Raw genomic sequence first — 72089 nt, forward strand, 5'->3', positions numbered from 1 at the left:
ATTATTTTTATATATTTGCACTGTGAGTTATTGCAGAAATTATTGTAGATTCAAGTCAAACATATTCAGCTTCCTGTGTTTCTTCTTCCAATAAATCCTTCTGTCTAAACCCATCTATAATAAAAGTGTGGCTTACAGGAAGACACTAGTTGTTGTTGCCCTCTGGTGGTCAGGAGTATTAATAACTCCTGTCAGTAATAATGGGCACAATGATAGATAGAACTTGGACAGTAGTCACTAAAATAATATAATTACACTATAGTGTTGTATGACACTGGGATTTCTCATTTCAGTACGTTCACTTGAAAAATATCAACATTCAAAAACATTTTCAATACGACAGGAGACAATTTCTGTCAAGGGCATAGAATGTAACATTTTTATTAAAAGGATATAAAAAAGGATATAAAATGGCAACAAAATGCTCAACTGAAGCAAATGAAATGAGTGACAAGAAGAGGACAACATGTGTGTCCTATATATGTATGTGTGTGTGTGTGTGTGTGTGTGTGTGTGTATAGATATAATTTCCTCAATAAATAATTACTTTTATAATGCAATAATTGGTAAAGTAATTCAATTACTTTTTGAGAAAAATAAAAAGTAACTGTAACTAATTACTAAATTTCAATAGCTTGCTCAACACTGTTAGAAGTCGGTGTGAAGAGTGCAAATGGTCTTATTTCACAGTGATCAATAATCAATATGTAACATCCTGTTAGACTTTCAAAATAAAGCTTGCTGAGAAACAGTCATGGTTTGGGTTAAAATAACTGCTTCTTGGTTTGACGGCACAGTCTCCTGTGTGTTTTCTTTGAACTCATCAGTGTGTGACTGTGAAGGTTTGTGGTGTTTGATGCAAAGAGAAACAGTTTGACTGTTTGTGTTCTGAACGAAGTCTGAACTCTGTCTGCAGACTTGACTCAAACACATTCTGCTCTTGGACTTGTGTTGAACTCGACTGAGGTGGTCTGATCTTCACCGCAGCTGTCCACACATCACAGTGTGTGTGTGTGTGTGTGTGTGTGTGTGTGTGTGTGTGTGTGTGTGTGTGTGTGTGTGTGTGTGTGAGACACCTCAGGGCATTTTGTCACTTAAGGGACAGACGTGTGGCCGATCAGTTTTCCTCTGCTGTTCAGAGGCCGGATGGATGGATGAGCAGATCAGGGGTCATGCTGGGATCAGGACTAACTGATTTAGGAAGGTTTAGTCTTCACTCTGAAATCCATCCTCTTTGTTTGGCCTCATCGCCCCGCCGGCTCTGTTCCTCTTTAATTCCTTTTGCTCTGCTTCAGTGAGCTACAGAGGCCTGCACAGGACCAGAGTGACACAACATCACTTCTACAGCGACAAAGTCACATGATCATAAACACAACAAGCTCATCAGGTATTTTATGATCATAATACAACATTTTAACGAGTCTTAAAGGTCCACTGTGTTGGACAGACCTAACAAGATGAGACAAGATGACAATAACATAAAAGCCATAACAACACAAAAAAGACAAAAATGATGTAAAGGACATAACAAGACAGAGGGACATAGAACAGTAACAAGACGAAACACTGTGAAAACATAACAACACAAAAATGATCAAAAAACTGTAAGAGTTATCAAAAGACAAGGACATAAAAGAAGTAAAAAGACAAAAACAACATAAAAGAGGAAACACAACAACATAAAAGCCATAACAACACAAAGACAAAAATGATGTAAAAGACAGAAGAAGATGAGAAGCACATAAAAGACATAGCAGGACTAAAGAGACATAAAAGATGTAACAAGACAAAAATAACATAACAGCCATAATCTCACAAATTACATAAAAAGACAAAAATGACATTAATGACGTAACAACAGGACAGATCAGACATGACAAAACAACAACAAAAAAAGTTAAAGAAGTACAGAGACAAAAACAACAAACATCATAACAACACAAAAACATTTTAAAAAGACAAAAATGATGAAGAAGAAGAACAGAAGACATACTGAGATGAAAACGATGTAAAAGATGTTACAACACTAAAACAATGTAATAAGACAAAAATGTAACTTACATTTACAACATGGCAAGAGGCATATAAAAATCTTTTTTTAACATAAGTATCAAGTATTGTAAGTGTGTCAGAAATGGACTATAATATTTATAAGTATGATTTCATTTGTATATAATCACCTGAAAATAAGAATGATTGTTTTTTTTTGTTACCTTAGAATGAACCCTTTATAGCTACAGAGGGAGTGAGTCAAACCATGTTGAACTGTGACGTTCAGTGTGTTTCTTTATTGTGGGGTTCAGATTTCATTCATGGCTCCGACTCACCCAGCAGAGGTACTGATGCTGTTCCAGTGTTTTCCAGCAGGAGGCAGCGTGCTGCAGACTCTTCTTCAGTGTGCAGACTGAACCTGTTTCTACAGGTTTAAATGAAAAGGAAGACATTATCAAACTTAACTAACCAGCAGATAAATACTGAATATGTGCCAACATTCACCAGCATCAGTCTGACTGTCACAGTCATACTGGGACCAGTTAGACTGTGTTCTGGAAACACCGGTGGACAGACTGGAGACTTTTCCTCCATCACCTTTCAGAGACAAATGTCGAACTTTTAATTCTTTGTCATATTTGACACATTTGTGTTGACTGCAGATGTTTACTTGTATTGTAGTGTTTCCTGTCAGTACAACTGTTACCACAGTGAAGGATGAGTTTACTTCTGTGGTGTTGGAGGAAGACTTACAGACTCTCAACTGTGAAACGTGAACCTCTGCTGCGCCCTGCTGCTCACTCAGAGCATCACAGCCTGTCAGGTGGATCAGTTTACATTCATCACTTACCGTTCATCAGTCACTACAAAACCTCACAATGACAAGACCTGAGCAAAGAAAAGTGATGCTTAGTTCAGGCAGGACAGAGTTATGAATGAAGCAAACCGAGAACTGCACTGAATACAGACTCAGTGAGAGCAGCCAGGCCATCGGGACGATCGTATTCTTATTGCTTGTGTTTTATTTTGTACAGGGTGTTTTAGTATTACTGTATTTTATTATGGTCATGCCAAAAGAGCCTCTTTAAATCGAATTAATCAAAAAATAAATTCATCTACAAAAAACCCCCGACATATTCCACAAGAACACTTAATGCTGTGGATTTTCAGGCTGACATCAAACTGAACTCCAACAACTATCTCGATTTTCCAAATCTTAACCAGACTGTAATCTTGGTTATTAACCCTTTTGAACAATAATATCTGGGTTCTTAACCATTTTTATCACTGTATCTGTATTTACAGCTGGCTTCTCACGTTTCTTAACCAGCTGCTGGGAGCTTCAAGTGATCAGCTGCTTCAGTTTCAAATCTTGTTTCAGCTCAGGACAACATGTGTGGAGGTCATGTAAATTGCAGTAGGTGCTTCACTATCTGGTGCCTGGTGGGCACCATGGAGCATCTCTCCTGCTGCCAGTGCAGGTAAGACATGAGACCCATGCAGGCTGATAGAGGAGCGAACTAAAAAAAAATGGAACGAATAAATGACCAAGTGTTCTTGTTAAACATGAGAACAGCTGCACTTTTCCTTCAGTAAAGGATACCATGCATGAATACAAAATATAACCTCCGTTTCATGGGCATCATTTATATGCATACACTTATTTCTGAAAACAGAAACAGATTTAACAGTTTTTATACTGTTACTATATTATCTGCGGCCCTGAAACGGCAGCATCCTCTTCTGCTGCTACACCCTCCTCAGCTGCAGCAGCAGGAGGCGGTGACAAAAAGCTGCAGTAGAGTCAAACAGTTTCCAGCAGACTTCAGAGAATAAACAGGAAGAGACACTAACATCCTGTAAAATAATCTCTAGGCTACCTGTAGTCTGCAGACCACGTTCAAAGAGGAAGAAATACAGAGTGTTCTTGATCGCTGGTTTAAGTTGAAATAGAGGAGATCCTGCTACTGTCACATGATCATCTGTTCTTTTGTCTGCCCTGTAAAGTTTCATAAGTCACATATATGTAACAGTTATTATTATCACACACAAAATATCTGCTTTTTAACAGATTATAATGTCATTGCACAACATCAGACTAATGTATCAAGCATTAAATATTACAGTTACATAGAAAATTTTGTTGTCAACAATAAGAACCAATCAGAGCCTGTCAGCTCATTGATCATGTGACAACCAGGCGCTTGCAGTTAATGGAGAGCAGCTGCTGTGTCTGCCTCTGAAAACTGAAAAAAAAAGATAAATTTTGTCTCCTCATTGAGTTGACTTAAAGAATTTCTATCTAAGATTTATAGTTAGCAAAAAAGTTTATAATAAGACACATTTTTGTGAAACAGAATATTTTGGTTTCTTGATTGAGCTGACTTTAATAATCTGTATGTTAAACTGAGAGCAGCAGCACAAACAAAGGAACATTCTTATTTTTAACGTTAAAAAATAATGATGGGAAAAACTAGCTGCTTCAGTGAAAAATATTGAAAACAGAGTCCATCATTCAGGGAGGAAGTGAGTGTGTGAACAAGTGAGAGAGAGTCAAACTGAAACGTGAAACAGTCTTTTATATTTTTATATCTGATCATAATGAAGCTTGCAGGGTGTGACTGCATCCACAATATAGAACGTATGGAAACGTTCTCACTCTGTCAATAAGAAGAACACATCTTGTTTTTCTGTTGGAATATTACGCAAACCATTGTTGTAGCTTGTCATTGGTTAAATACAGCTCAGTATTAGCTGTCATGTCTTATAAAGACAAAGTTGGATACATGCTTGAGTGGAATCAAGGTCTTACAGTACATCAGGGTATTTAGAAATCCTGAAGGGATAATTCTCAATACCGTTATTGTGAATAAAGTTATCTGAAACAGAAAGTAGCTAATTTTTTTTTTTTTCTCAGATATGTTTATTAAATTTTGAGTTTTTGTAAACACACAAATAACAAATAATAAACAGCTCAGCAAAAACGTTGGCCTACACAGTCAACATTACATATATATATATTAACATATATAAAAGTTCTTAAAGAAAACAAATGGTTAAAACATACTCCAACAAGGTCCAACAAAAGTTCAGATGACAAGAGAGGCACTGTTATTACCATATAATAAGTTAAAAGATAAAAAAAAAAGGGGGCATGGGAATGAGTCCACAGTCAGTCAAACATAACATGTGGAGTTGGAAAAGCGGAGGTATGGAGTCCATATTTTCATAAACTGTCCTTTAGATGAGTGAAGTAAGCATGTCAAATATTCAAGAGGAAAACATTCCAAGATTAGCTTATGCCAATTTGCTTTAGAAGGAGGTTTGTCATTTATCCATGATAAAAAGATGTTCTTTCTAGCAGCATATGCAAGGATACTGTACAGTCTGCGAGAGCTAGTACCAACAACTGGAACTTGACTCGGATGCCCGAGAAGCAAAGAAATTGGGTTCACACACAAAGATATACCAAATATTTTCCCCATGTCTTGGATAACATCCATCCAATATGCTTGAATTTTAGGACAGGACCACACACAATGAGTGTAAGTCCCCACAGAAATTTTACATTTTAAACACAAGGGTGAGACCTGAGGTTTCATTTTGTGCCTTTTGTTGGGAGAGATTTGCAAACGGTGCAAAATTTTAAATTGCAACAGCCTGGCACGGTTACACACAGAAATCTTTTTTGTATGATCCCATATCGCCTCCCATTCATCCTCATCAATATTTACACCAAGTTCATTTTGCCATATCTTTGCAACATTCTGTGCACCTGATACCTCAATCTGGTTTAAGATATTGTAAAAACGAGTTATAGATTTTTTGGTTGGACCAAGGAGAAGCAACTGCTCTATTGCTGATATTGTGGCATTGATATTGAAAGTAGTTTTTCTGGCTATGAAATCTCGAACCTGAAGGTATCGAAAGAAATTATGTTTAGGGAGATTGTATTTTTTATTGAGTTGTTCAAAAGACAGCAGAGAAGCACCGTCAAATAAATCACACATTTTCTTTATCCCCTGGGATGTCCAAGTGTTATAACCACTGTCCAACATACCCGGTAAGAAACCCGGATTACCTTGAATTGGAATCAATAAAGAGGTTAAATCAGACCTCCCTTCAAGTTTTCGAGTTGCAAACCACACTTTAAGAGTATTACAGATTATAGGATGATTATTACAAAGGCTCCTAGCTGATTTTAAATTTTTACAGAATAGAAGGCCCAGTAGGGAGCCAGAGGTTTGTGACTTTTCCAGGTCCAGCCAAACAGAGGTAGGGTCCTCCTTAACCCATTCTGCTATGAATCTTAGCTGAGATGCTAGTTGGTACCATCTGATATTGGGGACATCCAAACCTCCTTTTGAGCTAGAAAGCTGTAACTTTGACATTTTTAATCTAGGTTTCCTTTTGTTCCATATGAAATCACTCAACCAACCATTAAGTAGTTTATGTACCTTGTTAGATATAAACACTGGGATCATCTGTAAAGGGTACAGTAATCTTGGCAAGACATTCATTTTAATGAGAGAGACTCTTCCCAACAGTGACAAAGGCAGTGGAGCCCACCGATCTAGGTCCTTCTTTATACCATTTAAGAGGGGATTAAAGTTGGCCTTAAACATCTGATGAAACATGGGAGTGATCTGTATACCCAGATACACAAAACCTGACATGGACCAGCGAAATGGGAAAGATGGCAGAGAATTAATTCTATCTCTGAGACCTCCCATTGGCATAGCCAAGGACTTAGAAAAATTAATCTTATAACCAGAAAAAGATCCGAACAGACTAATAATGTCAACAAGACGCAAAACAGACGTCGCAGGGTCTGACATATATAACAAAATATCATCTGCGTAAAGGGAAATCTTGTGCTGGGTTTTACCTACATTTATACCACTAATTGCTGGATCCTGCCTGATAGCCTCAGCTAAAGGTTCTACAGCAAGAGCAAAAAGGGCTGGGCTGAGGGGGCAGCCTTGACGTGTTGAGCGATTAAGCGGAAAACTATCTGATCGGTAACCATTTGTAATAACTGAAGCTAAGGGGTTATTATATAAAAGCTTAATCCATTTGATAAAATTTTCCCCCAAATCGAATTCATGCAGAATACGGAACAAATAAGGCCATTCAACGCGATCAAAGGCCTTTTCGGCATCTAATGAAATGACCATGCTGTCAGTTTCTTGTGTTTGACAGAGGGTAATGATATTCAAGAGTCGTCTGACATTGTGACTAGAATTCCTGCCTTTGATAAACCCCGTCTGGTCTTCCTTGATGATAGATGGTAGAACTCCCTCCAATCGAAGTGCCAATATCTTAGATAATAGCTTAAAGTCTTGATTTAGAAGGGCAATAGGCCTATATCCTGAACAATCTTCAGGGCATTTACCTTTTTTGAGGATTAAAGTAATATCAGCTTCCCTTAACGAATGAGGAAGTGTGCCAGATATGAAAGAGTGTTCCAGCATCTCCAGGAAGGGGTCTATCACCAGTTCGCTAAACTCTTTATAAAATTCACAACTCAGGCCATCAGGTCCTGGTGCTTTACCTGACTGCAGACTTTTAAGTGCTAACAAGGCCTCCTCCCTGGAGATAGGAGCATTTAACTTACATTTTTGAGAGTCAGAGATACGAGGGAGGTTTAATCTTTCCAAAAAAGAGTCCATATTCTCTAAGGCTCCCACTGACTGGTCTGCCTCATATAGCCGAATGTAAAACTGCCTAAAAGTGTTGTTAATTTTTTTACTGTCAAAGTGACGTACACCACTTGAGTCCAAGATTGAAGGTATCACTTGGGAGTCTGTCCTAATTTTGGTTAGGCGAGACAGATATTTATTAGGCTTATCCGCATACTCATATAGCCTTTGCTTTGAAAAAAGAATAGCGTTCTTGGCTTGTTGAGTTAATAACGCGTCTAAGGCAGCCTGTGTGGCACACTTCCTCTGTAATAATAAGGGGTCTGATGATGAGCAGAGTGCTTTCTTGATATCCAACAGTTCATTTTCAAGTTGTAGTTGTTGTTCCAACTGCTTCCGCTTTTTGGAAGCTGAATAGGCTATAATCAATCCCCTGATATATGCTTTGGATGTTTCCCACAGTAAGGAAGGGTTACTAACAGATTGAGAGTTAATGCTAAGAAATATCTTAAATTCGGTTCTCAGATAAAAGGTAAATTTCTCATCCTTAAGAAGACGTGAATCAAATCTCCATCGTCTACTTTTCAGAGAATCTCCACCTATCGATAAATCCAAAAGTACAATTGCATGATCGCTAATAACAATGTTGCCTATTACACACGATACTACACAATGCACTAATGATTTGGGTAGGAAAAAATAATCAATTCGAGTATGGCATTTATGAGGGGGAGAATAGAATGTAAACTCTTTATTAGATGGATGGAGGGTCCGCCATGTATCAGCAAAATTAATTTCTTCACAAATTGCCAAAAGGGCGCTAGCCTGCTTTGATAAAGGTGAGTTTCGAGGGGGATGTCTGTCAACTAAGGGATTGAGTAGACAGTTAAAGTCTCCTCCTACCAATGCCACCGCCGAGAATAAGTCTGCAAATTCTGAGAAGGCTTTAGTCAAAAAATCTGGACAATAATTTGGTGGGCAATACAGATTCATAATAGTAATTTCTTCACCGTACAAGACGCCTTTGACAATCACAAACCTTCCATATTTATCCTTAACACGTCTTCAGCTGAAATGGAAGGTTTCTATGGATCAATATGACTACCCCTCTACTACTAGAGGTAAAAGAGGAAAAATAAATTTGGCCAACCCAACTGTGTTTAAGCTTGAGGTGTTCATTGTCATCAAGGTGTGACTCTTGTAGTAAGGCCACATCTACTCGTTCCCTTTTCAATAAAGCATAAACCTTTCTCTGCTTCACCTTCCCTCGTAAACCCCTTATATTCCATGAGCAAAGTTTTATCTTATTTAACTGTGGCATCATATCAACGTGGACCAATCCCCAGTGGGAGGCCAAATATAAGACCAAGCACCCTATCTTGCATCACTATATCATTCTGTTCAACTAACATAACCAAATGTGTTAAGATAACAAAAAGGTGAATGTAACAGGCCAATGCCGAGCATAAGATACGAACATAACATTAAACCATAACAATAAACAGTAGAAGAAACGTAAATGAGGAGGGGGTTCTTCCCCAGATTGCAGGGGGATTGCTGTTTTATGAGGCATCTGTCAGCTAGCACGTTTCTCATAAAAGAAACAAACAAACTGAAAATGAGTGAGAAGGAGGAAATCACTCCAATCACCAGTGCACAAACAACTAGACCAAGTGTCGTAGCTCAGTTGACAGGGCTCCACAGAAACACCCGCTAAAGATTATAACATAATAAACAAAGGATTTAGATCCAAGCTGAATAGTGAGACACGGTCTTATAGAACAGTTCGAGTTAAATGGGCTAAGTGCTGGCAATAGTAATATTTGGTAAAAAGCCCACAGAGTAAGTTATAATATGAAAATTAAAACAAAAGAAATCATATATATGAATGACTCACTGTCCATACCACGTTCGCTTGTCAGCCGCACCTTAATCAGTCCTGGTTTGCAACACTGGCCGCAAAAGACAGGGCTTCAGCCGAGGAGAGAAAAGTTTTCCTTGTGCCATTGAATGACACCTGTAGCTTCGCGGGGAAAAGCATGGAGTATTCCGCTCCGATTTCCCTGAGGCGTTGTTTAGCTTCATCAAACTTCTTCCGTCTCTGAAGCACTGCAGCAGACAGGTCGTGATAGAAGGAAACCTTTCTTCCCTCGAAGGTTATATCGCCGTTCGCTGCTTTGCGCCTCACTGCAGCCATGACTCTCTGCTTATCGGGAAACGCATGAAACCGGATGATGACCGGGCGTGGACGCTGTTCGGAGCCGGGCTTGGGTGCCAGAGACCGGTGAGCTCTTTCAAGCTTGACACGGCCTCCCTTGGTATCCATATTGAGAAAGTTCGGGAGCCAGCGCTCAAAAAAGTCCAAAGCATTTCCCCCTTCCGTGCTCTCTGGAATGTTAAAAATGCGTATGTTCTTTCGTCGTCCTCTGTTCTCAAGCTCGTCCACCTGGCCTGACAGTGACTCGACTTTCCTCTCAAGGGCTAAAATTTTAGCAGCCTGGGGCTCGTTAGCAGTTTCCAGTGTTAGCGTTCTGGCCTCCACCTCGTCCAATCGATCCCTCGCCCTCTTCAGTTCGTTGGTGTGTGAGAGGACTGTTTTTGCCAGAGGGTTGAGTTTATCGTTGATAACAGCCATCAGTTTACTGGTCATCAGTTCAAGCGCTTTGGCGAGCCCAGGATCCAGTTCAATCTCGCTGTCGTCTTCATCGTTATCGCAGCCATGTTGAGCTAATGGTGTAGCCGAGTTGTCGGTGGCATGCTGTCGCGGTTTGTTGCTTTTGCTCTTAGTCGACGGCATAGTACCCTGTTGTTTTGTCCAGAACTGTTCTAAGGTCATGCTACTGTTCTAACATTAGAAAAAAGAACCGTGTCTCTAATGAAAATGTTAAATATATGTTGGGTGTCAACGGAGCTCCCGTGAAACCGACCGTCTCCTAAGCCGTCATCACGTGACCCCCAGCTAATTTTTTTTAATTGATGAAAATAAAAATATAAATGAAATTAATTTATTACAGTGGGGAACTTGGTCAACAGAATAATTGTTCTGAGGTAGAAAACAAATAACTGCCTGGTCATTTTTTGATAAATTAAATATGACTGGATGTGAAATTGTGTATTTTAACGTGACCTTTTCCAACAATAAAAGTAGTTTATTATATGATACATCCGTAAATCATCTCTGTGATGTGATGTGTCGGTATCCACGGCAACAAGTGTCATCAGGTCCTTAAGCAATAATCTGGAATAAGGCTCCTTATTTCCTCTGTACTGATTTAATATTTAAACCAAGCAGGATCTGTCTAAGAAGGATAATTGCATTTAAGACACAAAGCATTGTAAGCTGTGCAATGCCATATACGCTACAGTGATTTCTATCATCAGCTTTTAATGATTTATTTTTTATACATAAATGCTGTCACATACTGTGCAGCCTGGTGAAATGTCAGGAAAGTATAAAGGTATAAAAAAAATAGATACCACCCAAGCCTAGTTAGGTATATTTTCTTCAAATTATATATATATTTTTACTCTGAATTTGCTTTTTTAAGACAAAAGGTAAGACTTAAGAAGAAAAGTTCAAAAGAGCTCCCTGCTGCAAGTTTACTGTGTTATATAAAGACATTAAAGCTGAACTTGGATCAGACGCTAACAGAGCAACGCGGCTGTTAAACTTTAAAACAAGTTTGAACTGTAAAACAGAAACACACTGACACAAGCAGCAGATTATGAAACCAAAAATATATTTTAATATCATCCTTCATGTACATGAAATGTTACAGAACAATCAGGAGAGAAACAGCTTGATAGAATAATGTACAACTGATAGATGCTGAATATATACACACATTCACCATCATCAAACCAGTCTGACCACCGTCACAGTCATACTGGGACCAGTTGGACTGTGTTCTGGGAGGACTGGTGGACAGACAGGAGACTTTTCCTCCTCCATTTCGGAGACAAATGTTGAATTTTTAATTCTTTGTTACATTTAATTTCTCTGACCTGCTGGTTTCTATTGAAGTAACATGCAGAGGTTTATTTGTAATGGAGTATTTTGTGGTAACTATTACTGTTACTACAGTAAATGTTGGAGGAACAGACTTAAAGAGCGTCTGCTGCCACCTGCTGCTCACTCAGAGCATCGCAGTCTGTCAGAGGAGGTTTATCACAGTTTAAAAAAAAAACATGAAAACAGGAACATTTATAAAATAAGTTAACATATAAAGAGGCTGTAATATGATCCAAATAATAAAATCCAGTGACATCATTCAAGAATAAATGGACACAGTTGGTTAAATAAAGTCCACCAGTGTTAAAACACAGACACAGTGATGGTGTGAAGTCCACAGATAAAAGTTAAATCAAACTGGCTCTTTACAGTGTGTCACCATTAAAACCAGTGGAACCAGTTTCTTCATCCAGACTCACACCAGCAGTTTTACTGCGTTACAACATTTAGCTTATGTAATGTACATGTACACGTTATTAATACACAGATATGTTGTTGAGTGAGATATATCGCATGATTTAGATTTTGTATACTCACAGTACAGTTTGTCTAAAGAATATTAATCTTATATTTTCGTGATTTTTATTTTCAAAACCTGACTGATGAACACGTAGTACCCATTATTCCAAACCCCAGTAGTCAGAAGCATGTTCTGTTGGACTGAAAGCCCATTTATTAGCCTGAAAACACACGGCCAGTGCTCTGAATGTACACACTGTGCCTGCAGCTGTACATGGTGCAGAATAGTTGGGGTTTTGATAACTGATTAATGGTTAAAGTAATTTTTGTCATGTCAAATGGCAGGAAAAAACGTTTTCAGACTCTCACATATGGAAATTTCCTGCTCTCCTTGTTAATTATCATATTTAACTGAATATCTTTGGATTTTAGATTTGTTTTTTGTTGTTGTTTTTAAAGAAAGTAACATCAGTAAATTCTCTGATTTCGTTTATTTACTCCTCTCTGACAGTAAAAATAAAATCTCTGGGTTGTGGACAAAACAAGACGTTTGAGGACATTTTCTTCATTTCAAATAACTGACAGTTGGTTCATTTGTTAGGGGGTTAGGGTCGGGGAAAGGAGAAGTGTGTGTTTTCACAGCAATGGACTTTTGTTTTCAAGAATCGGGGATAACAGGCTGTCTGATGAATGGGACTCAGAACAATGGCAAAGGTTGGTTACCTGCAGGGAACTTCCCAAAAAGTTCTGTAACAGATAAAAAATATATTTCTATAAGTTCATGGGCATGCATAGAAATTAACTGGCTACAGGTGGACTGTGGATGAGATCAAAAATATTTTTTCTTTGCGGCCTGTAAAAAGTGACAGAAATGATTGGCTACTGATGGCCGCCATGGTTCACTTCTGGTTCTCGGCTTCGCAAAACTGGCAGCCTGACAAACAGGATCACATGGCACAGATGATGTTTTCCTAAACCTAACTAAGTAGTTTGTTGCCTAAACCAAATCAAACTGCAACAGAAAACTGAAACTAATACATAAAAACAACTACTTTTGAAAATAAAGTCCTGTGTTTGAACAGTTCATCCACCACAGGATGTATTCTGTCATTATTAATGGATAATAGTCAGACTTATATCCTGTTTACATCTGGTATTAACATGTGATCTGTTTAAGGATGGACCACATTCTGATCATGTAGCACTTACACCTTACATTAACGTGTTTTTCTTTATCTAGATGACGTATCCGGATACAGATCACATTTTAATACCAGGTGTAAATGGGGTCAGATTTGTATCACACATGTGGAGGACTCTGTCAACTTGAAACAGTTAGTCTGCCGCTAATATAAAACAAATCAACCTACTTTACTGTTTTAAAATGAAATGATAATATGAGTTGGTTGAAGACATTTTCCATACTGACGATTAGACGACACTGAACTCTGTTATTTGGCTTTAAAAGAACTCAAAGATATGAAACGTACATATAATACAGTAAATTATAATATATCAGCTTCAGTCTGTTCATACAGTCTCTGTTGAGTCTGCTTCAGTTCAGTCAGTCAGGCACAAACAGTGACATCACTCAAGGTGACCTCTCAGCCAATCACAGTATCCGCTGCTCCCTCCGTCTCTCAGGTTCCTTCTTTAATTAAACAGTTCTGTTGTTCTGTTTCTCTGTCAGAGCTGATGGTTTGATTCCTGCTCACTGGACAGAAAACAAAGCATCTCCAGTGATGTTTGTAACCGTCTCCGTCTGACCTCAGAGTCCTCCTGAAGCCTCATTCTTCTTCGTCTGTTAAAAAACCTGCAGAGTCAGGAGGAAAGCGGTCCTCTCAAATGAATCCTGCCTTTACATCTTTAAATTAGTTACTGATTTAATTCAGTCTAATCTGAGGATTCTTCAGGTTTTTGTTTTTATTTTCACTGTAAAACCTCTGATGGATCTCTGCTGCCCCCTGAGGGCAGCAAGCAGCCACTGCAGATACAGTGAGATTAAAAAAACAGGTTTCTGTTCAGTCATTATAAAAAAAATCACTGAAGACAAAACCTTAAACTGCACTTACTGTAATAATACAATAATATAACAGTGACTGTAAATACTTTGCTGCTGCATGAGTACTTTTACATTTGATTACTTTGACTTTTCAAAGTAAAATGCCATGTCAGGCAAGTACATCTCACAACTCAGTCGGGTGGTTAAAGTAATTTGTCATGTCAAATGGCAGAACAAAAAGTTTTCAGCTTCTCAAATATGGAGATTTCCTGCTCTTTTTGTTAATCATCATATTAAACTAATATCTTTGGATTTTAGTCCTACAAAAAGAGACACTTAAAGACCACCTTGGATGTTAAAAAACTAGGATGGACTTTAACATTTTATAGTCAAACCAGAAAATTTTCACATTTAAGAAGCTGAAATCAGATTTTTTTTTAAATTTTCTTTCTTAAAAAATACTCAAACTAATCAATGATCCAAAGAGTTGTCCATTCATTTAAGAATTGATTCATAATAGATTCAGATTCATTGCAGCTTCTTTACTCATCTATGACAGTAAAATGATCTTTTTTGGGTTGTGGATGAAACAAGACATTTGAGGATGTCACTGATTGACATTTTCTTCATTTTCTGAATTTAACTTTCTGACAGTTAACTTTAGTCTTTCTCATAAATTGATGACCGCTAATAAATAAAATAATTTGTACAGGGGCAAGTACAAACTGACGTTGGCATGTAGATTTCTGAGCCACTTACCCAACCAGGTTGATGCTGAACTCTGCTTCTCTGTACTTTTACTGAGGTAAATTCTTGAATGTAGAATTTGACTTCTACTTGAGTATTTTTGAGTATTTTTACATTATTGTGTTGATTTGACATGACTTAAGGTCTGCTAAGCTAGGCTAGTTAGCTTTTAATGGAACGACCCGTTTATCTGAGAGAATTGATTAAGTATTGGAGGGTAAAAATGAGCACTATTCATTATGTCTCTCTGTTAGAACTGTCTTCCCAGCTGCTGTAGAAATAAATAAAATTCATTTAAAAAAGATATTCTACCGCGATAACTTTTTTCTGAGCTGTAAAACCTTCTCTTCTCTCAGACATCATATGGCTGTTCCTCCACTCCCTTGTCAGCCTCCTCTTCCTCCTCCTCCTCTTCGTTCTTCTTGGTGAAAGCAGACGACAGCTCCTGCAGGAGCAGCTCCTGTGACGGCGTGCAGACTCCCTGCAGCTGCTGCCTCTTTCTCACCGGAGGCTGCTGACTGCTGAGGTCTGCTTCTTCATCACCTCCTCCATCACCACCTCCGCTCTGCTCCTGAGAGTTCACAGAGCCGCCGTCCGTCTGGACCGGGTCTGCGACAATCACGTGATCTCCATGTCCAGTTTCGACGGGAACCAGTCTGAGCGGCGGGTGGTCCGGGACTTCTTGTGTCTCTGCAGCACTGCTGGACAGGAAGCTGGTCTCCAGAGATTTCAGGACTTGCAGGCCAAAGTCGCCGACCTCCTCGTAGAGCGGCTCGGGGAGGTCCGGAGACTCGGAACGCTCCTCGAACGAGTCCTGCTGCACCTTCATGGGCTGTCAGAGACAGAAAGAGACAGGATCAGTACTGCAGCAGCTCATTTTCCTCCATATACAGTACAAAACACCACCTAAGTACAAAATAAAGGTAGAAAATCCTCAAAGTACAAATCAAAATTATAGATTACTTCTAAAGTACAAATAAGTACAAAATATTCACAAATTATAAAGTATGAAAAATACTCACAAAGTACATAGAGAGAGTCCTCCTGTCGTGTAATTTTCTCTGTAGAGAAAAAAAAGTAAAAATAGCCTTTTTTTCTTACTGAGTAATTTTGTAAATAACTGTCATTTAACAAACATGTCAATAACTGATTTTTATGTCCGTGTGTGTCCACTCAAACATTGTTAATGTGCACAAAATATCTTAAAGTAGATCAGTTAACATTTTCTAAACTGAACCAAACTGAAGTGAAAGACTCAAAGATGTCTGACCAGCGTCTGATTGGCCGACAGCATGCTGCTGTTGCTCTCGTCTCCTCTGATGGGGACGAGCGGCATCGTGCCGAACTTCTGTTTGGAGATATCAGCGGAGGAGTGACGCCTCAGCACCGGAGGACCCGGGTCATCGTTCTGCAAAAAGAACCACAAAGATCAGATCCAGAGCAGCTTTCAGCAGCTTGAATCAGTTCCTGAGCCACTGAACCAGCAGGATGAGAGCTGATCTCACCTGAGCTCTGAGGAAGCTGGTGATCCAGTCCCACATTTCAGCCTCACTGCTGCAGCACAGAAACCTGAGAGACAACATCAACACAAGGGAAGCTAAGAGTCTGGTGTAGAGGGCTAGCTCTGTAGTTGGGCTTGAACTGGACAATCTGGAGGTGGTTACAGAGCACAGGATGAGGAGTAAGCTGGACGCTATTCTGGAAGAACCACCCAACCTCCCTCCCCACCCCCTTCCCTTCTTGCTTATACAGTTGAGATGTTTGGAGAGTCTTTATGGATTTGTAAATACCTGAGAACGTTACAGGGGCAAGAAACCGTGAAAACAGCTGAGTTTGGACTTGTTTCTGCAACAGTTTCAGTCTGTTTTACATCAGATGTCATTCAGAAAAAGTTGACAGTTTCAAGCTGTGACATGAGAGGGTTAATGTAAAACTTACAGCTGATGTTTGTCTGACATCACCGTGAAGCCCCACCTGCAGGAGGAGACAGATCATAAATAAATATTCACCTTATGACACAGATGAGATTATTGACTGTTGAGGTCCCTGCTGACCTCTGACCTAAACCTCACAGTTCAACCCCTCAGGCTTCATTCATAACGACACTCTTGTGTTTTCTGTTCTCAGGTCTGATCTCTGTCTTGTAAACCAGCTGACCACAGGATGGTGGATTAGTTTTCCTCTCATCTGCTGGTTTCAGGACTTCCAGCCATCTTTGGTATGACCCAGTATTTTTTGGTAAGTTCTGCAAAAGCAGAATACAGGAACTTCCAAATAAGGTAAAAAAAAAAAAAAAAAAAAACCTGATATGAAACTATAAAACTGACACGTATCCAGTTATCTCCTTGCAACTGTTTTGGCCTGACAACAAGAAAACTTCAAAGTCATTTTTTTCTGAGTTCTGCACTCTGAGAAGTTCCTGCCTGTTTCCACTCTGCCTGGATGATCCATTTAAATTCTGAATTTCATATTTTTTCTATTTTCTTTTTTTCTTATACTTATCCAGACCTGGAAATGAAATCAGATTCTATTCAGATTCTATGATTCTATTCCTGTTACCTGCTCGGAGCTTTCAGTTTCCTGCGGATGCCGATGTAGATCTTCATGGACTTCAGAGCCCACTCCTTCTCTGGTTTGATGCTCTGAACAACAATCACAGACCAGTGAGGAGAATGGAATGTGACCCAGTGTTTACTGGTTGACTTTTTTAATGGTTGGACTGTTTTTACCTTCTTGTCTTTGAGCAGCAGCAGTTTGTGGTCTTTGATCTGGAACGTTCTCTCCTGGAACCTGTTCCCCTGGAGGAGCTTTGGAGGTTCCTCACGACACCTCAGCAGACCGACCTTCATGATCTCGCACTTATAGGCTGAAAGGTCAGAGAGTGTTGAGAATCACTGAAATTCACTGGTGTTGATACAGACTGTGACATTTAAGGAATTGTGAAAAGTTGGACCTACAGGTGAGGATGTTGATGCCTTCTCCTTTAGGAACTCTCTTCACCACCAGGTAGGCGGAGCTCGGGTCGGCCATCTTGCACCACTGCAGCGCCTGCTCCAGGACTTTCTCTTTGGGGTGTAATGGACGCTCTGAAACAACAAAAACAACAGCAGTCAGGTAGGACAATAAAATTTCCCAGGCACCCTGAACACACCTATTCACACGTATCACACAGAGCGAGAGAGAGGGACCGGTGTCTCACCCAGCTGTCCGTCCTCGATGGCCTCAAACGTCATCCACACGTCTTTGTCTCCGGCCGGGACGTTCCTCATGAACAGAACTTGATTGGTCAGCTCCTCAGCACACATGGTGGGAGACACCTGCAGGGGTCAAAGGTCACACAGACTGTCACATCTGAAAATACATTTCCTGCTTCTCCCAGCATGCACTGGTTGAGGCAGATCACATGTTCACATCCTGCTGTCAGTCAGCTGTTAGCATCAGTTTGTAAAACTCTATCAAAACAGTATCGGTCTCTTAGTCGATAAGTGATCGATTAATATGATCAGTATGGATGAATGATGTTCAGACTTACTTTGAGAGTGATGCAACAGTCTGGTATCTTCATCTCCAGATAGACTTCAATGATCAGATCACCAGCCTGAGACAGCTGCACACAAAATCATCGTCATCATCATCGTCATCATCATCATCCTCATCATCATCATCACAACCTCAAGTACCACAGTATTAACCTACCTACCAGTGTATTATCAACTTATTTTAATTTATCACCAAGTCTGTACTCGTTACGCGTACCTGAGTGTGGATTACACTATGTAATCTACTTAGTTACTTTTAAAATCATAATTGAGAACAAGTTGCATTAAATTAACTGATTACCTATTTATCACAAACATTCTTCCAACTCATCACTAATCAATAACCAGTGGTGGAAAGATTTGCACTCAAGTACAAGTACTGCTACATTGCTAAATATTACTTAATTACAAGTAAAAGTACTTTGTGTTAGAAATATACCTAAGTAAAAGTAAAAAGTATTTGTAGCAAAAAATATTCAGAGTATTAGTTACTTTTAACCACTGATATCACAGGGTTGCAAATTTTGTGTTTTCCTGCATCAGTAGTTAAAAAAAACACTAACAGTCAATTAATTATTAATAATTTGTAAGATACAAAAACCATGATTAAATATCCATGAACACATTTTTCATTGGTTAAATTCTTAAATTGATCAATGATTAATCATTAACATCCTTACTCCTGCTGCTGCAGTGTTTTGTTTTTCATTTGTCTATCAGTGTGTTCATTGGCCTGTTTGTGATCAGATCAACTGATTGGCTACTAAAATGCAGATGAAAGGTCTAGAAAGTAATTCAACTTGTACTCCGTACTCAACTATGATTTTAAAAGTAACCAAGTAGATTACATCTAGTAATGCACACTTAATTACGAGTAAAAGTACAGACTTGACAATCTATTTTACAGTAATTCTAAATAAATCTGTTTGATTGAAGGGATGTTTGTGATGTTTGTATTCATAATCATGTGTATTTGTGACTGCAGTAAACACCTGAGTGTCCTTCCAGGAGGTGATGAGGCTGATTTCCAGCTCGATCTGAGTCTGATGCTCCTCGTCGATCTGAAACACGGTCAGAAGTTCAGTTTGAGTTTGTTCAGTTTTTCTACGACACAAATTAAAATGTCTCAACGTTTGTTCAGAGTTACTCACATCAAAGACGTACAGGTAGTTGTCAATCAGATCCTCGACGATCTTCACCTCATGTTCTCCTTTCCCGTCGGTCTGGAACAGACTGGGAGCGAACAGCAGCGACAGGTTCTTTGTGCACATCTGGTTCAGATCAGCGCACTTCTGCACCCTGAGAGAGACAAAAGAGGATTCACCAACTTTAACTACTTCTGCTATGAACAACACTCAGTAGAAGTACTGAGGGCTGTACTACGAAGCAAGCTCAACACAGCCAGGCTTTCTTTGCATGATCTGGATCGACAAATCTTAAAACCGCAATCAGAGATAACAAAATAATTTTTTTTCCAGTCTGCCATAATTATCTAATTTGACTCTCTTATCACATTCCCTGAAGACTGTTTAAAAATGTTTTTTCATCTGAGCCCTACGAACACAAAGTGACACCCTTTAGTCACTGAAAATTCCACAACACGTTTGAGCAAATGTTTCACAATAAAAGCCTTATTAAGGAATTAAGTATTCCGTCCTCTCAAACAAGAACTTTTAATTTGAAACATAAAAAAAATGTTGGGTTTGGGCAAATGGGAGTGAATCACAAAATGTGGAGGCTTCATACTAAAATATGACCAAATATACTCAAACAAAGGGAATTAGAAATAACAGCCTCTCTAATATAAGCAGCTGAGGAGAATGAAGGCCTCAGGACACAATTTGAGGAAATACAGTACATTTTAGAGCCCTACACAGCTCTGGCAAATGAGAGGGGAAATGACCTCATGTTCCAAATTTGGTGAAATGGACTCCAGAGTTGCAGGTCTGTATACAATAGCTCACCTCCTCATTGTGTAACCAATACAAGCTTTATAAAATGCAGATTTTTAACTGCAAAACAGCAGCTAGAATAGATTACATGGACACCAAATGTCAAATTTAATACCCAAGTTAAATTAAATGGGCCTGATGAATCAGTGAAAAACACGTTGTGACTGATAAAACCGAGTCAGGAAGCAAACATCGAGTTCAGTTTCAAAAGTCTCAGTTTCCACTAATCCAGAAAAGTGACAAAAAGAAAAAAAAAAGAGGCCAGCACCGTTTCTTAATCTCAGTTCTAGGGGTTTGAAAATGCCAGTAGTGTGGATGCTAATCGTAAATGTAGCTTCACTGTGAACTCACCTGTACAGGTGACTGATGAGAGCAGCCAGAGTCGTCCTGTTGACCCGAGGAAGACTCCGGATGATCTCCTTGTAGCGGTCCAACCTCTGACTCTTCTGAGGGATCTCTGAAGATGAAAACAGGACAGACTTTGATCATCTGTCTCATATTTTTCGTGACTTTTTCTCACCTTTTGAAATTTGTTTATAAACCTGATTTTGAACTAATTACAATTTATAAAATGATGCATATCATATCATTATTACACCTGAAAACTCTGGTCATTTTGTGGGCAGTAGAAGAATTACAAGCAGTAAAAGCATTAAACATCTGAGACATCTCATCCTCAGACAGAGACTGAACTCTGGACCTGGACTGTGGTCTAAAGTGAAGTGGACTCACTGGCGGCCTCCTGCCACAGTGGGTGGAGTTCAGCCATGAAGATGGGGTCCTCCACCTCTCTGAAGAACCTCTTCAGGACGTCCGTCACGTCCTCGATGAAGTGGTCTCCGATCCGCAGTTTGACGTTTCGAGCGTCTTTGCGAAACTCTTCCATCAGGAGTTTGATCCTGGACTTGGCTCCGTTCTTCCTGTAGATCCCCTCGTGGCCCAGACCTACGGAGCATGCTCAGAACGTCACTCAGGTAGGGATGCATTCATTTATATTTATAATGTCTACAACCCTTAATGTATTTACTCAGAATTTATTTAGAATTCTTTATCAAGTGTTACATTTATAATGTCAATAACACATGATTTATTAATACTTGATTTATATATATTTGTTTATATTTATAATGTATATAATGACCTGAATGAACAGAACAATAACTAATTCACCTGTGCAATACTGATAATATACACTGTTATCAACATATATGCTGTACACTTCAACTAATACTCTTATTTATAAGATTTCTGCATTTTAATACATAGTTATAGACAGAAGAAACCTGGAACTAAAGAAAATTTGAGAAATTTGACCTTTTGACACATCTCAAGTCCCGCCCCTTTTCACTGTGTGCTCCAATAACAGCTGAGCAAGCTTGGCACGGCAGAAAGTCTGTCAGTTTTCCCACATTAAGACATATTTATGTATGTAGTCAAATATTAAATTAGCAAAAATACTAGCTAACTAGCTAGCTAATAAGTGTCTGAATTTTAAATTGAAAATCAATAAAATTGAGCTTTCAGTTCCAATAAACAAAATCAGAAAAGACAGAATCTGTGACTATATTTTTTTCTCTCAACCCCTTGCTGCATCTAGCATGTGGATGACATGTAGGTTATCTTTTCAAAAAATAATTAAAAGCAATGATTTGTTGATTTGACTCAATAATCTAATGATGGCAGAGCCATCAGTCCTGGAAAAGGTGTAGATCAAAAAGTCAAAATGAAAATTAAAGGGGAATTGTGACACCCCTACTAGCTAATCTGTATCAGATAGCTAATCTACATCAGTTGTTCGATAGCTACTTAGCTAACGTTTCGCTAACATTAATTAACTTAATTTGACTATATGTCGATCCCTTAGTCTATTCCAGGAACATCTTGTAGATATGCAATATTTTTTCCCCAGGATGGTGATGGCATGACTCACCCCACTCTGCCTTCGATTGGCCAACTGTAACATCACATGTCTCATGCCTAAACCATGAGCCACCCAAACCAGTGATGTCGAAATTTGTTAGTCAATCAGAGACAAAGTAGGGCAGGTCATGACATCACACTCCAAGTAAATAAAATATTTGCAGCAGGTACCAAGCTTGCTTAACTGTTACTGGAGCACAGAGCAAAAGGGGGCGGGACTTAGTCATGACTTGGCCATTCAGTTGTAATTTGTATCACTTCACTTTCTACTCAAGGTTCAGATATTTGACTTGTACACCTTGTTCCTCCTCTTCCTCACCGTACTGCGTGATGAAGGCGATGCAGCTGTCCACAATGATGGGGATATCGTTCCTGCTCAGCTGCTGTTCTCTCAGAGTGTTTCCTTTTCCGCCGGCCGCTCGCTGGATGTCTGAGTACCACAGAGAGAAGTCAGTCCGGCCGACGCCCTGCAGGTGGAGAGTCCTGACGAAGAGGAGAAACACAACGATGAAGAACAACAGAAATCAGATGAACAAGTGTTCAGCTGAGGAACTCTTCATCTCACCTTCCCTTCTCCACTAAAACCAGGATGTCTTTCTTCTCGTGGTTCTCCGTCTCTGAGGCGATACCTTCGACACAAACAGAGACAGTTTTATCTCAACACACCAACCAACCAACAAATCAATCAATCAGAATTAATCAGGTGTATCTATAGATCAGGACTCACTGAGCTCCTGCAGACGATTCAGGTTGATGATGTCCTCCGCAGCTCCGTCGTTTCGCGGACAGATGAAGAGGTTGGACTTCTGCAGGACAAAGTACGCCTCCTTCCACTGCTGAGGGTCCAACATGGCTCTGTACCTCAGCAGACCGACCCGCTCAAACTCCCGAGTCAGCAGGCAGTGACAACTGAGGGGCGTCGCAGCCTGACGGGAACGGACAGCACAGTTTATCAGAAGTTATCAGACGATACTAACATGTATCTGTGGTTTTAATAAAACTATAGTACTTTATTTCCCCCCAAAAAACTGCTCATTGCATATTATCCTCTACATAAGTCTTTATTTAAAACTGAGGCAGTGTGGGGGACAGAGTCGAATGTCGTAGTTTCAGACCTTCCCGATGGATCTGGTCCAGCTGTGCAGACTGTCGGCCGTCTCCAAACCAAACTGGTAAAGTTTCTCTGAAGTCAAATACAACTCAAAGGTGTAACGAAACCTGAGAAACACACACATTTCACCTTCATGAACAGAAACATAAAAACAATTATGGGATCAGATGAAATGTATAAAAAAAAAGCGGTCCGTACCTGTCGATGAAGCCGTTGTTGTTGTTGGACACATCGGGTCGACTGACACCCAAACACACAATGTCTTTAACACTGATCTGCATGCAGGGATCAGCTGATCGATCCGACTCATAGAAGAGCAGAGACCGATCCACCGAACACCAGAACTTCTGGAAGTCTGACAACAACATGAGGAGACACTTAAGTAACACACAGCTTCCTAAAACTTATCCCCAAGAAATGTTCTGAATAATCTGCTGGTTTCTTACCTTCTCGTGTCTTCCTGGACAGCGTTCCTCTGTGGACGGAACTGGACTTGTAGAGGTAACCGGAGTGAAGGACGGGCTGCATGATCTCATCGTACACACTGGGGTCTGACAGGAGAACACACACACACACACACACACAGAAACATCAGGCTGATGTTAGAGACTCTTCTGTCACTTCTGGTTCTGGTTCAGGAGCAACATTACAGAAAGTTGCTAATTGTAATATCCTATATTAGTTCTTTGGTAACCATGGTAACTAAGGTTAGGACCTGATTCATGTAAAAAAGTCATTACAGATTAACTTGTTCCTAAGTCAATGTTCCGATCCTGCTGAAGATCAGAAAAGTATTTTGTGCAAAGATTCAAACTTCTCAAACTCCTAACTTTAGGATAAACTGCTAAACCATCCCAACTTTACCTTTTAAACCTGCTGTAGGTAACTTCCTAACTTGCTAACAGTAGTTAAGGGTAGCATTAGTTAACAGCAGGTGATGGTAGTGTTCGCTAACGGTAGCTAACTCTAGTGTTAGCTAGCAGTAGGTAATGGTCAGGACCTAAATTGGGATTTGTTATAGTGGGGGCTTCCTGGTGTCAGGGTTGCTATGGGTGCACATGTTTGTATAATACTGCAAACTATAACTGTAAAGTATAACAGTGTGAGATTTACAGAGTTAAGTCTCGTCTGGCTGATGGGTCAGGACTGAGCACCAGCCAGTGTTAGTTAACAGTAGCGAACAGCCAGAAGTTACAGAATTGTTTAGGTCAGCGAGATGAGAAAAGCAGTGCTGGTTGCTATGGTAACAGACATAAAAGTACTTAAAATGACCTAATCTGAGATAAATTGAAGGATGAAGTACGATAAAACAGGATTCCTAAAGTTAGATTTGTTTTTGTAATATCAAATTACAGCCCTGGTTGCAGTTCTGATGAAGCTTCGTCTGTGGTTCACTTTGTACTCGTTCAGTCAGATTAAAAGTCTGTCTGTGTGAGTTTCTCTGCTAACTGAAGCGAAGTGTAATGAGATGAAAGCCTCCCTGCAGGAACAGAGCTGATAACACAACATGAACTCAGCTGACCTGCCTCCACAAACTGACCCTCAAACACGCTGCAGACACTTTATTTTTCAAATCACAGATGTCCTGCTGCAGTGTCGAGTGCAGGACATCACTGCAGTAACTGCAGACTTTCTGCAGTTTTCAACAAGTTCAAAATAAAGTAAAATACTTTTTAAGATCTTTGTAAATGTAATTTAAGATCTATTTCACATTGATACTGGAAAAAACATATATACATCATTTGTGTTTGTGTTTATTGGTTCAGTGTTGGTTTTGTTTTGTAGTTTAACAGTGTGATCAATACTTTTTGTTTTTCACAAAAACATTTAAAAGTGAGACTGAAAGTAATGAAACCATATAAAAGTAAAGTCAGCTTCATAATTTTAAAAAATTTAAGGCTTAAAATTCAGATAATTGGATTTTAGACCTTTCAAGGACTTACAAAAACCTTGTAGACAGAGTACAGTAGACGACAGTAGAGTACAGTAGATGACAGTAGAATACAGTAGATGACAGCAGAGCTCAGACCTGATGCGATGCAGTTGTCCAGAGGGTGATGATGTTGTTGGCAGCCGTTGGAGTCGTTGGCGAGGCGAGCTGACTCCGCCTCCGAGAAAATCTGAGTGACAGTTTTCAGAAGAGTCTGTTCAGAGACGGCGGTGCACAGCACCTGTCAGTGAGAGAGAGAGAGAGACACGTTCATTTAAATTTCATTTTAGGGATGATGATGGTTGATTGATGATCGATTAATCTGTTGTTAAAAATTCAATTGATCAAGTAAAATTTAATTGATCTTCTGACAAAAAAAGTACAACTGAATTTATTTTTATGAGTGTGCACCACCTATTACATAGCTTTGTTAAATACTTGATTCTGATTGGTTAATTACAGCATTATATCTGCAGACTGCTGCTATGGCTGCAGTACAGATCATAGACTCTGGAGGAGCAATAAAACCATTTTAAAATCAATATGTTGTGTCAGATTATTGATTTTTTTTTTGTCAGTAAAGATGTTATGATAATGCACGGTGAGCAGGTCATTATTGAGAAATAATAAACCCCCTCAGTCTTTGTGTTGGGGTCCTGCATCACCTTGTCAGGGATTATTTCGCAGTAATGATCTGCTCACTGAACATTATCCCTGTTTAACACTGTACTGTACATTTAATACATCTTTATATCAACATCATTAAATTAAAAGTTATTAGTGAAATGTCACTGTGATTTTAACAAGAAGAATAAGGATGAATAAAGAGAGCAGACATGTCTGATGTCTTAGTTTCCTTTTTTGAGCCTCAGGCAGCTTTTATCTTTGTTTCCTCTGATGTCTGAGGCCCCAGTGCACTCTGGGAAAAGTTTCCATCCAACTATTGTGCAGCTTTTAAACAATCATCTAATGACTCAATATTCTTCAGAAAACATTTTAAGAGCTGAAAGTTCTTGAAACATTCAGTAGGAAGGAGAGAAAACCTGATTTAAAGTGAGATTAAAAGCTCTCAGGTCGACTTTGTGTTGTGATGTTTCTCTGCAGACTGACGCCTCTGTCAGCTGCTGACAGACTCACTTTGTCTGTTCCACATAAAAAGCTTCTGTTCTGTCCTCAGAGCTGCTGCTGCTGCAGAATCAAACCAGAGTTACAATATGTTGTTCACCTGAAGTCACCTGGAACTCTGATATTATTACTGCTGTTTATTGTTTTTGGTATCAAACATATTCTGTTACTATTAGTTTGACATAATTTGTATGATTTTTTTTGTTGTTGCTCTGTTTGTTTTTGGAAAAAATGCTGTACACAACTGATCTGTGTGGGACATTTTTTCAAGTCAGCAGTTAGTTTTTGTGATTGTTACAATTCTAATTTTAAAAGAATTTCATTCAAGTTAAATGAAGAAAACCACACACTACAGTTATATGATAATTAGCAGATGGTTTGTGGAGATGAACAGTAGGTGGCAGCAGTTCCACAGTCAGAAAATCATTATACCGTTGAAAAAAAAGAAGACGTAATTAAGAAAGTGGAACCTGAAGAAAAACAGGATGAAAATCAGACATTAGTGTTTCACGTATTAACGTGAGGAAGGTTCCACCGGAGCTGTGTGGAACCATCATGGACGTACTATAGAGCCATGAGAGCCATGAGGAAACAGCTGATTGGTTCACATGACTTAAACTTCTTCAGAGGAAGATTTTTCAAATTCTGCTGTTTCAACCTTTTCTAATGTGATACTTCAAAATAAAAATAGGTTGATGGAAACACGGTTCCCTTCCCTCCCTGTCGTAGCTGTTCTAAATGTTCTCTTGTTGTTCTGTGAGGTAGAACCCGTCAGTCTGACCTTGAGCAGCTCCTCCTGGCTGTTGAACGCGGGGTGGTTCAGGCGGAATCGTCCCTCCCTGTACTTCTGTGTGATGAACTCCCTCCTCTGCTCAGGCGACGCGTCGCAGTCCAACTCCTCCGACACAGACAGACGAGCCGCCCAGAAATCATTGGCCCGGTCGTTCCCCAGCATGATGAACAGCTGACACACACATAAACAAACAAACAAAGACATAAACAAACAAACAAACAAGGTTCAGGATTACAGAGCAGTTCAGATCTAAACAGAGCGACTAAACACCATGTTTGATCTTTAACGCTGCTCTGGATCTCATGTCCTGAGAGTTACGTACAGACAGGTGACTGAGTAATTACTAGAACACTCAATAGAACACATAATGATGGGTTTTACTTCTGTTTCATTCACTTAGAGGTTTAAATAGTCACTAGATGGCCCTTAGGAGGTTTTAGGGATCATTAAGAAGGTTCTAGGAGTCTTTTAGGAGGTTTTAGTGGACCTTTTTGGGGTCCTGTAGGGGGATGAACACCAGTGAGAGATTTTGGAGCGGCATGTTCTCCACCATCATGCCTCCAGTACAGTTCAACACACTTGGAGAACCTCTGACAAGGAGTTCTAAAGCTCCTCTAGATGTTCATGGTGGAACAACACCTTTATTAACACACTTTGTTAGTTTTTCCTTTCATTTGTCATCCACCTGGTTCTGGTGGTTCTGGTTCTGGTCTCACCTGGACGATCTCATTGCTCCAAACGCTGGTGTCCAGTTTCAGGCTCTGAACTTTTGAGATCATCGTCCCCAGTCCTCTGTGCTGCCCTGCAGACACACACACACACACACACACACACACACACACACACACGAACATGTTGGTTAAATTGTTAAATCAGACAGTTCGGTTTCACTTCATCCTCCTTTTTAATCCTGACCACAGAGCTCTGATTGGTCGGTTGTGTTCAGACTTCTTAAAATCACTGAACAAACGGGTGACATGCCGATTTTTTCTAGATTCTGCAGGTTTGACTTGTTACATTAATGTTGCTTTCGTCTCAGAGATGTTTGGTTTGGTTCAGTCTGATGTTGTTCAGTTAATTTGGTTCATTTGAACTGGTGTGTTGGGACTAAAGAACCAGACCGAGACGACCGGAGGAGGTTCTCAGTCCGCCTCCAGCTGAACTCTGGTTTGTGATGTGGAAGCAGACAAACTGCAGAAGAAGTGGATAATGTGAGGATGACATCACTACAACTGTCCAATGACGGAGTTACATGTCACTAAAACTTCATGTTGTTTCTTTTTTCAATGAAATGGAAACTGAGTGCATAAAACACAACACACGAGTTCAGTTTCAGGTGAGACGAAAACATCCAGACTGACGACACTGAAACACACAGGATGTCACAACACACACACACACACACACACAGTTGAATGCAGTTGAACCAGCACAGTGAGAGTTTCACCTGCAGTGATTCATGTCTCCACAGGTATTCACTGCAACACAAACACACAGTGAAAGTTGTGCAAGTGTGTGAACAGCATCAACACACTCTGTTTACCTGAACAGGTGTGTTGGCAGAAACACACACACACACATTTACTTTTTAGATCAGATAGTTTTTTATAGGACATCCACTGTATAAACTTCTGTTCTGGGTCTGTTTGACATTTTATGATTTTTATATTTGACTTTTCTTATTTTATTGATACTGTGTGATTTTAAACCGTGGGAATAATCCAAATAAAGAGCAAAGAACAACGTTTAATCTAATCTAGATCTACTCTGATCTGATGTATTCTCCCTCTGACGTTCTCTCAGGTACCTGCACAGTTCTTGCAGATGACCACACACAGGTTGATGGAGGCCCAGTCAGGGTTCAGGGCCTTGCAGTCAGCACACATCCTGTTGGATCTGTTGGACCAGATCTTCTCAGCCACCTCGTAGTCGGACAGAGTCTCCGCAATGGACTCCTGCAGCGCCTCCATCCAGTCCCGCTTCTCCCGGTCCGACTCCGCCGTGAAGCTGAGGAGGCGGAGCAGAGGTCTGCTGTGAGGCTTTTTGAAAGGTCGCCACAACAACGGCATTTTAAAGACAGAAATCCACCCTTTTTAAAATTTGCTGGTTTCAACATTCAAACATTATTGAGTTCAGTAAGAGAACAGCAGACTGAGACCAGCAGAGTGAACTGAGCAGCAGCAGAGCTGCAGGGATTTAACTGTAAGGAGCTTTTTCTCACTCAGTGACCTGGTTTTTGGGACCAAATGGCACCGCCTGGCAGAGGACGGCAACATTTTGTTCCCAGTTCCTGAAAAACTAAAGATCTACACATGAAGCGTCTCTGCATTCGCTGACTACGCTGCAACTACTAGTTCCTACATGAAACCTACAAGGTTTGTGGATTATCTCAAGTAACCAGGTCATCATTTTAGTAAAGACACACTGGATCTGAGTTTTTCAAATGTATGTTTTGACACTTTGAGCACCACATTGAGTTCTGGCAGATATCTCCAAAACTCTGCAACTCGCACCAAAATTATCTAGATGGATAAACAGCATGACATGTAAAAGTATGTGTCTTTGATTGAGGTAAACTGTCCCTTTAAAGGATCCTAATTACAAAAATGAAGTGTGTTCATTCAGTGACCAACATGAGCTCAGAGATGTGCAGGTGTATTGATATCAGTGGAGTGATACCTGAAGGTTTTATATGGAGTGATGAGGTCGAAGCTCTTGTGTTTCCCGTCTCTGATCGTCGCTCCTCGAGCTTCGATCAGCGTGATGCCGATTCCGTTACGAAAACACTGCAGACACACAAGTTTCAGACACACACACACACATACAGAGGAAATTCAACAACCTGCAGGTACTGCTGAGCTGCTACACCGACAGGAGGAGCTGCACGACAACCTTACCACAAATAACATGAAGAGAATCTCACCTGTTCGCTCTTATAGAGCCAGATCTGCTCCGTGTTGATGGCAGCGTACACTTTAGATTTGGTTCCTTTCAGCTCGAGGACGCCGTGCTTCTGACAGTGTGATCCGGGACCGAAACGCCGTCGGCCAAACACCAGCTGATCTCTGACGTGCTCCTGCAGCGTGCACACCCAGCGTCGCCTCAGCACTGAGAGAGAGAGTCCGTCATTATCATCATCATCATCATCATCAGCCTTGTTAGTGATTAATGTGTCGCTTTGCTCAGCTGTGATTATCACGCATTTACACTTATTCCTCTTGTTATGAGGACGATTAAAATAATAAATGATGAACAGAAGAGAAGTAGAACATTTTTAAAAGCAGAAATACAACATTTCTAGTCAACATTTTAAGAAAAAGTACAGGAACTTCTGGATATTCAGGAACTTTTGCTGCATGCATTGACTGCAGGTTTAGACTCAGATTTAGTCCTGCTCTCAGCCTTCACCCCTCTCATCATCTTCACTTCCTGTCTCACCCCGCAGAAATAAAACTCTCCTCCATTATCTGCAGAGACAACAGGCCTGCAGAGACCTGGTTCAGAGCCGTCTGAATGCAGCCGGTTAGTGGGTCAGTCTTTTGTCTGTCCCAGCTGGAGCCCGGTCACATGACCTGCTGAGCTTTTTGTTTCTTCTCGTCTCTGTGTCATGTAAAGGCTGAATTAAAGTATTCAAATTTTCCTCTGTGAAAGTTTTTTTGCAGATGCACTATATATTTAGAGCTTACATGATCCTTCTGTTATAACAGACAGATTTTAGAACCAGACCACATCATTTCAGGATCATAACTAAAAGCCTCAGTGAGTATTTTACCAGATAGAACAATCACAAATTTGGAGAACTATTTAAAAAAAATAAAAATAGAAAAATGGATCTTCCCCGGACCAAGTTTGAGTTTGTGTGTGTTCATGTTTTTACCTTCATTATCAGTCCTGAAAACAAAGATCCTGTGACTCGTAACAATTTCAAACTTATTGTCTTTGGCTGGGCGGGCCATCTGGATGGCAGCCAATGGGATCACTCCTTTAGGGTATATGTCCTAAAACAGAACAGGTGAGAGGAAATGATTCAAATTATGTAAATTTACTCCAATGAATCAAAGAGTGACAGATCCCAGACATTTTTCAATTCAATTCAAACTCCAAACAAACAAATGGGGGGGGGGGGGGGGGGGGGGGGACAGCATATCACCAGAGAAACTCTTCGAGACGCGACCCATCGAAGGTAGCTGGTTAGCATGCTAAGCTAAACGTTCAGCACAGGTTTTTGCGTGAATTTGGAGTTTGTGTTTTACAGGCAGAGAAAAGAGGGTGACTTTAATATAAAAATACTCCAAAATGATTATTTCCAAATTAAAAGGTCCATTGTTCAGTCTCAAAATAACCACATTAAACCCAAACAAGAAAATACGATTAGAGATGTGAGAGAAACTCAGATAATCAGGACAGTTATGATAAAATAAACTCTTCTCTGTACCTTCTCACTGCCAAAGTACATCAGGTTTTTGCCATCAAACTTCACATAACGCTTCTGGAAAACGTAGTTCCTGAAAAATAAAAACACACATCAGGTCAACACAAAGAATGAAAAACAAGTTATTTGTGTTACAATCAGCTCAGTTTAGTTTGGTCCATTTTATTTCTGCTTATTATTTCTGAATGTTTGGAGATGTGACATACATTTATAAGATGCAGCTAAAAACAGGTGATTCATGATGAAAATATGTCTGTGTTGATTTTGTTTTAGTATATATATTTGACTATATATATCAGTGAAACACCACAGAAGAACTTTATGTTTTAAAGAGAAACACAAGAAGGAAAGAAAGACAAACACAAACCGAGTGGAGGACGAAGAAGAGGAAGAAGAGGAGGAGGAGGAGAGGAAGATGACGAGGCAGAGGCAGCTCCTTAGGAGGGAGGAGACACAGGGAGGAGCAGAGAGGAGGAGACGCAGCACGATAGCCAGTGCTGACCTCTGACCCCTAACACACACAGACACACACTCTGTACATGAAGAACATCAGACGTGTGAAAATCAGACAGAACAGGAAGCTGTGTTTAACTCTCTGATTCGACCACTGTGATTGGCCAGATGAGAACGTGGGAGGAGCTCCTCAGACTCCACATTCTTCCTCCTCTGAGTGTCCAAATACACAACTTTACTCTGTTCATGTGTTTATCAACACAATGATACTTATTTAAAAACCTGTAAATCCTCTTCAAGCACCCCTGGAAACTCCTCAAGGTCCCTTTGACCTCTTTAAGAACCTCAGGAACTGCCTTAAAAAACAGGAACTGGCTCAAGCACCCCTGAAAAATCTCCAAGGGCCATACAGCCTCCTTTAAAAGATCTGGAACTTCCTTAAGAACCCAAGGAACTTGTTTGAAGACCACTGGAAACTCTTCAAGGACCTCTACAACCTCCTCAAAAACCTCTGGAACTTGCTCAAGACCACATGGAATATCTTTAAAGAACTGTGGAACCTCTTTAAGCACTCTCTCAATTCTCAGACTCTAAACTGAATAAACACAGCCATGAAGAATCCTCCCTGGCCTAACCAGCTGTTAAAATCAAACACACCCCTGGTCTAACCAGCTGTTAAAATCAAACACACCCCTGGTCTAACCAGCTGTTAAAATCAAACACACCCCTGGTCTAACCAGCTGTTTAAATCAAACACACCCCTGGTCTAACCAGCTGTTTAAATCAAACACACCCCTGGTCTACCTAGCTGTACAAATCAAACACACCCCTGGTCTAACCAGCTGTATAAATCAAACACACCCCTGGTCTAACCAGCTGTTTAAATCAAACACACCCCTGGTCTACCTAGCTGTACAAATCAAACGCACCCCTAGTTGCATCAGCTGTTTAAATCAAACACACCCCTGGTCTACCTAGCTGTACAAATCAAACGCACCCCTAGTCACATCAGCTGTTTAAATCAAACTTACCCCTGGTCTAACCAGCTGGATAAATCAAACACTCCCTTGGTCTAACTAGCTGTATAAATCAAACGCACCCTTGTGGAGACAGCTTGTCCAGCCAGCCGCTGATGATGGGCGGGGCCCTCTCAGTCAGGGAGGTGTAGCTGGCGTAGGGGGAGATGGTCAGGTCCTCGTCGGCCTCTAAGGCGAAGGTGTGGGGGGGCAGGGAAAGGTAGCGGGGGGGAGGTGGAGGTTCTCCAACGGTGCTGTAACCCTGAGAGTCTCCGGGGTGAAGAGCCTGAGACAAACGCTTCGTCCAGGAGAACTTCTGAGACCTGAAGATACAAATACAACTTTATTACAGTTTGGGAGCGATTATTCTGACATCACATCCTGTTAACACTTTTACTGTGAAATCTGTGGACACTGCAGATCTTTTATTTTTTGATCCAATAAGATGGTTCATGTTTCAAAGTCGGTTTTTGACTTCAGCAACAGCAGCAGTAGCTTTTCTGTAGCTTATTCTCAACCGCTGTTAACAGAGCTTTGCATTCAACACAAGCCTAAATTAAATTTTAAAAAAGAGCAGGGAATGAAAAATATTGAACACAGACTGCAGTTTATACAATGTGTATAAAGAAAATCCACATAATTAAAGTGGGCCGAGTTCAGCACTTTGGAGAACTCCAGAGGTCAGCTAATATACAGATGATACACTTTTATATATCTGTGTTTTTCCCTCAATTCGGTTTTTGTTTGTTAATTTCTTTTTTTTTATAAATCTATTGTTTGACTGTTTCTTTTAGACGTTATTTTCCTCTTGTGTTGATTGTTTCTTCATTAATTCTTTGTCTGTGTAACGTTTATGTTTTTGTACAATATTCAATATTTGATCATACAAATGTAACTTTACAGAGTTGCTGATGTCTTACCCATGATCCTCTGCATGTTTGTCCTCCACCCTCCTCATCTCTCTTTCACTCTGCAGGACAAAACATTGAATCAACACACTTCTGTCACCAACACCACCGTCAACACTGGATTCAAAATGGAACCAGCCCTGGCAGATTTGTGACCATTCAGGAGCTGATCTCTTTGCAGGCTCCCACTGCAGCCAGGGCGTTTTTAATAAAATGTTTGTGAGGGGAGAAAGAAAGAAGAAAGGGGGACACATGGAGGCAAAGGAGGATGTGTCTGACCTCAGAGATGAGTGGATTTCTTCTAGTTTGGAATACAGTTTCACAGTACGGGCTGATCTCCTCCTCAGGATCATCTGTTGATGCTGTTGAAAAGAAAACAAAGAGTTAATTGTGTACTGAAGTATGGACATTAACGTAACCCCAAACTCAGACATGAGGTCCTGTAAATTCTCAAACAAAATAAACATGATCCAGATGACTTAAATGGTTGTCTTTGTAAATACAGAACAGATTTTTATGTCCACTGTCCACTGACTGTCCACATCATGTTCTTACATCTGTACTCACCTCTGGCTGATCCTGAAGAGTTGTTACTTAAAGTGCTGCCACTGAAAACACACATACATAGAAAAAGACAAATAAACAATCTGTCCAACACAAGCCTACCAATGTCAACAACAGAATGTCAGAACGGTGTGGGAGGATGGGGCTGTTCGAACAAACATACTGGCATCATTATCCTCCTGCAACCACAACCTGGAGCTGGATAAACATCAGGAAATGGATTGATAGACAGATCTATAGACAGACTACACAGCTGTTAATCTTTACTCTTAGACTGAGGGTGCGAAAGCATGAATTGTACCTTCAGTTTAATATTTTAGACTCTCAGCTGATATTTGAATGATAAATGCCAAGCGCAAGGTGGTATAGGAGTATATTCAGGGCGCACGGACTGTGCATCTCCATGTTCACTTTCTATTTTGGTTGCATGTGCAGTGTATAAAAAGGCTGGAAACTGAATATAGACCTGCAGGTGTGGTGATTATTAAATAGTCTCTCAGCCAGTCACATCACTGGTCTCACAGCTCTGACACAGCTGAGCCAATCACACTGCACTTAGGCCCAGGCTAAGAGAGCGGTTAGCCCCACGCCAAGAGCCAGGGCTTTCACAGTGACACAATCCTGGCACGCTCCAAAGTGGGCTAACCCCGACTTAAGCCTTAAGCCAGCTGGCCCTGCTCCAGAGCAGGGTTAGCCCTGAGTTTGTGGGGTTATCCCCGAAAACTGACTCAGGGCTAAAAGCTGTCTGTGTGAAACAGGGCTAAAAGATTAGAAGAAGAGGAAGATAATCAGCCAGGTTAACAAAAAACACATGTATGGGTGTACAGAGACTTTAACCCAGTGTGACTAATATAGTCCTGGGCTTAGCTTAACTCTGGGTTAACAATGTATGCGTGAAAGGGGGCTAAATTAGCCCAAGGTTAAGTCTTAGCCCAGGGCTAAAGGTATGCAGTGTGAAAAGGCCTTACATGGTTTAGAGCATGAACACACATCACCACAAAACTGCACCAAAAGACAGAGAGTTCTCTTCCATCAGGTCGTTATAATAACCCTAGAAATAAAAAATAATGAATAACTAACTTGTGGATTTGGTGATGATTGCATTGAACTGATGATATTTTAGCAATAACTCTAATGCATCTTAGCTCCTTCATGGTCAAATAGTTTAGTTATTAATGTTACACAGTGGCATTTGCACTGTGATGGGTGTGAAGGACAAAACAAAGTTGGAAAAGAGATGACCCCTGGTTATCAGACATCTCCCTCAGATCAGTGTTCTGGACAGATACATGGAGGGACAGACAGTCACACATAGGTAAGTCGTGTGGCAGCGGGAGGCCTGGTCAATCATAAGGACAGGTAGGTCTTATATAATGAGGCTAATGGATTTATTTTGCTTCACACATCTAACAAACAGCAAATAAATTTTGTTGTAAGGATCCTGGTCTGGAAAAAGTCCATCAGAGGGACCTACCTGTTCCTCTCAGGGGTCCGGTCTGATGTCTGCCTGGGTGGAGTTGGAGGAGCTGACTGCTGGCTGCAGTATGTCCTCCCTCCACTGGGGGCAGTAGAACCAGGTAAAGTGCCCCAGTAGATCTCATTAGAGACCATCTCCATCCCGCCACCTCTTGGTGAACCAGACGGCGGGGATCCAGATCCGGAAAGCCGGCTGTTGTCATGACTACGAGAACAAGAAGTCACAGGAGGTGTCTGGTTCTGCTCTGTCTGTACAGGTGAAGAAGAAGAAGAAGAGAATGGTGGGGTCATGGCAGGGGGGACTCCACGGTTTAGTCTTGGTGGAACAGGAGGTAAGTCACCTCCAGCGTCTGATAGAGACAAGCTTCGGCTCGGCTTCCTCCTCGCCGCCTGGCCCAGTCTGCGGCTGGGCGTGGTTGACCTGTCTTTGAGTTCGTCAGGTGTGGGAGTGTCTCCTGAGGTCAGTCCCTCTAACACAGTGAAACAGATGGACTCCTGGGACAGCCTCCTGGGTGGGGGCGGTGCAGGGTCCGGTGTTGGACAGAAGTGGACGGGTGTTGTCCGGCGGCGGTTGAAGACAGTTCTGGGTTTGGGGACCGGTTTCACCACGGGCCTGCTGCTGTCAGCGTTGGTCAGCATGGCGGCGAGGTTCGGAGCAGAGCTGTTCCTGAACGCCTCAAAGTTTACAGGTTCTGTCAACTGTCGGTGCAACACGGCGCTGTGACCTCGCTCTGACAAAGAAATTTCCGTCACAGACTGACAGCGGTCGCGTGGGTGATCAGCTTTCTGATTGGCTCTTTGAGCCTCTGTCCTCTGAATGTGACTGACCAATCGTAGGATTCTCTTCCTATGTCCTGTGGCCGTTATACCCAGGCTGACCAAGGCGTCATGATCCAGGTGTGTGAAGTCTCTAGCTAATAGGAGACCACCTCGACGGAAGGTGTCCAGGTACCTGCGGAGAAAAAAAACATTAAATTTAAACAATGATGATGTTGCCATGTGGTGGAGACTAGTACTGTTACTGTTACTGGTAAATCTTTAGACACTTGAGAGGCGCTGAAAAAAAAAGAGCCAAATCTGAAATGTTGTAAAACAGGTGGAGAGAGAGTAGAAATGATCAGATCAGCACCTGTAGTCTTGATGAATTAGCTGACATTATCAAATGAAGACAGTATTTTGCTACATTACCTAACTAACACTAACTAACCCATGTTAGCAAGCTAACATTTGCGAAGATTAGCCAGCTAAGACAACAATATCAGAATACACTTTACATGCTTTGCAGTAATGTTAGCTTTGACCTTGGACATTTCAAAATAAACTGCCATCAGTCCTCTACATAGAAATTAGTCCACAGGCTGTTGGTCACAGAAGGTCTAATTTTTTAAGTTGCGTTACAATCACTTTACATATTGGCAATATAAACTGATAAATACAATGATAAATAAGATATGATAAATTAGCATAAACACTAGGACCCATGCTAACACATGTTAATGCTAGCAAACCTTATGTACATTGTTATTTGGCTCCATGCTAACACTTTAGCATGCACTGGTAGGTATGTTTTGCCAATGTGTTGTATTTATTTAGCCAATGAGACATAAGGAAGTGCTAGCAAGAGATGCTGAGATGCATGTATATTAGCACATACGACACTGTAGCACGCACAGGCAACTCTATGCTACTGTTAGGTGTGAGTGAGAGGTTAATTGTGTTTGCTATGCTAAGTGTTAGCACAGTTTTTTTGTGGTTAGGCTGTTCTCACAGGTCTTCATCATACAGAGTTTGAGTCTCTGACCTCTCCAGATGGATTGCTACGAGAAGCGTCTCAACCGGCGTGCTTCCATCCAGCGAGGCCATGACCACCAACATGGAGTCTGGATCTGACGTCGTCTCCTCCACATTCAGGAAACAGCACGGCCATCGCTGACCTACAGCGGGGACAGACGACAGCTGTCCATCTGCAGGAGACAAGAACCAAATATAAGGGTAAGATCAAACGTCTGATTCTAACTGTTTGTTTGGATTATGGGTATTGTAGTTTTTAGAGCCGTCAGCTGTAAAGTCTGACTAAAATATGCAGGAGAGGCCTGCCGGTAGCCATAGCAACAGTACTGATGCTTCAGGCCATGTTAGCAGCTAAGTGACCCGTGATGAACCTAATCTGATGAACCGACCATAAACACATCAGGAGGCTCCTCACTGTAAACGTTGTGACTGAAGCTCTGTGAATTCCAGGTTTCTGTTTTTACTGCCCTCAGATGAGGATCACTGTGACCTCTGACCTCGCAGGGGTCACGACCCCTCTCCCAGCAAAACTAAAACCACAGAGGCAGAGCAAAACATGATGTCAGCCGGCGGGTACAGCCGCAGGATTGTTCCCCGGCGTCTGCAGCAGGACGACCTCTGACCTCTGCTGCAGGACACCAGCAGAGATCAGCAGACTGAGGAACAGACAGACAGAGCGGCTCGGTTTGGAAACACCGCCGGCCATTTAATGACGGACAATAACACACACACATACACGCTGTCATGTGACGAGTGTCAAGTGACAAGAAGCGAGTCTCTAGTCAGGATTATTTTTAGAAAACTGAGATAATAAACAGATTTTATTTTGATGCATCCGACAAGTTAGAGATGACACTCTGTGAGAAAAACCCTGATAAATCTTTTTAAATAAAGTTTTAATGAGAAAACTGGTCTCTAAAGGAAGTGATGCAGCCTGTTTGCAGGGCCCTTTCACTGGCTCACAGTATTTCCTGTATCAAGACATTTATATTTACCAAAAGGCCATGTGCCTCTCAAAGTCTCTTTAGTTTTAAATGCAGCTGTAACGATTACTTGATTATCAAATTAGTTGCTAACTATTTTTATAATCATCTTGAGTCATTTTTTCTATGATTTCCTCTTCTTAAACGTGAATATTGTCTGGTTTCTTCACTCCTCTCTGACAATGAACTCAGTATCTTTAGGTTGTGGTCAAAACAAGACATTTGAGGACAACGGTGATCAACATTTTTCACCATTTTCTGTCATTTTATGGACCAAACAAGTTTGTGAAAGAGAGGTGAAACACTTTGTTTCAGCCCTGAGTTGTGTCTGACAGTTTTCTACTCAGCTGAATGTTACCTGAGAGTCAAAACTCAGGGAAAACTCTCTCAAAGCACAGAAATGTAGCTTCACTGGGAGTGTTCACATCTTTCAGATACCAGTTACACTTTTCTTGCAACAAACAGCAGCAACACACAGTGAACAAAGACCACTCCACACACACACACACACATACACACACACACACACACACACACACACACACACACACACACACACACACATACAGGATACAGGGAGTGCCTGCAGCTGAGGCGAGGCCTCAAGCTGAAGGGTGGAGGGCTTTCAAAGAACAAATTGTGTGTGTGTGTGTGTGTGTGTGTGTGTGTGTGTGTGTGTGTGTGTGTGTCCGTGTCCTTGTGCAGCAGTGATTGTGTATCTCTGTGTTTCCTGAAAAAGTTTGGAATTCATTTTCACCTCACCTTTATTTGTGTGTGTGTGTGTGTGTGTGTGTGTGTGTGTGTGTAGCCAACAATTTATACATTCAACATGTATCTTTATATCTATAATATACAATCACGTGTCACGTGCGCAGTTTTTTTTAACTATTTAATTGTTCTGCGATACATTTGGACTCTTCTCTGTCACTGTTTGCTGCGTCATCTCAGCGCCTTACTGATTTAGAAAACAGGCAACTCATCTCATTCATCTTGTTTTAATTTTTTCTTGTTTTTATCTAAAAAGATATACTCGTATTATCGACTCGTGATACGACCCACTCGAGGTGTGTGTGGATGTGTCTGCAGACACTCTGCAGTTCTCTGCCTCACCAACCCAGAATGTTGGTATTTGACGTCCTGATGCGTTCATGAACGATTCAGACAGTGTTTGCCACCGTTATCACTTTAAAGAAAGCTTGACAGACATAGCAACAGTAACTAAGGAAGGTGGAGCTTAGCTGGATCAATTGGATAGAGTAGGGGTGTGCAACCTGCGGTTCCAGAGCTGCATGTGGCTCTTTTGCCCCTTTCCAGTGGCTCCCTGTGGCTTCGAAAGAAACTGCTATAAAAAATAGAGAATTTAACAGATGCGGCTCCAGAAAGACTGTTTTTTCTATTGGCCAACAATGGCTCTTCTGCTGGGACACACCTACAACCAATCAGAGCAGTGAAATGTATGACGTGATGCTTCTCTGTCTATCATCGTATAGAACCCATAAAGAAGAGCTGTGATTGACCTTACTGGATACAGGATGAGAGTAAAACTGAAACTGATGAATCTCCCACAGCTCACAGACTCTGGTTCCCAGACTACAGATGTTTTTGATGGGGGAAACCAGAAATAGAAAGGCCTTTTCCCCAGGCGAGATTTGGACACAGGACCTTCATTCTGTGAGGCCACTGAGCCTCCGAGCCGCCCACAGTCAAGACTCAGCTGCTGCTGCAACACAAGTGAAGCTGCAGACACCAGCAGGCTGACTGCACACGTTTGACCACATAAAGGCCGTCAGCGATCAGAGACGAGATTGACAGATTATAACTGAACTGGAGACAAAATATAAAAGTCACAGTCACACCACAGGGAAATATAAAGACTGTAGTGAAGGGTGAGACTCTCTGTGACAAATAAACTGTTTCCTGATTCAAGACTCGAACAGTCTGTTTGACTTTGTGTCCAACAGGTCACAGAAACTGATCCTCAGAATGAGACGAAAAGGACAGAAGTGGAGCCTTAAACGGTTTTAATCATCTGTGAGTCACAGACACAACAACAGGATAACTGGACCACAGACCTGACTGTCAGTCCTGATTCACCTCATCTGACGTCATCTGAACCACAGCCTGAGGGAAAGAACAACCTGCACTGTTTCCTGTCTGCACCTTCACAATAAAGGTGAAACATCTTTGTAAAATTTAGAGCTGCAAGAACTAATAGATTAGTTGTCAACTATTAAATTAATCAAACATGAATATTATCTGGTTTCTTTAGTCCTGTCTGTTGTGGACAAAAAAGACATTTGAGGACGGCATCTTGAGCTTTGAGCAACATTTCTCACTTTTTCTGACATTTTATGAATCAAACAACTAACTGATTAATTGAGAAACGCATTAAGACATGACGGTTGTCTCAGTGAAGAAATGAGACTGTCCATTACAAACATGAACACACTGAACAGCGACTGAACGACAAGCTGGTTGAGTGACATCAGAGGGATACAAAGAAAAAGAAGAATAAAAAAACACTGAAAACACCAGGCTGACACTGAATGTGACCGCATGATAAAAATAACTGTTGGACACACACACACACACACAAAGGTCAGCAGCGTCCAGTGTGAAGACAAAGGAGGAGGAGGAAGTGAGTCACAGCAGCTTCCTCCTGTCGACATTTTTCCTCCTCAAACTTCAGCTGCTTCACATGAAACAGCTTCTGTTCTCAGAGCGGACACACAATCAGCTGGATCACACACACACACACACACACACACACACACACACACACACACACACACACACAAAAAAAAAGGTGCAATACCTGGAAAATCACTCTGAGGGATGATTTCATAGAAGACGAATCCTCTAAGACTAAGACAGACTGAAGCATCAATAAGACTTCATGACCAAAACAAAACACCAGTTAAAACCTGAATTTGTTAAAAATTAAATCTGTCACTGAGTCATCAACATCGCCGTTATTTACATGCAGTACCCGAGCTCGTTCATCGTCCTAACCCAGACAGGAAACAGCAGGTACAACAATCAACAGAAGGTTCCTAATCAAAAACACTGAGGTCACATGGTACAGTAGGTGTCTCAGACCTGCAGGATGCTGCTCTGCTTCTGATTTATAAGCTGGAAAAACATGGTGGTCAGCTGCTCAAAGACCGGCTTTGACATGAGACTCAGGACGGTGGAGTTTTCTTCCCTAAAATGGACATAATATTTTGTTTTTTAAGACATTACTTTTACCAAACTGTTTACATGGCAGATCAAAATGAATCCTCTGCTAATATGGCTACAACTTTTATTATATATAATATCCAAGCATATAAAAAATTGTACATAATCAAGTCTTTTATGATCTTAAACAGTTGATGTGTTTCTGGACTTTTTCTCTACATGAGTCTCTCCTCCAGCCCACACTGGCCAACATTTAGATTTAAATATGGGAGTATTTTTACCATCTGTCCACAGCTGCTCTGTAAATAGATATAAACTTGTCAAAAAGGTTTGGAAATTTATGTTTGGTCTATCACATCTCTGCTGTCGCTGTATTATAAGCAGTGTGTCTTATATCATTGGACAGCCTGTTCATTTCCCTTTTATGATTTTCAGCTAAAAATTTAGAAACAATCACAACGACCAAGGGAGCTATTTTCTCCACCCTTTAAAATCTACTTGAATTCTCCCACAGAGATCAGCTCTGCCACTTTCAGATCCTTTTATAAATTATACTGTAAGAAATGCTTCTCCTGCATGTCATGAAATCATGAAATTCCCTGCAGCACCTGAACGCAGCAGAGCACAGCCCCGTAATGTTACGCACCGTTACTCGCTGTGTTTACCTTCATTAACTCAGCTGTTAAATTATAAGCACACAGACCGTCTGCACACACCAGACCTGTCGGCTGTTAGATAAACATGCAAAACCTATGGCTCCATTAATGACAGTTCTTCATAATAAAGTTCGAGGCCATGCAAATTACAGGAGTTCCTTGGGAGAGATAAGAAAACAGAAGGGTGCCGGGAGGTGGCCATGAAATGTGGGAGGAACCCAGGCACAGTTGGAGTGATCATTTCTGCATTAAAATTTTCATTTTTACTGAATAAGATAAAATAAAATCATGCATCTCTGCACTGCAGCACTACAGTTCCTCATTATAATGCTGTTTACTGCAACATGACAGCCGGACAAACATCAGGTGCAGGTGAGTGCACTCTCTTTTTCTTTCTTTCTTTTCTCTTTCTTCCTCCCTCCTTCCCTCCCTCTCTCTGGACGAGGGGGAAAAACCTCTGCATCTCTTTTCCTCTTTTCAAAACTCTTCTGCAAATTCAATGAAGGACAGAACTGGCAGGAGCAGCACAGCAGCAGCCACTCTGCCTGTCCAGATTTCTTTTAGCGCAGATTTCTGAAGATAAATTCAAGGAGGAAAAAGCAGTTTGTAATGAACACGCTGATAACCTGATTTATAGTGACTGAGAAGTTAGCTGTTCTGCTCATTTTTTGTTTTTAAAGACCCAAAACGGTTTCAAAGTCGGTGACTGTCACAGTGAGCAGCTCAGGTGAAGCTTTGAAAGAACCCGAAACTTGAGAATGTCTTAAGTTTCCATTCTTAAATCAGTGCAGCACATTATGTAACTGTAAACTTAGCTGGAGAAAGTGAAGGGGGAGGGTGCAGAGAGAATCTGATGTGAGAGGAAAAGGAGGCTCTGAGGAGGAAGAGAGTTCACTGCAGGAAGCTGCTGAAAGCTGCAGATAAAGACCAGAGGATACACACACTTCCATCACACTTCCAGCTTTAAAACACTGCAGGCCAACAGACAGAGGGACAGTTAGAGGAAGAGTTTCAGAGCGGAGAGGTGGCCGTCTGTGCCCACAGCGCTGTCTGACAGGCAGCAGCCACTGTAGCTCCTGATGCATCAACATCAGATAAGAAACCACTGGAAGGTTGATTCAAATCTGCTGCAACTACAACTTCAGTTCACTGCAGAAATACTAACAGAGCATGTTAGAGCCATGTGAAGCAAAGGTCTGCAGCATCTCTGTGAGGCAATTAAGCCCCGCCCCCACAGGACTCTGTACACCATCAAGGTGCCTCGTCACTTTCTGTGTGCTTGCAAACAACAGAACAATGTCTAAAAGCTGCAGTGTGGTGTAGGGCTGAACAATTTTGAAAAAATATCTAATTCTGACTGATATTGCAGTCATGATATGATTTAGAATATTAGAGGTTATGATGATTTTAAATAATTTTAAACAATTTTTAAAGAAATCAGAAAATATTCACATATAAGAAGCTGAAATCAGAGAATTTGGACTTTTTTTTGACTCAAAATGATTTATCAATTAATTTATCCTGTCATCGTGTCATATGACTGATCCAGATCCATTATACTGCAGAGAAGGCAGACATCAGCTGATAACTCACAACTCACAGCAAACTGGATGGACAAACAGCTGGTGAGAGGAAAAAATATGTATTTGTTTTATTTTGATTTGAACTGCCCCTTTACAATGAATGAAACTGAGCTCATCTGGAGAAGAAGGTTGTTTGTTCACATGCTGATTCGAGTCTGTCCCTCATACTCACTTCTTCTTCACTGTCTCTGTGCGTCTGAATCCTCTGACACAACTCTATATGATGCAAACACTTGTTCCTGAATCCAAACGTCTGCAGAATGAACAAAGACAGCTGACGTTTGAAGAAGCAGCTGAAACCGAGCATCACAGAGGGGGATGATGGGAGTTCCCCTGCAGCAGACAATCAGACAGACAAATAGACAGCTCAGCACTGACGCCACTCAAAGTCAGAGATTCTACTTGGGAACTTGTGAAATCCGTCACTGTCACATACTGAAACTTGTTCATGTTGTCGGTTTTCCTCCTCTGTGTTGTTTATGTGTAGGAGGCTGAACTGCTGAGGGACCAACTGTGTGCACACGTGTCCAAGAAGCTTGTCCTTGTCAGTCATGTTTTTCTTTACTTTTAGCATCGTGCATCTGAGGCACTTTCAGGTCTGAAGTTCAAAAATCTTACCTCCGACTTTCACTGGAATGCAGCTTTAAACAGGTGAGACTCAGACCTGCTGACTGAGTCTGAAACTCTGATCGACAGCTGCAACAATTAATCAATTATCAAATTAATCAGCAGCCCTACTCTGACCACCTCTAACCTCTAGGTTCCCTGTCTGTTTCCTCCTCCTCCTCCTCCTCCTCCTGCTCCTCCTCCTCCTCCTCCTCCTCCTCCTCCTCCTCCTCCTCCTCCTATCTCTGTCCTGTTGTTGTGGATCTGCAGCAGAACAAAACACAGGATACAGCTGTCCTTCACATTGATACAGAGGAAACAAACACACACACACACACACACACACACACACACACACACACACACACACACACACACACACACACACACTTTGGTGCATCTTGAGTTTGTCACTTTTTCTTTTTTTCACCTTCAGTCAGACTGATTAACTTTTGCATCACAGCTGCATCAGAACTGATCAGTTTGTGGTTCCTCGGTGTGCAGAACGTCGTAACTGTGTTCTGAGAAGTTCTATGTAAATAAAGCTGAATATAATTCAGTCAGTTCTGAAACACTGAGGTCATTTGAATCAAATCAGTCGAAGTGTTCCACATTAGGAGTCCTGTATCTGACATAAACGTTTTGATTATTAAATGAATCACTGGAGTAATTTTATAAGATAATAAATTATGAGAAAAAGGTTGAAATGATGATTTTTTGACTTTGTATCTCTGTCTATTATCTCTAATGTCACAAATCATATCACAGCTCCAATATCAGTCAAAATAATCACAATCAGATATTTCCTTCAAAATCACCTGGCTCTAATTATTAGGGATTCTGATGCTTAATCAATAATAGTTTAATTGTTGTTAAGAATTGAACCAATTAAAATAAATCAAATTAATTGATAATAAATTGATAGTCTAGTATTGTGTTGAAGTTTAGTTCTGTATGGTGACGGCTGTCTGACTGATTTCTGTCTGGGATTTATTGATCAGATATGAACGGACATATCATGAAAACAACAGTAGAAATGATAAGTTTTTCTTTATTATGTTTCTGTTTGATTTGAGCTGAAAATGAAACAGAACTTCTTTCAGAAACTGTGTTTTTTCTTCTGCTGCCGTCCCACACCTCCCCAAACACCAAACACACCCTTTCCTCTTCTCATCCACCCATCCCTCTGTCTGTCCTTCCTCTCTCCACTCCCTCATCATCATCATCATCATCATCATCTATAATTCTTTCCATCCTCTCAGTTCTCCCTCTTCTGTCTCTTCTTCTATTGTCTTTAAATCTCAGCAGCTGATGAACTGATTCATTTCCAACCTGATTATTTCACTGTTTCTGGGAGGTTTGATCATATGAGACCTCAGCAGGGTTGGTGCTTCGCTCTGGAACAAACCTGAGAACCTCTAAACCTCTGCTGTCTGTCACACAAACGTCAGTAATGACGTCGGACTTTCACATCATGTTCAGCCTGGTTACCATCAGACTGTCAGTTTATCTGTCTGTCCACAGGAAACTCAGTGTTTCCCCCTGAGGGCTGCTGTCAGGGGGCTGATGGCTAGCATGCTAACTGCTAACATCACAGCACTGATGCGACAGGAAAGACAGACAGCAAGTTTCATATCAGTCCATATCAATAATTATTGATCATGAGGACTGTGACTAACAACATGTTTTGTACTCCAACAGATGGAAGCAGCTGAGGTGAAAAAATGAGTGAATATCAGAATATTTTTGACCAAATACCTCGATATTGCAACAACATCACAGGGGTGACTCTTGGTACTTTCACAAAATATTAATACAATGAGATAAAGTTAAACAGGCAACGTTGTAAAACTTTAAAAAAGTAATGACATCACTTAACTGTACTGCAGCCTTAAAACGAGGGAAAAGGCGACACTTCTGACATCACGATATAACAATATGCAAAATCAAACTCAAGATACTTCGTCTCATATCACAATATTGATATAATATCGATATATTACCCAGCCCTATTCACATCACACAACAGAGCAACTCATCTTCATCTCCACCTGCAGCCTCTTCCTCATCCTCATCTGTCGCTGCACAGACAGGAAGTTAAAGAAAGCGACAGTATGGAGGAACGTGATTGGATGACAGAGCTGCCAATCAACGCAAACAAAGCTCTCTGTGAGGGAAAGAGCAGAGAGAGGAAGAGTGGGAGGAGGGAGGAAGAAGAGAGTGACCTTCATTCTTCACCTCCACCACCGAGGAGAGAGAGAGGGTGGGCGAGCCAGCAGTACAATAACAGTGAGTGTGTATTGTGATGAACAGAGGCTCGATTGTTCCAGATCTGTGACTGGAACCACACACTGACACACACTGGGAACACTGGGAACTCTGGGTAACACTGACAGCACATTGGGAAACTGTGGCGTACAGTCACGTCTGTCCAGATACTGAGGACACACGGACAGACAGACAGGACAGGAGGGACGTGTCGTCTCTGTGGTGTGTTCATGACCTGTAGGATCTGCGGAAAATCTCTCGCAAGTCGCATGAGGTCTCTGATTGGTTCTTCTGACAATAAAGAGAGAGTTTAGAATGTCCAGAGCTTTACATCAGCACTTGAACACACCACACACACACGTTCAGAGTGAGAGAGTAAACACATGATGATGATGTTTCTGACATTTTATTAACCAAACAAGGAATCAATTAACCAAGAAAATAATAATTGATAAACAGATTAATCGATGACTACTTTAAATACACTGGTTATCTTTTGATATAAGAAACATAGACACGTGCACTAATCAATAATACAACTGATATTTTTTGACTAATAAGGTTAATAAGGCTATAATATTAAATTTAAGAAAGATAATAATTGTCATTCATCAATTTTGTTAATATGACTTTTTGCATATTAACTACTCTGTCTCAAAAAATACTCGTCAAAGTAATCACATTACTGCTGTAGTAATTAATAATGTTACTTTAGATTTTTTTCTATTTGGTTAAAATGACTTTGGATGTGAGACATCGTCTGCATTCAAAGGTTCTCCAGGAGACAGAATCTGATATTTGAGAACATCACTGTGACTCTGTTCACTGTTTCCTGCAGATGATCATCAGCTGCAGACCTGCAGACAGTCCAGGTGGAAATCTGTGAAAATCTCTCTCTCCTTCTCTGAGTCACGATGAGTTTCAGAGTTGATTCTGATTTCTACGTCACTGAGGCACGGGGCTGCAGCTAACTATTATTTTCATAGTCGATTAAGAGGTCGATTACTTTCTTGATCAATCGATTAACAGTTGTTTGTTTTAAGATGTCAAAAACAATTCATGTTTAAGCTAAAATCAGAGAATTTTGATATAAAAAAATAAATACTCAAATCAATTAATCGATTATTAAAATAGTTGGTGATTAATCTAATAATCAATGAATAATCGATTGACTGACAGATGTTCTGGGTGTTGCTGAGCTGCAGATTGTATCAGTGTATCAGACTGTTTAGAGAATCTGAGGATCATTTTTGGGTGGCGTGTCCCTTTAAAGCCCTCTCAGTCATGTGATCAGCTGCAGGCAGAGAACAGGTTCCACCGACCTGTCACACAAACACGAAGCCGCTCATGTGGTCGTCGTGGCAACAGGGTGTAAAATGTGCAGAATGCTCCTTTAAGGAGTCGAGGCTGATGATGTCAGAGCGGACGTGATGACATCACATTGGTTTGTTTTCGGGAGTTTCTGAGGAGGAACTTCCTGTTTCTGTTCTTACATACACGCGCACGCACACGCACACACACACACACACACACACACACACACACACACACACACACACACACAGGATGGTGGGTGTGTGTGTGTGTGTGTGTGTGTGTGTGTGTGTGTGTGTGTGATGTAACATCTGTTGTAATCAGCTGATGTTGTTAAACTATAAATGCAGGCTGCTCTCAACACGCCCTGTTTAAATAAAAATGTCTGCTCTTCTCGTGTTTCACATCATTTAGTCTGAACTCAGGCTGCACAATTAATTGCAATATTATTCAAAATCACAGAAACAGAATCAAATCGTCATTTTTGGAAAGAAGAAAAATGTCCTGGTCTAAAAATCATGTTCTACAGATGAAAGACATCATGTTTGTTTGGTTCAGATCTTGACAAATATCACGTCATCATGACTTCAATACATTTTTTTTTTCAGCAAAAATGAAAATTGCAATGCGAAAATGATAATTCACACTAACTGTACTGCATATTGCAATTCTAGTCAAAATAATCACAATATGGCTCACTTACCATAAAAAACCAACAATAAATAAAACACGTTCACCCAGGAGAGTGGACTTCATGTCCTGAGTCAAACAGAGGTAAGGTTTTCAAATTTAAGTCAAGATTGGCCGACAGCAAAGTTGAAATAGTTTGAGTTTTGAGCTGCTGCTGGACGAGCAGGAGCCACGTGAAGAGCCGCAGTTCTCTCCAAAGAAAAACTAGTCGCTGATTGCTGACGCCTTTCTGAAAACATTTCTGACAATAAAATCCCCTAAATCTGACACACTGGACCTTTAATGTATCAGAAGTAAAAGGACTCATTATGCATGTAAAAATAATTTACATGACTGGATTAAAGTTACTGATGCGTTCATGTGTCCATCGCTGTCATGCTGCAGCAGGTAAAGTCCTGCAGGCTCTGACTGGTAATCTGGAAATTCTGGCAAATGCCAGATGTGTCGGCCCACCCAGAGGGTCACAAGGCCGCCACCAACAATGTGGGAAAGTAAATTTGGCCTGACGGCCGCGGCCCACTTAATGTGATCCGACTCGGGGGTAACCTCTCCCCACCCCGTCAAGTGGATCTGCCCAACCGCGTGATGTCAGAGGTCAGACAGGAAATAACGAAATGAAATCAAAGCAGAGAGAAATGAAATGACTCGAGTAAAGGACAGAAAAAGCAAAAAGGTCAAAACATCAGAAACAATATAAAATCTATATGTCATGTCTGCTCTGAATGATTCTGTTACAAGAAGAAGAGAAGAAGAATTCTCCTCCTGTGACGACGTTTTATTCTGAAGCTTCAGCTGAAACAGGAAGCTGGGCTTCCTCTTTACAGGATGTTTGTGTTGCATGTGAACGCCCTCCTGAACGCTGTAGGACTGTAACTCTTCATCAATCATCATCATCATCATCATCAGAGGGTCTCATTTACAGCATCATGTTCATGTTTCTGCTCTAACATCAACTGAGACGAGCTGCTCTGCAGAACAAATACAAATGAATCAAGTTCCTAATTAGGTTAACTAACTGTTTTAACTCACTAGTAAACAATGTAATGTTTCGTTAACTTTTCAGCTAGCTAGCAAACAATATAAGATTTTGTTCAGAAACACAAAGAACCCGAATGGTTTTCCTCCCTCTTTTATTCTTACTAAGTCCTGACAACACTCAAATTTCATTTTTAATGATTTTTTTTTTTAACTTGGTTAACCAAGCGTCTCCATAGCGATTCAAATCTATTACATGTCAGTTTAATCTTGAATTAACTAAACTGAGATTTGTTTTTTTTAACAACAAAGTTCTGCTTAGTTTCAAACCTGAGTTTACTCATTTTAAACCTAGTTTTGCTAAACTCTGATCAGAACTAATCTTAGATTGAATTAGGTTCACCCTTATTGGTGGAACCCAGTCTACTTCTGTAGTTTTACTTTAGAAAAGCTGTAAAATGTACTTCTGCTTTACTTGTAACAAGTATTTTTACACTGCAGTATTGATGCTTCCATAATCTAAAAAAAAAAATGTTAAAATGTTTTAAAAAATCATATTATGATTATGTTGACAGACGTTACAATGATTGATCATTCGTAAGAATTAACAAAAAAATAAATGATTAAAATCATTTATTTGTTTTTGGAGGTCAGATCAATTCTGTGCAGGATCACAGTTCTTCATTATGATCCTGTTTATCACAGTTTGAATGTTTCCCTGCATCACATTATGATTTTAAAAATACTTTGATTAAAGGTGCAGCTCCAAGTCTAAATCGAAAAATCGAATCGAATTGACCTTAAAATTCGGAGTCAAATCGAATCGTGGATGCATGACACCTGGAACTGCTTCACTTTGTGTTTAAACGCCTGACCGCTCAGAAAATGAAGAAAAAATTAACTTTTTAAAGTCAGATTTCATGCACGTTTGTTCTCTTTAAAAGTCAAGTCATATTTCCTGCTCACAGTGTTATGATCTTTTTCCACAAACAGCCCTGATGAAGATATTTAATAAAGTTGTCTTCTTGTAAAACCTGTCCTCTGACTCGGAGTCCTGGTCCCCTCTCTCTCCGTCTGTCTCTGAATAATTCATGTTTGTGACTCAGTTTGCGCCAAAACTTCCTCTGTGCGTCATTCCGTCAGAAAACTCAAAGAACCTTGGAGAACCAGAGACAATCAGAGAACCGGGACCCAGTCAGGACTCATAGGACAGACAGACAGAGGGACGAGCAGCTTCCTGCAGGACTCTGTCCCACCGACAACACCAACATCAGCTTCAGTCTGACTCCAAAAGATTCAAAGTGTCTCACCTCTGATCCGGGACTGGTTTCTGCTCTGATCCGGACTGGTTCCTGGTCCCTGTCCTGGTCCCTGTCCTGGTCCCTGTCCTGGTCTCTGTCCCGGTGAATAAACCACTTCGGTCCGGCGCGTGTCTCAATCCTGACTGGGAACTCTGGGAGGAGAAACTGAACTCCGCTCTGATCTGAATTAAGTAAAATTACACACAATAATATCTGCAGAGGCTTCCGGCTACGCGTTTCAAAATAAAAGCATCGAGACAGGAAACTGCTGCTGCTGCTGCTTTTCTGCCAAAAAAAAAACTAAAAAAAAAAGAAGAAAAGTCATTAAATTCGGTTCTGTTGAAGTTTATGGGAGAAACACATTGAAACTCAACATAATCTACACTGCCAAATGCCTCCAGATTACAGACCCTGTATTACAGACCTTGAACAGACATTTATCACTTGTGACATCAGAAATAAATTAGGTTCAGTTTTACAGCACTGTGCTGAACACTGCAGTAAAACTTTGTAGTTTTTAGCTGCACAAAATGTACAATTTGTAGTCATTACTGTTTTTGGATTTTACAGAACTCTAAAAATAAGAATAAGAATGAAAACATGAGCTTGTCTAATGTAGGGATGAGTACCGTCAGGATTTTATCTATGAAGTGTGTTTCAATTCAATCAGTCACTCAGAAATAAAATGTCATAAAAAGACAAACAACAAACAAACAAAACACAAATAATCATTTAGAATAAGTGTCATTTTAACTTCTCAACAGAAAAAGATGAATTTTAATTCTTATTGTTAAATTTCTTCACTAACAGACAGATTCATAGTTTTTACACTGTGGGTGTTAAATTCTCTCCATATTTCTCTGAAGCTTTTTACAGTTAAGTTTGTTGTGTTGTTTTATTTTGAAGTTTCTGTGTCATTTCCTGTGGAGACCCCGCCCACTGTTCTGTGCCCTCTGATTGGATAATTGACCCATGTTCAGATGTAAATCAGAGGTCCTGATGAAGAAACATGTTGGTTTAAGTCAAACTGGTTCAGTCGGTCACTGAGTTTGGTTCTTCATTTTCCTCAGCAGATGTTTTCTTTGTAATCTCTGTTAATCCTCACATCACAAGTTTCTATCTCCGTCTAATCCCTGACGCTCTTCACCACACAGTCTTCATCACAGTCTTCACCACACAGTCTTCATCACACAGTCTTCATCACACAGTCTTCGTCACACAGTCTTCACCACACAGTCTTCATCACACATGGTGCACACACATGTGAACGTGGCTCCAAACTAAAGATATACAGTGAAGATTCAGGTTAAAAACGTGGCGTAAATGACGTCTTTCAAGTCAACCTGGCATGTCGGGCCTTTAGGAGACTTGGATTACATCAGACAAGCAACATGGAGGCATTTTATTGTTTTATTCTGTTGTTTTTTTATGTTTGAATTCTCTTCCATTATTCTTCATTCTGCAACACTGCTTTCCTGTGAATCTGCAGGAAAACAGTTCTGGGGACTAAAAAAAAACCAAACCCAACCTTCAGTCAGCATGAGGCTGAGCAGATATCTGGATCTGGTCCACCTGCTGTTGACGGAGCAGCAGGTGGACCAGATCCGATCCAATCAGAACTATCAGGACTGTAAAGGACTCATGACTCCAGTCCTCAGTGGACAGTGTGAATGGACAGCAGTGTCCTTCAGCTGAGCGGCGAGGGCGTGAACAGCGTGTCCTGTCCTCTGTGTCCTCTGTGAGCAGTAGAAGCTGGACAGCAGCGGTGGAGTTTCCTCCACACAACAATCAGAGTCTGCAGACAGGAAACAGGAAGTGCCTGAGACAATACAGCGCGGAGAGGATCCGGATCTGGATCCAGAGTCCAGCTGCATTCTTCAGCCTCCAAACAAGGAAACGGTCTCACAGAAAGTTTCCTTCAGACCACAGGAAGAACACGACCAGCAGCAGCTGCCTGCAGAGACTCACTGTAACTGTAACTGACTCACAGTCACTCATTCGACTTTTTATTTCATTTTATACATGCATTTATACACGTCTGCTTCCTCACACGTGTTCACTGTCCTAAAAATCTAAAAGACGGCCTCCGTCAGACTTTCCTCACTGTGGCTTTAGGACTTTACTTTTTCCATAATTCACAAAAACACAGAAGAAAGAATGACAAATGTGAAGCATCTTAAATCCTTCACTTGTTCACTCTCAGTACTGACAGAGGTCAGTCTCACCTCCTGCTGATCCAGTCCAACAGGTGAGCAACAGCACCCTCATGTGTTCTGATTGAGTTAATAACTCATCAACCTCTGATCTAAATAAAAACCTTTTGTTAAATATTACACACAGACACGTAGCAGAACACCTCAGATATTCTGTTCATTCAAATGTGCCTGAAAGGAGAAAAATGAGAAAGTAGGATCTTTGCTGGGAACATGAACTTGTTGATCTCCGTCTGTGAGATGAAAAAAATGAAAAAAGCTCCTTCAAACCGTTTGTTGTTGCCATGGTAACAGTTTGTCTCACCTGACCTCGCTCTGCATCTGGAGGTTAGAGCAGGAGCAGACTGGCTTTGTTATAACTGACTTTAAATTCACTTTAATTTAATGATTCTGTTTGAATATTCTCAGTTAGTCTTTATTCTGAATGCTGCATTTCATGATAAAGACATGTGGGATATGTTGAGGGTTTTTATATGGAACTGACAGAACAGTTATTTCTTTAACATTTTAACATTTATTTATCACTGATGAAGATCTATGAAAAAAGTTGAGACAACTCAGAACTTCAAGGCGATGTACTGCAAGAGATTTTTGAATTTTGAGGCAAATTCAAACTTGAGATAATTGAGATAATTGAACTGAGTTAGAGACCCAGAAAAAAGGTTTGAAATACATTACAATACAAATATTCAAGTTTACCCAAAGAAGAAAAGTAAATTATCTCAATGAGATTACAGGTCAGCAAAACTTTTAAATGTTTGTTCAGAAACGTAAAAGTTTGAGTTGATTTATTGCAGTATGTTTCCTTGAAATTTTGAGACGTCTGTTATCTTTTTTTTTGTACAGTGTAAAATGATTATTACATCGCTAACTGTAAAAATATGTAACTTGTGAACCAATTTTTTAAAAGATTTTTAATATTTTGTGAACTAAAATGTGTATCACAGCCTACGTCTGTGGCTCGGTGCCTTTTTGACGGTGGCTCGTCTTCTCGATTCTCCATCAGTTAGGACGCCAAATTTAAAAAAAAGTCTTCAGGGAAAACAGAGAATTCAATAATTTGCAGCTCCAGCCACATTTTTTTTTTCTTTTCTTAAAATTGGCTCTTTTGATCCCTGAACATTTATACAGAACATTCAGAATATGCATTTAAAAAACAAACCAACCAACCAGTCGACAGGTTGCAGGCTGGAGTGGAAAAGAAGAAGAAGAGTCCATATTTCTTATCAGAGAGAGAATTATTTTAAACAATGAAAGACTTTTTTAAAAGTGCAAATAACACAACACCAACCTGCTGCATGTGAACAGGAACGTTAGTGGAATATTGATTTTCATTATCAAGCAGCTTGGAAGGAATTTAGTTTTTATTTTATTTTGTGCATGTAAACATAGTCAGAGATGTTCGATGTTATATTGTTCAGCTCCAGCTCTTAAACAGACAGAAGTCTGACCGGACCAAAACTTTCTGAAGCTTTAAAAAGAAAACCTAAAATAAAATCACAAAAAACACGAGGTGAAGATACTCTGTCCATGTTAGTGTTTGTCGGTACAGAGTCATCATCACACACACGTCACAGGCGTCACCTGATCAGACCTCGCGCTGCCTTCAGATGTGGTTCTCTTAATCCTGTTCATGAGAAGAGTTCACATGAAAACTCCCCCAGACTGTGGCGTCCATGTTGAGAACGCCTTACAGCGCTCCTCTCATGACTCAACCACTTGAACATGAAGCAGAACTTCTCACTACAAGTTCACAGGTTCCATTTGAAGACAGCAAACCACACCTGAGCTCCACCCCCACAGGTGTTTTCATTTCTGTTACCTGGTCAGACGTCTTTCTCAGGAAACAGCGCAGAAAAACAACACAACACTGATTCATCAACAGTACATGTGCTGAAGAATTCTGGGAAATACAAAAAATCTACAAAATACAGGAAATCTTCCTCAGAAAGTTTGACTTTAATGCTTTTTACATTCAGGACAGTCGGTTACAGTCGTCTTCTACACTCACACCTCGGATCTTTTTTTTTTTTGTTGCGTTGTTCTTTATCAGCCGATCGATTCATCAATGGATCGACTCCACCTGCCTTTAACCTGAGCAGAACACCTGCAAACACCTGTGACCTCTGCATGAGCAGAAACTTCAATCATTAGTCAATGTTGTCTCACGGGATGGTGTATAAACTGCACGCCACTTCTGAGGACATTCATGTGTCACGTCTTCACATTTTGAGCTTTTTACATGTCATTTAACAGAATTTAGTCTGATGAATTTTATGACTAGTCAGGTGATCTTTCTTGTGGTCAGTGTTGTAAAGTGGTTGCTGTTTGGTTTGGTTCAGGAAAACATGGATTCAGTTATAATTCAGCAGGTATTTACATAAATATGTCATGTAGGTGACGAAAGTTAAGAACGTTACAGAAGTTAGAGTTGAGTTGACTCCCCAAGTCTCATTCGTTTGTTTGATCCATCCATCAACCTCACCTCCTCCATCTGTAGACTTTCTTTACTCTACATCACCTCACATCTCTTCTGTCTATGACATTCATGAGTAAAACGACACGCCATTTCTGTAAACATCAGTACAGACTAGCGATGCATCGATGGGCTCTGAGCTGAATCCACCAAAACACACTTTTTTTCTCCAATTTAGAGCCCTGCACCTCTACCTGCCTGCACAGGCTTTATTACAGGTAGTTTTTATTATCTTGTCAGGGCAGAGGAAACTCTTCAGAGGACACGCAGTTAAATAATCAATAAAAATACTGCTGCTGTGCCTCGAGTGTAAATGTACACAGTGTTTCTCTTACTGCGGAGATGAGAGTTTTTTCATATTTCTCACCTGCCCCTGTACCCAGTATTACCCTTTAAATGATTTCGATCAGTGCGAGTCTTTAATGATTAGAGTGGCTGCTTTCACTCATTTCAAACGTGTGTACAGTAATGTCGCTGCAGCAAATATCTTCTTCGAAGAAGTTCTGTTGCTGTCTCATGCACATAGCGTAGATTTCCCACCCTCGACTCATCACACTGTTTATCCGCAGTGACCTCAGGTGTAACTGTAACTAGCACAGACTAAATGATGTGAAATGACGAGCAAAAGATGCTACGTGATAACACGTGAAGTGACTGAAGACATTGGTGTGTTATTCATACACCACTTGCTGAGACCAGGCTGCCACAGTTTGAGGTGGCTTCAGTTTCTTAAACTGAAGTGAATATGAGGCTGAAATAATCTGTAACACACTGAACATTTACACACTTCACTGAAGAACATCTGGAGTTAAGAGGTGACGGAAAATAACTGAACAGAATCATGACAGAAGAACAAACGTATGAGCAGGTAAAACCAGTCAGGCTGGATTCTAGACCAGCTCTCATCAGTCGGACAAACAAACAAACCAACAAACAGAGAATCAGACAGTGAATCTGGACGTCTTCAGTCTGTTTAAGTCTCTTCGTCGTCGCTGTGCTGCGTCTTCTCCTCGCTCAGGCCGCTCTCGTCGATGTTCTCCAGAGAGTCGGCTCGCTGCACCGTCAGCTCCGACACGTTGATGCACGGCAGAGAGTTCTGCTCCGGAAACATCCACGGCTTCAGGTTCGGGTTGTGCTTCCTCTTCCAGTCCGGATATTTCAGAGACGCCTTGTAGATCTTCCTCATCGCCTGACAGGACAAACAAGACTTGACTTAATGAGAGACGGACAGACGGCATCTCTTTATTTGTCTCGTATTTACAGAAGAATCTTTTTACCTTTGGAGCCACAAACTGAGAGACTCTGTTCACCACCCACTTTGGTAACGAACCTGCAGACAGAGAGGACGAGACGGGACGTTACTGAGTCTCTGTCAGGACCGATATGAGTTTTAGAACTTGTGCGTTGCATTGCTCTGTGTTGTGTCATCCTGTGTTGTTTTTTGGCTCTGGGGCCCCTGTGTGAGGCCTCACCTCGAGGGTCCACCTGGGTCAGGTAGTAGAGGGTGGAGCAGTTGGCTCCGTTGGACTGGATCAGGTATCCGGTCAGCAGGGACACGGCTCGGACGTAGTCCTTCTTAGGAGGATGTTGCTGAGGAGACGAAGAAGAGAAGAAGACAGTGTTCACTTTACGGGGTCAGTTCACTGTTTTCAACTCAAACTGTATCTGAATGTTGTTTCACAGAATTTAGATTTTATGAGAAATGTAGTTTTCAGGGCGTAAAAAAGTCCAGTGGAGCAACTTTGATCTGCTGAACCTCACAGTACAGACAGAGAGATTTTAGGTCTGTAATTCTGCCTGGAATCTAATTTAGAATGAACTTGGTGAAGACGACCGTGTTGATGGTGTAAATGTCGACGCTCACCGGGTGTTTGACGGAGTAGTTGATGATCAGGTAATCGTTACCGAGAGGAAGCCAAGATCTCATCGTCACAAAGTCTCTGTTCTTCAGAGGGCTCGGACATCTCCCTTCAAACAACACACACACATTAAAACACAGTTTTCCGCCTCTACATTCAGACTGAAACACATAACTGCAGAAATAAAATATCAACCCAGTAAGTGAGTTAGCTTCCGATCTGTTCACGTCACACAAACCAATCATTTCTCATTGAGAAGCAGAGATGAACTCACAGGAGTAATATCCGATGTCGGCGTTGGCGGTCAGCTTGCCGATGTCATACGTGTCGATCATGTTGGTGTCCCACTTCCTGCGGTAGCTGGTGTCGTGGAGGACGTCGTACACCGTCTCTGCCATCACGTCCTTACACACTATCCTCATCTGAGACACAAACACAGAGACAAAAACAAGGTCTTTTATCTGTTTTCATCAGCAGGAGAAATTTACACAACAAAAACAAGGTGTTTAAATTTCCCATGATTCTCTGCAGTTCTTGTCAGCACTGAATCAAAGGTTCAGCTTTAAAATCCATTTTTGACCTTGGAAAGAAGCAGATTAATCTCAAGGTTCCATATTGTTTCTCTTAGTCAGCAAATTGCCAGCTCTTTCCTTAATCAGTCATTGGTAAAATTAATGATCAATTAATCAATTAATCATACTTTTAAAACCTTTAAAAAAACTGCATATACTAAACAATACCAAAAATATTTTTCCTTCCTCAATCAGAGTTTTATTTCCACGGCAATATGTTCCACGTTCTCTGCCAGCATCACATACACCTTTAGAAACAGAGGTGCTAACTAGAACCATGAAGGGTTCTTCAGTTTGTCTTGTTGGTAAAACTCAAGAGTTTGAGTTTGGCTCAAAACTCAAAAATCTATTGCAGTAAGTTGCCTTGACGCGGTGGATTAACGACTTAATTTGACCAAATCAGAGTTGGTGGTTGTTGGAAGAGTGGACGGACTAACAGAGATGGTTTTGGTGCACAGCTGAGACCCGAGAGGACGGGAGCAGGTGGGAGGGGGGACGAAGAGCTCGCCAATCGCCGTTGCTCCGGAGCTGCAGGCTGCAGACCCCCACATTAACACATACAATCCTACAAAGCAGCTAAAAAGCATCAGACGGATCATAATGTAAACAACCACGTGATATCTTCATCCTTTCTAATATTTTCTGCTTTTCTTGAGCTTTCTTGAACTACATGATGGAAGGATCAGAGAGTAGAGCTGCAGAAGGTGCAGACTTGCTGCAGGATGTTTTTTGAAACGGACAGGGGAGCTTTAAAAATAAACTGAGTATACACACTGCAATATGTGTTGTTTATTGGTGAGAGACCTTGAGCAGGATCTCACTGCAGCAGATTGTTTCTTTAAAGCTCCTTCGGCGGGTTTTGTTCGGACAATAATTTTCCGTGCACATCACCAGGAGAGAAAGCGTGTGAGATAATGGATCAGGGTCAGTGTGATGAGAGGGATTTCATGTTGAGCTGCAGATGTTTTTTACAGAGTGTTCAATCAGCTGGATGGTGTTTCTGAGAGCCGCTGAGGAGAAATATCTGAAACTAACTGCAGAGAGCATTCAGAGTTATAAATGTAGCCGTGTAGGATGTGTTGTGTAATATCTGAAACCCAAGGTCCTTCATCCTTCAGTCTGAGAGACACACAGGCAAACATGCTGCTTCACACTGCATCAATAATCTCCTGTTCCACTCATTATTCTGGAAAAATGACTTCATTCTGAGACAGATGGATGAGTTTAATTAGCTGTGGTATCATCAGTTGTTGACTTTCCTCCGTCTCCTTTCTTTGATTTTATTGGTCAATCAAACAATCAACCAACGAAACAAAAATACTCACTGATGCCCATGAATGTCCTCTCCAATAAAAGAGAAAAGAAAAGATAAATACTGAGGTCACCTGACCCAGTTCCTCCTGCCACACCTGAGGCTCGTCTCTCTGCAGCTCTGAACCTTTGTGGAGCTCTTTAAGGATTATTTGTCTCTTAATGACGTTTTTTTATTGTGATTGGATAAAATTCAATTTCTGTTTTATTTTAGAAAGTTTGTTCTTTTAGGATTTTACTTTGTTCTGGTTGAGATTTGATTTTATTTCAGCTGTTAGGAACTTATTTATTTCAGAAAAATAACTGAAACATTAAAACAGATTTGGTTCATTTGGTTCAAAGGCACCTCATCAGCTAACCAGGACAGCAAAGCTTCACTTTCCGTGCTCAGATCTTATCAGGTGGGCTGGGATTTCAGGGCTCAACCTGCAGGTCAGCAACACGTCCTCAGACCTACAGGACAGAACAGGTCGACTCCCACAACAACACTGGACCTTAAGTATGTCAAGTTAGACATATGACCTTAAACACTTAGCTAATATTATAAAATGCTCACAGTTTGGTGAGATTTAGGCACCAGAACTCCTCGGATAGGTGAAGAAAAAACTGCATAGGTCACATTAAGTTCACACTAAAACAGTCAACATTGACTTTTTGGTTTCATGAATCCTGGCCTCCTGGATACAGACTTTTTACTTACTTCATTTATACTTTTACTTTACTAAATGACAACACAAAACTTAGCAAGATGAAAATGACATTAAAGGGCATGACAAAACAAAAACTGTAAAAGATGTAACCAAAACAAAAATAAAAAAAACTTGAGATAAAGGTTTGTGTATTTTGCATTCTGGTTTTTTTTTCCAAAGTTGAAATTTGACTCGACTGTTGGAGCAGCTGAACGACTTCCTGTTTGTTGTTGTTACATAAAAACTAAGTGTAAAAGTAGAAAACTGTAAATTGATTATGACGTCTCGCATTCATTCACGCTCACGCTGTAGGGACACGCCACCGCAGCGATGGTGGCTTGTTAACTTCTGGTACTTCTTTTTTCTTTATTCTGTCATTTTTTTGACAGATTTAGGTTTAATTTTGGGATGACATTGTTCAACCTGCAGGTCAGCAGAGAACCAGCAGACTGAACGCCCCGACCCCTGACAACATAAGATAAGATGAACTTTACTGATCCCACACCGGGGAAATTCACTTGTCACAGCAGCTCAGCAGTACAGATAGAAAAATGACAATAAGTACTTATAAATATTAAGATAAAAAGTAGAAAATATGTATATACCTATCAGATTTAAAATATAAAATGTAAAGTACTAAGTACAGGACTGTACACACAAGTCTATTTACAATATATACACCTTTCACTGTAAACTTTGTTGCCTTGAAGAGGCAGATCGCACAAAGAGGTATGGTGGATTGCTCAAAATATTAAATATTAGCAGCAATAAAAAGATTTAACAAAGTGAACATACAATACAATATTGCATGAGGACGGGAATTATGCAGCAGACCTAACAGTGCTGCATTAAGTCATGCTGGTGTTGAAAAGTCTGACAGCTGATGGGATGAAGGACCTGCGGTAGCGCTCCCTCTTGCACTGTGGGTGCAGAAGTCTGCTGCTGAACGAGCTGCTCAGTGCTCCTACATATCCCATGAGTCTTAGCAAAGGAAAGTCAACTTCTTCTCTAATCATCTTGAGATGTGGGTCAGTGGTTTCTGTTGGTCCTTCATCTTTCTGGGCCACCTGCGGTGTTCCACAGGGCTCCATATTAGGTCCTTTATCATCTCTGTTTACGTGCTTTCTTTTAGGGATGTTATTCTGTCAGATTTTTGGTTTTATTTGGATGATACCTTGCACGGATTTTTGAAAAGATGACTTTTATTTCACTTTGTTTTTAATGCATAAAATAAACAGCTCAAGTATCAAGATGCCACCATGATTTCAGCCACATTTGCTTGGTTTCTCAGAGGTCTATCTGACAAACAGACAGGATGAAAACAGACTCTCCCTCAGTTCCCGCTCAGAGTTTTGGATGTCATGTGAGACGGCGGACTACTGTAGGACGTCACTTTTTTCCACTGCAGTAATCTTACAGGAGCGTGGGGCTCCGCTGAGCTGCAGTCATCAGATATTGTGCAGGTCAACGCTGTAAAACGCTCCGTGTAACTCAATCAGCAGGGCTCTGCTGCGGCGTTAATCATTCATAAAGTCCTGAGCTTCATGTCTTTGTCTGTCTGTCACTCAGCAGCAGTCACTACATCCATTCCTCAGTCTGTCTCACCTGTGTGAAGTGTTTCATTGAAGAACTCTGATGCTCTGAGCTGCTTTTAGCTCTCAAATTCACATGTATTTTATTAACTTTATATGAAATGAAAGATAAAAGAATATGATACTAATTATTTAACATAGTAACATAAACATGTTCTCCATCTTCTTCAGTAAGATGAGAAGATCAGGCTACTGATGCTGACACAGAGCAGGGGGAAACTATTAGCCAGTTCCATCGATACGCAGGTATATGAAGTACACCTACTCAGTCGACTCACTTCTGAATCCCCTCTGAAGCCCTACTCTGTCTCTGATTGGCTGATAGGCCCACTCTTTGTTGGTTGGGTTTGGCGTGAGTGATGATTGGTTAGAGTTAGGGAAGGGGGGCGGGGGGGATTTGCGGCTCTTTGGCTCCTCTCCGGTGACTTCCTGTGACTTTGGCAGAAAAGCATATGGAACTGATTATTTCTTTAACATTTTAATTTTTATTTGTCATTGTTGTAGGTCCATCAAAAAGTTGAGACAAAACAAAATTTCAAGGCAGTGTACCACAACAGACTTTTATATTTTGAGCCCAACTCAAACTTTAGAAAAAGTTTTACCAACACAATTGACTTGAGCTAAAGAACACTCCAGAAAAATGTATTTTAAAAAATTCAAGTGATTCAAGTGAAAGTTGTTTACATTTTGAAATACATTTCTGGGGTTTTTTCTAAAACTCAAAACTTCAAGTTTACCTAAAAAAAGAAAAGTAAATTACCTCAGCTAAAGATTAGAGGTCGGCAAAACTTTTTTAAGGTTTATTCCAAAACATTGCCTTGAAACTTTGAGTTGTCTCAGCTATTTTTTTATTTGTTAAGTGATTCTTACATCACTAACTGTAAAAATATATATAGCCTATACACCAAATTAAAACAAAAAGTTGTAATATTTCGTCAACTAAAATGTGCGTCGTAGCTTGTGTCTGTAGCTCTGTGCCTTTTCCTCTAAAGTTTGACGGCATCTCATGTTCTTGAGTATAAATCAGTTATAAATGCAAAGACGGATGTTATAGACAGAAGACAAAACTTAATAATTGCAGCTCCAGACAGATTTTTTTCTTCTTTTTTTGGGCCACAAATGTCTCTTCTGTTGTAAAGGTTGCAGACCCCCGGGGTGAGAGTATCACCTGATGTTTGCCTCGTCTTTAATACATCTCATATTCATGCATTCGGCCTGTGCAGGACCCTTGACCTGTAATGTTCATTTTGTTAATGGTGGCACAATCTGGCTGGACACTATCTGTTGGAAATCAGCTGTTCCATGAGACAGTTTCCAAAATAAATCACTGAGAGGAGAGAAGTGTTGTCCAGTCTTCATGTCTGGACAGACTTCAATACTGTGGCTAAACTTCACTTCATAATGATCCTCAATTCAAACAACAGAAGTTCAGTGACAATGTGAAAATACTACCTGTCCGTTTTTAGGTGAAGTAAATGTGCATGAGTAGTTTTACACGTCACTGTTCTAAGTGTTTATCCTTTAACCTTTAAAACTGGTTCCACAAATGAACCGCCACCACCACACCACTGGTTCTAATAACTGGTCTGTCAGATTTACCAGCCAGTCAACAAAATCAGTCCAATGCTAAATGCTGCTAAAACTACAATATCTCCTTTCATACATTTCTATTTCGACACCTGCTCAATAAACAACAACCGTACCAGCCAATACAACTATGATAGTTTGGGTTGTGAGATCTTGTGCAGGTCTGGTAACATCTAGACACAATGTGTGATCTGCAGGTTTGATGCAGGTTGATCATGCGGGTTTTTAGTAATTATTGGAGGCTGAAATTTAATTTACAGTGAATTTTGTCTGATGGAGCTAAGGCTAAAAGTTCCCCCCTACCTGCTTGGGGTCTTTGTGCTAAGCTAGGCTAAGCATGTTTTGATATCCTTTGTTTTATCTGACTCTGAGGGCATATTTTCCAAACAGATGTGGAGTTTATAGCTCAATCAGGTAGTTTAATCATCACCTGTCGACAGGTGAAACTGTTCAGCGTCTCTTCTTTTATATTTCTCCTGTTTGAGATGTCGTTAGCTCCAGAGTTGAATTATTCATGTGAGAAGAAGCGCCTCGCTGCTTCACAAAGACTTCTTTAATTATTAAAACAGGAGCCATCATCATCCTCATCATCATCAGCTCTGCATGAGTGTGTGTGTGTGTGTGTGTGTGTGTTAGCTGTTCAGTAACACACTCCCATCTGTCCACGGTGACTTCCTGTGGTCGGCCTCAGGTCAAACTGTCTCTAAGTGACCTGAGGGGTAAAAATACTGAAGGAGCCACAGATCAGAGTCGTTAATTATTAAAGATTTTACCAGATTATCTCCTCTATCATCTCTTCTCTGCATTAACTACACCTCTGCACACATGACAGATGCTCTTTTGACTCTTTTCTCAGTTCTTTCTTTTCTCTCCCTCCGACAGGATCATGGAATAATGGTGCCTTTTTAAAAACATTTTTGCAGAGAGTTCATAAACCTGCATCAGAAACTGACAGCAGAGAATGTTTGGAGGTTTCGATTAATAAATGACTTAAAAGATTAATCAATTATTGAAACGGTTGATTGGTGCGTCGCTGTGATCTGGTGGTCTAAAATCAAATGTCAGTACCTTTAAAATGAAGTAGCCAAAATAAAAATCTAGACTTAAGAAAAAAAAAAAAGAAATGACGTTGTGATCAAACAAAACTAGCTAAAATTAAATTAAAATCTACACAAAATGTTTTTTTTTTTTTTGTCAGTTTGGTCAAATGTGTCAACACAACGGGCACGAGGAGGCTCTGGTGCATCAGTTCATTAATTACTGGGATTCATAATGAATGTATCTGGATTATGGTGTCACTTTTACTAAATCCTTCCTTTCTTTTAACTTGGACGTTCTTGGTGTCTGTGTGGGACGTTACTCAGCTCCTCCAGGATTTTACTGGCTTTTTTTGGTAGGGGGGAATTGTTGCGGCCTAAATTACCTGAATTGTCTGCAATTTTCTAAAAAAAATTGAGACGCATGTTACAATGATTTTAGACGTTTTTTCAATCAAATTGCAAGACCAAGAGAAAATTGCATTGCTGCAATTTTTGTGTAACTCATTAAAAATCAAAGGCAATTTGTTCCAGTAAGAATAAATCGCACTTTGTTCTGAGAATTACGTCTCAACTATAACGTGTCGACTCTGTAGCCTTTCTATCAAAACTAAGTAGTAAATCATGATTTAAAAATATTTATTTTGTGTATTATACAATAAAAATCTACTCAAAGCCACAAAAACAGTAATAATAAAAAAACATTAAACACTATGAGGTTTAATAGCCAAGAGTTTGATCTTTTAAAATACATTTTCACAGCCTAATTGAAGAGATAAAAACAAAAACCTCAACTGCCTCAAAATACGTTCTTGAAATATAAATGAAGTTAAGAACGTCCAGAGTGTCAGCAGTGATTTGTTGGCCAGAGTGAGTCTGTTGTCTGTTGTGTGTCTGTAGTGTCTCAACAGACAGATTTGTTTCCAGGTGGAGGTCAGTGTGACACTGCAGACGTCTCGTCTTTCTCTCCAAGAGTCACATCAGTTAGCCTCAACTAACTGCTGCTTGCTAACCAGCCAGGAGCCTCAGGCAGACAACATGCAGACATTAACCAACCAGGAGCTTCAGGCAGACAACATGCAGACACTAACCAGCCAGGAGCTTCAGGCAGACAACATACAGACACTAACCAACCAGGAGCTTCAGGCAGACAACATACGGACGCTAACCAACCAGGAGCTTCAGGCAGACAACATACGGACGCTAACCAACCAGGAGCTTCAGGCAGACAACATACGGACACTAACCAACCAGGAGCCTCAGGCAGACAACATGCAGACACTAACCAACCAGGAGCTTCAGGCAGACAACAAACGGACGCTAACCAGCCAGGAGCTTCAGGCAGACAACATGCAGACACTAACCAACCAGGAGCTTCAGGCAGACAACATACGGACGCTAACCAGCCAGGAGCTTCAGGCAGACAACATGCAGACACTAACCAACCAGGAGCTTCAGGCAGACAACATGCGGACACTAACCAACCAGGAGATTCAGGCAGACAACATACGGACGCTAACCAACCAGGAGCTTCAGGCAGACAACATGCAGACACTAACCAACCAGGAGCTTCAGGCAGACAACATACGGACGCTAACCAGCCAGGAGCTTCAGGCAGACAACATACGGACGCTAACCAACCAGGAGCTTCAGGCAGACAACATACGGACGCTAACCAACCAGGAGCTTCAGGCAGACAACATACGGACGCTAACCAACCAGGAGCCTCAGGCAGACAACATACAGACACTAGTTTTTTTTGATTGATGGATTTTTGTCTGCTTGTTTTCAGTCAGTGAACACATCACATATATCAGCGGTGAACAGCCTCTCTCAGGTCTCCCTACTGCATGAATAAACTGTGCAGGGATGCCCTCGTCTTCAGTAGACATACTGCCTGTCAGAGGCTGCAGCGGGATGAGTTTTAAAGAGACAGTTCACACCAAAATATTTAGTAATGCTGTTTATCCATCTATACTGTTTTGGTGTAAGTTGCAGAGCCGTAGAGATGTCTGCCTTCTCTCAAATACACTGGGACTAAATACAACAAGTCATGTGTTGCTCAAAGCATCAAAACATATATTTGAGAAATTCAAAGCCAGAGTCTCTTTCCAGACATCATGACCTGGTTACTTAACATGGTTTGAATTACAGGGGAGCTAAGGGGAGCTCAGTTCCCGTGAAAAGGATACTGGCTCGTCTGAAAGCCTCCTTCGAGAAATTCAGGGGGAGCTCAAAAAACATGACATTCCTGAAATAAATAATAGTAGTAAAATATGCCAATGCTTGGTTTTTATTTGCTCTTAATTTCTGAACATTTATCTTCATGAATTCATACAACGTGAGAGAAAAAGATGCAAGCTGAAAAACCAGCTGTTTCTGCGTGCCTTTGGTGCCTTATGTTGAAGGCCTGTCATGTAAAAACACACGTCTCTGTAAGTCACGTCAGTCACAAGTCCTGATTTTGTGATTTTGTTTGTTTTTTCTTAACAATAATAAATATTGCTATTCTTTGATTTTGAAACCGTAGCCATATATTCTTCTTAATTAGCCTCTATGGACAGAAAGACATGTTACTGCAGCAAGTCATCAGACAGTATGTGGACAGCAGATATACATGTGAACACCAAAAGAGAAAAATAGATCAAAAAATATCTGAGAATATAGAAAATATATACAGGAATAACAATACTAAAATGTGAAAATGTACAAGAGTCAAGTGTCCCTTTAAAGCTGCAGAGCTGAGAGTTAGATATGTTTCTACTTCAGACGAGGAAAAGTCTCCAAACTGGAAATACTCCAGTAAAGTAACAGAACCTGTAAGTCGAACTCAGAGTGAACTGGTTTGTGTCTCTGCTGTCGGTTGAACGCCTCTCCACCTGCGTCCTCGGGTTTCCAGCCGCTACGTTTTCCTTTCCGCTCTGAATTTTTCAGCACGCTGACGCTGAACGGCGGTTTGTCTTTCCTCTGCAGGAGGCCGCCGCCTGTTTACAACCTCTGATCAGCTGATCGACATGTGGGTCACAGACACAGGCTGCTGAGGAGCCACCGAAGCCAGACATCCACCCAACATCCACCCAACATCATCCACCTGATAACATCTGACCACCTGTTTACAACCTCTGATCAGCTGATCGACATGTGGGTCACAGACAGGCTGCTGAGGAGCCACCGAAGCCAGACATCCACCCAACATCCACCCAACAACCTCTCACACACACTGAAGTATCTGTGGTTCTCTGTCCTCTCTGTTCTGATGCATCTGTCAGCTGTTTTTATTGATAACTGTTGCCATGGTGACAGGCAGTGCAGTCCAAACAAAAGACAATCAGTAAATAAATAAATAAACACATAAATACACATAGTCCATGCAGCAGATTGTATGAGGTGCTTCACAAGTAGAGCTGCAGCAAATTATCATTTTCTTTATCGATCATTCTCTGAATCAATCGTCTGATTGATCAAACATCAGTAAAAAGTGAAAAATCATCATAATGTCCACTGGTGACATTTTCACATCTGAGGATCCGAATCTGTTAAATATTTTATTGATTATAGTTAAAACAGTTTTCTGTCTGTTGCCTGATCAATAAACTGATTATTGACTTTGTGTTTGATGTTCTGCAGTAACTGTAAATTTAAACATTATGTTCATTAAAACAGGTTTATACTTTTCATCCTTTTTTTTAATTTGACTTTTTAAATCTCATCATTAAGACATTTTATTTCATAATTATGACTTTTTATCTCATAACTTTTTATCCAATAATTTTGACTTGAATCCCATAATTTCGATTTTTTATTTCATATTTTTGAATTTTAAACTCATAATTTACTTTTTTATCATATCATTTTGGCTGATTTTCATAATTCAGACATTTTATTTCATCATTTCAACTTTTTTAACAAATAATTCTGATTCCCATTTTAACTTATATTTCGACACTTTATCATACAACCTTTACTTTTAACATCACAATAATGACTTTTTATCTCATAATTTCGTTTTTTTTAATTCTTAAAGTTTAGATTAACCATGAGGATCTTTTTTCTTTGTCTGTCACAGATGATCTTCCGAAAAAATGATAAATCAAACACTTTAAAATACTGTAAAAGCTTCAGGTTCGTCTGTGCTGCTGACGTCTTGTTGTCTTTTTGTCCTCAGTGTCTCAGTATGTCCTCACCTTGAGTTTCTGGACACTCTTGCTCTCCTCCTCGCGGCACCACACCGTCACTCCTCCCTTGTTGTAGCGGCTGATCCATCCGTCCGGACTCAGACACTGATCTTTGAACGAAGAGAAGTCCGAGTCGTCCGGGATCTGGACCGGCATCTCCGTCCGCGAACCACCGCTCAACAACCAGAGAAGAAGACAAGAGAAGAGCTCAGTTTGACATCAGGCTGCGTCCCACATCCAACAGCTGCTGGTTAAACTGGTCTGCAGCTGGTTAAACTGGTCTGCTGCTGGTTAAACTGGTCTGCAGCTGGTTAAACTGGTCTGCTCCTGGTTAAACTGGTCTGCTCCTGGTTAAACTGGTCTGCAGCTGGTTAAACTGAGTCTGATGGTCAACAGAAGTGTGCAGATGAAGTGTCAGACTCTTCTTCTTCTTCTCCTCTCTGTGTCTCTTCAGTCCGTCAGCTGTGGATCTCTGATCACTGCAGAGATGAGACAGAAAAACCAGAAGGTCTCACTCTGACGCACTTTCAGGAAACCAAACTGACATGAACTCTGTTTCCAACCTTTTTTCTCTGTAAAAAAAAAAGTTTAAGCTTAGCTTAAATAAGATAAAGAACAGAACAATAAAAAGACAAAGTTGTTCCTGTTGTTTTCACGCTTGTGTAGTCTTTCACACACATTCAGTGTTAGCCTAAACTCTGGTAGCATCCAGGACCAGCTATGCTAGTCATGACCGGGGACTTTTCTAAGATAACCTTTCACCCCTTCACACTGATTATGTCTGAAATCATTCACTATCACAGGTGCGTGAGAAACACAGATGCTTCACATTTTCTCACATTTTAATATTTTTGTTTAAATTATACACAAATGTTCAGCGAATTCATCCCTTCTGGGGTTTAGACTTGAAATCCATGTCATTGTGGGAACAGCTGCTGTATGTGATGCGAACAGAGTGACTCGTCTTCTCAATAGACCATCTCTGGTAACGGCTGAAGAGTGCTGCCTTCATGTGCTCCTGTAAATATGAATATCGCATCACTACAGAGACAGTCAGACCTCCTAAATTAAACTGTCTTTAATTTAATTAGTGACATAATTAATTGATCACCATGGCAACATGTCTGATTCAGTTTTTCTTTCAATTTGAGGGAAAATACCTGACACAGAACAACAGTTTGTTCTGACGTTGGGGAGACAATTAGTATTTCCGACGGCTCCTGCATGTAACAGTAACTGATACCTGTTGTTCAGGTGGAACAGTGGGTGGAGTCAGACTAAGAGATCAGGTATCAGCAGTTTTTTGTTTCCATCACTGAACCTCATCATGTTCTGAACTCAGACAAAGAGAAGAAGAAGAAGAAGAAGAAGAAGAAGAGTTTTTAAAAATGGACACATTCACTGGGCAACATTTTGAGAGTTTGAGTTATATGGAAATGACTATTTTAACTGAACTGTAATCAAAGAGAACACTCAACATTAATGTTATCAACTCAAAAAAAATGTGGCAAGCGATTGTCTCAATTTTTTAAAGTGCTGCTAACTTATTTGTGTTCAATAAGACAGTCTGTTAACTCAGCCTCAATGCATTTATTCCTCATTTATAAAATATTGAACGTGTATATGCATGTGTCAGAATTTAAGGTGATGCTGAAATCAGACAAAAATGATCAGAAACGTTCATTTATGTCCAAATGAACTCTTCCCAAGATCTACTGACGGGGCTTATTGTGAACTGGGTCATGATGGTTTGTCATTTTTTGAAAGTGGTTGGCTCCATCATTCAAGGTTCTTAAACATTTCTATATAAAGTCTTTCCTAAATCTGGTCAAAATTCAACAGGTTTACATTTGTGTTGCAATACTGCCATCTAGTGGAAACTGAGGTGAACACACCACATTCAGTCATGAGGAGTGTGTGTGTGTGTGTGTGTGTGTGTGTGTGTGTGTGTGTGAGAGAGAACATCTGGATCAGTTAACTGTTCATTGATTAAGATGATTATTTTTTGTTGAATGTCTGAATGAAGGAGGGAGAAACTCAGTTACAGTTACAGTTACTCTCACAGGTGACAGACTGTGTGGACGAGACCTGCTCAGGTGTTTCCTGTGTGCAGAGCGCCATCTGCTGTCTGAGAGTCACATTACACTCACATAGATCTTCACCCCAAAACACCAACAGCAGCGCCGCCTGGTGGCAGCTGCAGGTAACAAACAGCAACAGAGAATTGAAGAGCTCACTGACAGAAACACAGAAATGCTCTGCAGAAAATGATTAAACCAAAACCAGTGTGGGTGATACTCCCTTTAGAGCAAAACAAAAATATGATTTAGGTAAAAAACAAAAAACAAAAAGTGACTGTGTTTGATTTAAGAACAGGTGTTTGAATCTGACAGTGGGAATGATCAGTTAATCACACTGACCTTTGTGTAACTGGTGCAGTAAACTCTCCAGTCATGATGATGGACAGTATGTGTGTTAGATCTTGATAAAGATTTGGTGGAAGATGAATCACCGTCATCGGTGCTGCCAGACCTCTCAGCATCACCTGCTTCTTCCATTTCGTCAGATTCAACTATCATCCACAAAAAAACAGGAAGAGACGCCCAAGAGAGCAGAATCACAATGAAGCAAGACCTACAAATCTTTTAGATTTTAAGTTTACTATTTTGGTGAATTTACTTTGAGCGCTCAGAACAGATTGTGGTTTTATTCTCCCTGAAACAAATGATTTTTGAATTATACAAAAAAGGCAACTTTTTTCTTGCAATTTTCAAAATAAAAAACAACCTAAAAACATTGCAACACGCGTCACTTTTTTGTTTTTTTTTTGTTTTTAGAAAAGTTCTAAATCAGGCATGTTAGACTGAAACCATCCCCAGGGACTGATGAATGAAGTATCAATCATTCACTCAAAGAGGTTTCTGTTTCTACAAATCTTCAGCCACTTCCTGTTCTGTTCTGGTCTGTGGTCACTGTCGCCTCTACACACCTGAACCTGCTGCAGCATTTTGTTGTTGTTGTTTTCATCTGTTTTCATTGGTCTGTTCAAACAGCATGAAATACTATAAAATGCAGATGAAAGGTTTGAATATTAATTCAAATTGTATTCAGGACTCAGTTATGATTTTAAAAGTAGATGTCATAGTGAAATGTGCACT

At 40.6% G+C, this 72089-nt stretch overlaps 2 protein-coding genes and 1 long non-coding RNA gene across 3 annotated transcripts; 1 reads left to right on the forward strand and 2 right to left on the reverse strand.

Moving 5' to 3' along the window:
• Positions 1–13549: 13549 nt before the first annotated feature.
• Positions 13550–51469, reverse strand: arap3 (ArfGAP with RhoGAP domain, ankyrin repeat and PH domain 3). The gene is made up of 36 exons (XM_084718538.1): positions 51430–51469; positions 37875–38037; positions 36072–37025; positions 34601–34641; positions 34313–34395; positions 34046–34095; positions 33209–33448; positions 31660–31729; positions 31102–31222; positions 30148–30332; positions 29904–30010; positions 29032–29231; positions 27941–28026; positions 27213–27395; positions 25406–25547; positions 23823–23927; positions 23575–23731; positions 23381–23483; positions 22993–23191; positions 22831–22894; positions 22585–22748; positions 21078–21290; positions 20697–20802; positions 19545–19692; positions 19386–19454; positions 18387–18461; positions 18054–18171; positions 17812–17940; positions 17584–17720; positions 17414–17496; positions 16793–16828; positions 16360–16423; positions 16125–16262; positions 15877–15915; positions 15167–15686; positions 13550–13918 (listed from the first exon to the last, which is right to left on the reverse strand). Exons 2-35 carry the CDS (start codon positions 37946–37948, stop codon positions 15207–15209), a joined length of 5163 nt encoding a protein of 1720 aa, XP_084574664.1. The 5' UTR covers positions 37949–38037; positions 51430–51469; the 3' UTR covers positions 13550–13918; positions 15167–15206.
• Positions 16739–21159, forward strand: LOC146326302 (uncharacterized). Its single transcript, XR_014770598.1, has 4 exons — positions 16739–17092; positions 17602–17727; positions 17842–17968; positions 21026–21159. It is a non-coding gene; the product is annotated as an uncharacterized LOC146326302 (long non-coding RNA).
• A 5135-nt stretch (positions 51470–56604) lies between the features above and the next one.
• stard15 (StAR-related lipid transfer (START) domain containing 15) lies at positions 56605–69503 on the reverse strand. The gene is made up of 6 exons (XM_084718322.1): positions 68941–69503; positions 58243–58390; positions 57974–58077; positions 57582–57699; positions 57387–57439; positions 56605–57298 (listed from the first exon to the last, which is right to left on the reverse strand). Exons 1-6 carry the CDS (start codon positions 69085–69087, stop codon positions 57083–57085), a joined length of 786 nt encoding a protein of 261 aa, XP_084574448.1. The 5' UTR covers positions 69088–69503; the 3' UTR covers positions 56605–57082.
• Between the last annotated feature and the right edge of the window lie 2586 nt (positions 69504–72089).

The sequence above is a fragment of the Lutjanus erythropterus genome, chromosome 5 (genome assembly GCF_056507025.1).
Source record: "Lutjanus erythropterus isolate fLutEry1 chromosome 5, fLutEry1.hap2, whole genome shotgun sequence".
NCBI lineage: Eukaryota > Metazoa > Chordata > Actinopteri > Lutjaniformes > Lutjanidae > Lutjanus > Lutjanus erythropterus.

Bases quoted from the DNA above. Each gene is read 5' to 3' on its own strand.
- arap3 (XM_084718538.1), bottom strand. From the start codon at position 37,948: ATGTTGGTGGTCATGGCCTCGCTGGATGGAAGCACGCCGGTTGAGACG. The intron at 21,291-22,584 runs GTGAGGAAGAGG...CATGCTCCGTAG, and splicing joins CGCCTTCATCACGCAGTACG to GTCTGGGCCACGAGGGGATC. The intron at 15,916-16,124 runs GTCAGACATCTT...TTTTCTCTACAG, and splicing joins TGTCGGCCAATCAGACGCTG to AGAAAATTACACGACAGGAG.
- stard15 (XM_084718322.1), bottom strand. From the start codon at position 69,087: ATGCCGGTCCAGATCCCGGACGACTCGGACTTCTCTTCGTTCAAAGAT. The intron at 58,391-68,940 runs GTGAGGACATAC...TTTGTGTCTCAG, and splicing joins AGAGTGTCCAGAAACTCAAG to ATGAGGATAGTGTGTAAGGA. The intron at 57,440-57,581 runs GTGAGGCCTCAC...CTCTGTCTGCAG, and splicing joins GACCCAGGTGGACCCTCGAG to GTTCGTTACCAAAGTGGGTG.